The 72,089-nt window shown below is 40.1% G+C and overlaps 5 protein-coding genes and 1 long non-coding RNA gene across 7 annotated transcripts in view; 2 read left to right on the forward strand and 4 right to left on the reverse strand.

The window, feature by feature from the left end:
* Positions 1-12,431: 12,431 nt before the first annotated feature.
* Positions 12,432-14,628, forward strand: LOC112193672. Its single transcript, XR_002933957.2, has 2 exons — positions 12,432-12,687; positions 14,324-14,628. It is a non-coding gene; the product is annotated as an uncharacterized LOC112193672 (long non-coding RNA).
* A 10,029-nt stretch (positions 14,629-24,657) lies between these two features.
* On the forward strand, positions 24,658-29,172 carry LOC112193669 (beta-glucosidase BoGH3B). Of its 2 annotated transcripts, none has more exons than XM_024333892.2 (10): positions 24,658-25,122; positions 25,624-25,876; positions 26,004-26,208; positions 26,332-26,422; positions 26,528-26,676; positions 27,371-27,614; positions 27,716-27,820; positions 27,972-28,154; positions 28,254-28,458; positions 28,562-29,172. In XM_024333892.2, the coding sequence occupies exons 2-10, from the start codon at positions 25,636-25,638 to the stop codon at positions 29,047-29,049; spliced, it is 1,911 nt and encodes a 636-aa protein (XP_024189660.1). In that variant the 5' UTR covers positions 24,658-25,122; positions 25,624-25,635; the 3' UTR covers positions 29,050-29,172. The 2 variants fall into 2 exon arrangements, with proteins under 2 accessions (XP_024189660.1, XP_024189662.1); XM_024333894.2 differs by lacking the exon at positions 24,658-25,122 and adding an exon at positions 25,167-25,436.
* Positions 29,173-35,700: 6,528 nt separating this feature from the next.
* On the reverse strand, positions 35,701-36,627 carry LOC112194670. Its single transcript, XM_024334887.1, has one exon. It carries the CDS (start codon positions 36,625-36,627, stop codon positions 35,701-35,703), a length of 927 nt encoding a protein of 308 aa, XP_024190655.1.
* A 3,635-nt stretch (positions 36,628-40,262) lies between these two features.
* LOC112194671 lies at positions 40,263-41,967 on the reverse strand. The gene is made up of 4 exons (XM_024334888.1): positions 41,652-41,967; positions 41,365-41,561; positions 41,024-41,273; positions 40,263-40,822 (listed from the first exon to the last, which is right to left on the reverse strand). The coding sequence occupies exons 1-4, from the start codon at positions 41,965-41,967 to the stop codon at positions 40,263-40,265; spliced, it is 1,323 nt and encodes a 440-aa protein (XP_024190656.1).
* A 907-nt stretch (positions 41,968-42,874) lies between these two features.
* LOC112194672 lies at positions 42,875-43,825 on the reverse strand. The gene has a single exon (XM_024334890.1). It carries the CDS (start codon positions 43,823-43,825, stop codon positions 42,875-42,877), a length of 951 nt encoding a protein of 316 aa, XP_024190658.1.
* Positions 43,826-70,530: 26,705 nt separating this feature from the next.
* The window catches only part of LOC112195063 (syntaxin-132), a 5,394-nt gene continuing 3,835 nt past the window's right edge, over positions 70,531-72,089 (reverse strand). The window contains exons 10-13 of the mRNA XM_024335409.2: positions 72,036-72,089; positions 71,641-71,721; positions 71,073-71,138; positions 70,531-70,937 (exon numbers count right to left, since the gene is read on the reverse strand). The exon at positions 72,036-72,089 is cut by the window's right edge and continues 24 nt beyond it. Of these exons, the coding sequence (XP_024191177.1) occupies positions 70,764-70,937; positions 71,073-71,138; positions 71,641-71,721; positions 72,036-72,089 (375 nt within the window). The 3' untranslated portion in view covers positions 70,531-70,763. The remainder of the gene's footprint in view (positions 70,938-71,072; positions 71,139-71,640; positions 71,722-72,035) is intronic.

Below are 72,089 nucleotides of genomic sequence, written 5' to 3' on the forward strand. Positions count from 1 at the left end.
AAAATCACTGGAATATCTGTGCTGATGAGATTTTGGATTTTGTAAATCAAGCTTTTAACTCTGGGAAAATTCCTATAGGGCTTAACCATACTCTAATTGCTCTTGTGCCTAAGGTTCCTAGTCCACAGGATATGGCCTTGTTTCGCCCCATCAGTCTATGCAACACTCTTTATAAAGTGATATCCAAAGTTCTAGTGGCTAAGATTAGACCGTCGTTAAAACATCTTATAAGCCCTAACCAGGTTAGCTTTGTCCCTGGTAGGCATATTTCAGACAATATTATCATTGCTCAAGAGGTTTTACATAAATATCAGCATTCTTATGGTAAAAAAGGTTACTTGGCTTGGAAAATAGACCTTTCTAAGGCCTTTGATCGACTGAATTGGTGCTTCATAGCCTCTGTTCTTTTTGAAGCTCGATTTCCTAAGAAGGTGGTTAAGCTGGTGATGGATTGTGTCTCTTCCACTAGCTTCCAAGTTTGTGTTAATGGTGAATTGTCAAAAAACTTCACAGCTAGTAGGGGTATCTTGCAAGGTGACCCTTTGTCCCCCTATCTTTTTGTTCTATGCATGGAAAAATTATCTCACCTAATCACTTCTACTGTGGAAGTTGGACAATGGAAACTAGTTCGTGCATCTAGATCTGGTCCACTTATCTCCCATTTATTTTTTGCAGTTGATTTGATATTATTCTCTTAAGCTACTTGTGATCAAGCTAGAGTTTTAAAGAAGTGCCTTGATTTGTTCTGTGAGCTCTCTGGTCAAGAAGTGAGTTACAATAAATCTGTGCTTTTTTGTTCTCCTAATACTGATAAGATGCTTGCTAAAAATATAAGTGCCATTTGTGGTTCTGCTCTTACTACCAACCTCGGCAAATACTTGGGGATGCCTCTGCTACACTCTTGAGTCACCAAGCACACTTATGCCTCCATCATCGATAAAGTTCAGGGTCGATTAGCTGGTTGGAAAGGTAAATTATTAAATCTTGCGGGAAGAACAACTCTAATTAATTCTGTTATCTCTACCATGCCTATTTATGCTATGCAGACTATTAAGATTCCCGCTTCTGTTTGTGACACTATTGAGAAAATGAGCAGAGCTTTTCTTTGGGGAGATAATGATGGCCGTAGGAAGGTTCACCTTGCTAATTGGGATTTAGTTTGTAAACCAAGGAGGTTCGGTGGATTGGGGATTAAAAATATTAGACACATGAACCAAGCTAAGCTTGCCAAGGTGGGATGGAGGATGTTTCAAAACGATGAAGGATTGTGGAGCATGGTTTTACATCAGAAATATGTGAAAGATATTCCTCTGTTGCACTCTGAAAATGGTTGTTCTTCTAGAAGTTCTAGTACTTGGAGGAGTATAGTTCATGGAATCAGACTATTAAAGGAAGGTTTAGTCTGGAGAATTGGTGATGGGAGTTCAGCCAATTTATGGAATGACAAGTGGGTTACTGATGGACCACTACTACGACATACTCTGAGTCAGGCTACTGTCAATGATTGTCTCAGAGTCAAAGATTGTTGGAATGATGGTGAGTGGGATATAAATTTCCTTAAAATTCACTTCTGTGATGATATTGTCAATAGAATTGTTAGAATTCCTCCAGGTTTTCAAGGTTGTGGTCCAGACAAAATGATTTGGGGAGTAACAAGTAATGGCCATTTTACTGTTAAATCAGCTTACCTCTATTTGGTTAAGGAAGAAAATATCATGGATTTTCCCTGGTTTTTTCTCTGGAAGTTACCAATACCTCCTAAACTGAAATATTTCTTTTGGTTGGTCTACCATGGTAAACTCCTCACCAATGTTGAAAGAGTTAAACGAAGAATAGCTACTAATTGTTATTGTCCTATTTGCCATGACCAACCCGAGACAATTTTACATTTGCTTAGAGATTGCCCTGTTGCCCAGATGATTTGGAATAGTGTTATATGCTTGGATTCTATTTCCAGGACTATGCAGCTTGATTGGTATGGGTGGTTCTTTGCTAATTCTCAATGCAGGAAAGTCTGTTATGGTAATCTCCAATGGTGTTCAATATTTGTGTACACATGTTGGCACATATGGAAGTGGGGGAATAAAATGGTGTTTGATGAGGGATTTCACTATACTTTTAATCCTGGGAAAGTTGTTATTGATTCTGCCAGGGAATGAAAATCTGCTAATACTTTCAAGCCTCAACAGTCCAGTAAAACTTCTGTTAGTTTGTTGTGGAAGAAACCTCCTGAGCATTACTTTAAATTAAATGTTGATGGTGCTAGAAATCTTAATGGGAAAATTGGTGCTGGTGGTGTCTTGAGAGATTTCACTGGTGCTTGGATTTCTGGGTTTTATGCTAACCTTGGTTGCGGTTCTGTCCTTCAAGCGGAAGCTTGGGGATTACTTTTGGGACTACAAATGGCTCTCTCCCATCATTGCCGTCATCTTCTAGTGGAAAGTGATTCTCATGTGTTTGTTTCCCTAGTTCAGCAAGGTGTGGATGATTTGCACCCCTTAAAAACTATTATTGATTGTTGCCAAGCTCTCCAAAGACAATTGCACAGCTATGATCTTAAGCATGTCTATCGTGAAGTAAATCAGGTTGCCGACATTCTCTCCAAAGCTGGTTTGGATGCAGAGATTGGAGCTCAATTCATGGAGCAACCCCCTCCACAAGTTATTTCCAGCTTTCTTGATGACCTGTGTGAAAGTCCTAGAATTAGGATTATAAATTCCGAGATGTAATTTGTTCTTTATTTTTGTTGGGCCTTTTGGTCCCCATATATCCCAAAAAAAAAAAATAATAGAATTTTTGTTTCTATATTCTAAAATAAACAAAATCTATATTCGAATATATATATATATATATATATATATATTAGAAATAGCATATTATCTAGATAGAGCCCGCACCTAGACCTGTTTCCGGTGAGTCCGGCGATGGATCTCTGGAGGGTGTTACAGCCAATGACTAAAATATCGAGTTTCGAGGAAATATTGATGGTCCCGAAAAAGGAAATTTCGACGGAAATATCGTGGATATATCGATTTCGGTAAATAATCAAGAAAAATGATGGAAATTTAAAGAAAAATATGGAAATTTTAAGTGAAACTTTTGGATATGTTTGTTTTATCAATTATCTACTATATTTTTATATAAAAAAATCTTGAATAAACATTATTACACAGTGAGATGTAGTAATTTAAGATGAAATATTATATGCGGAATCAATAACAATTCTTATATGCTACATCATTTTTTTTTCCTTTTTTCTATGACTGAAAATCCAATCACGCCTTAAATACAATTTTTGTACATATCACAATGCACATTCAATTATAAAATAAAATTTTAAAAGGTAGTTGTACATTTTTCAAATAGTAGGTAAATCTAAACTTTTATTGTAAGTTGTTTATTAATAAAAAAGTTTTGACAGTCATAGAGAAAGTATTTTATTATATAAGTCACAAATTTAAACCATGCAGAGTACTAGCAGACTTGGTTAAGTCACTTTAGTGATTCTTAGCCAAACAGGGTTCGAAACTTACCCTTTTTATTTGAATTAAATAACTCAAACAAGTGGAAGAGAGTCCGAGAGATATGGAGCACGTGGCAATTAAGTATGAGAGTAATAAGGTCACGTGGCGAGTAAGTGGAGAGAGAGAAGGAATATTCCCGAAATATTTTTCAGAATCTCGAATATATCGTGAACTTTTGAAAAATATCAAGATATTTCGGGAAATATCGTAAATATCGCGCGAAATTTAACTGTACCCAACAGAAATATCGGGACCTTGAAAAAACGAAAATTTCGCAGAAATTTCGGCGATTTTTTCGATTTTTTAGACCTTACTTATAGCACTCATTCTTATCTCCCTCATGGTAGTCCTAGCTACCCACCACCTCCTTTGCAATATCCATCGCAACCTAGCTACCCACCACCTCCTTCTCAATTTCCATTGCCACCAAGCTACCCACCACCACGACCACCTTCCCAAACAATCATTAGTGGGTATGTTTTCCCTCATCAATTTCCATCAACCTATACTTACCATTCACCGGATTCTAACCTAAATCCCTGGATCTACCCATCGATTTCACAATGCCATTCCTATGAACCATCAGTTACCAGTGTTAATTCTCAGTTTGTCTCCACCAAAGCCACGCCTACACCACCTATTTACCATTCTGCTCCTTCACCTCCCGTTTGTGAGCAACCACATACAATTACATATCCAAAACCATTTTGTCCCATACCTGAATACGGCTTTTCATGAATTTCTCTTAAAACTGACCGGGTACATAATTGGGAGGTCCCAATTGTTGATTCTGGCGGTTACTCTTTCACACCACAGCCTATGGCCGAGCTTAAGCGGGCTGAGAAACCACAATCACCACCACGAGGTTCCGACGAATTGCAAGTTCACAAAGATTGATCACACAGATGCTAGGTTGTGTGAGATGCAAGAATCTTTGAAGAGGTCGATGGATACCTTCATTTCTGAATTCAAGGAGGAGCTACGGTTGTTATGGGGTTCGTCGCAATCTCCGACAAGCTGAGTTGATAACCCGCTGCCGTCGTCAACACCCAAATTGATTCTAGCTGCAACTGAGGCTTCATCATCACTTATTCCTGCTGTTAATGGTATTATTTGTAAAACCCCTATGGATAGTGGCTTGAATTTGTCTCACCACTGATGTCATATTGGGATTTAATGATAATACCAGTATGAATCATGTTGTGGGTTTTGTGTGTGGTGCTAAATTAAATGGTATTGATGGGAAGTTAGATACTGGGAAGGAAGAGAGTTCAGATAAGAGGGCCGAGGTGAATAGTGGAGATGATAGAGGGTTCAATGAGCTTGAGAGTGTTATTGTTAAGCAAGATGATTAGGGACCGAGTTTGTGTGGGAAAAGAAGAGAATACCGTGCTCTCTACCTATATGATAAAGTGTGACAATCAGATGGGTTGTGTAATGCAGGAAGGACCCTATGAGCATTCGAGACAAAGGTAGGGGACTTGCTACTTATGGTAAAATTGTTGATGCTTCTCTCATGTCAACTGAACTTTTGTCTTCTTTTATTCCTATTCTCATGGAAAGTGATGGAGGAGAGAGGAATTTAGTCATGACATGTAGATGAGAAGGAGTTTGAGATTCAAAGTACTGAAGGGCTGAGTAGTGTGGTGTGGAAGAATAAGGCTCAATCACATTATTTCTTTGACGCTAGCTTTGATAATGGATGATCTGTTGGGAACATACTTCTTGGTTCTGAGGCTCATACTTCCATGGATGTTAGCAATGTGAAAATACTTGATGGAATGAGTATTGATGAAAGTGTTTTATTTCAATGAATTTATCTAGGGAAAATATAATTCACAACACGGAAAGTTGCTGACGTAGTGTAAACCTCTCCACTGAGGAAACTTCACTGCGTGGCTTTTAACGTAGCCAACACGAAGGAACAATCCAATATGAAATACCAGAGTTTACATAATACAAGTAGTGTTGTTCATAACAAACACTTTCACCTAGCAACAAATGCTAACTTGTTTTACAACTGTTCTAATTCCTGAAACAACATTCTAAACAATCTATCTTCAACCTTCCTTGCTCTCAAGTGAATCATTGATCTTGAGAATGAATGTGAAAGATTATACAATGGAAAACATGAAACAAGTAGAAAGAGTTTTTCATGTAGGAACAATTTTCTGTATATCAAAAAACCCACACCTCACTTCAGTTTTTCGAAACCTTTTATAAGGGAGGAAAAACTTCCCCTTGATCAAATCTTTTCTTAATTAACAAATAAGATAAATATGGAAGGATGTAAAAACTGAAGTCAACACTTCCTATTTAACTACCATGCATGTCAAAAAATCTTTGATGCAAATGTATACCAAATCAATTTAATCGACATGCATATCAATTTGAATCATCTAGTATGATATGAAATGAATACCACTTGTACTCAAGATCAATGAGATTGATTCTTCCTTGATTTCCTCTTGAAGATCCGATCATGCAGATCCGGTCTTGCAGACTTCTTTAATTTCCTTTAAGCCACGAACAAGTAGGAGAGATACTCTCCTAGTGCTTTGTAATTTCTGATTTCCTTTTGGCTTTGGGAAAGTCATGTGTCGAATAGGGATAGTCCAATATACTTAAAATCTCCCCCTTTGGGCATTCCCATTCAACACATGACTTTTTCTTGTTTGAACCCCTGCATGTTAGTACTTACAGAAAACAAAGATTTGCTTCTTGGATCAGGAATCAATTTCCATCCTTTTCAGGATCCAAGTTGCCGAAAATAATCTTACATAATATAGTAAAAATAAGCATCCCAAGAAGTTTGTGCTTATGCACTTACAACCAAAAACAATATTGTTCAACAGAAATTAAAATGCAGAAAACAGAAATTTCAAAATAAAATAAAGAAAAATGTCACTTCTCCCCCTTTGAAGGGGAAGGCCTGTCGAACTCCTCTAAAAGTTTGGTGACATTGTCCTGAAACTCCTCACTGTCCATTGAAGCCGAGCTTTCCTTAGGTACGACAGGCTCCGGAACAGCAAAGGATGGACCGGGAGCGTCAAATCCGGGAGGGTGGCGCTGCATGTTCCAGATCTCCTTGGTGAGGTTGGTCACGGCATGATGAGTACGAACCAGAAGCGAGTGCATGTCGTCCATGTCGGTAGTGAGACATGCAATCCTCCAGTCAGCCACCAGGATGGTGTCACGGAGGCTATCCAGAGAGACAGGAGGAGTAGGAACAGCAGAAGGTGCACCAGAAGAAGGGGGGCGAAGAGGAGGGCTCTGGCTGCGTTCACAGTGCATGCCAGGATGAAGGATGCCGGCTCTGGCAGCGGCCTGACGGCCCTCCTCTGGAGGAGGATGACGCCGATATCCACCAAGTCGAGTAGTGATCTTTGTGCGAACCATGATGAGAGAACCTGCACACTGAGACAAACAAGAGTAAAATTCGAGAGACAGGAGAGACTAGATATATGGAACCGGTAGGGTTAGAGAAAGCCAAAGGACACACCGATTGGGAGAGCGTTTCAAAGAGGAGAGGAATTATGACAATTTAGTTCTCCGAGATACACGCATGCAGATTACTTCTCCCCCTTAACTTAGGCGTAATCAATAAGGAAATTAAGTGCAACCAGATGGCAATAAAGGGAGAACGCGAAGAGACAGTCAGAAGCACAGAATTAGCAATTTTATCACGCAATCTTTTTATGTGCTAAGTATCAAGGCAATGAATGCAGTTGTCATATTGAACAGAGAAAATATAGCATAGTTGAAACACAAAGAGCACTAATCAAGTAATGAACGGAACATATTTCCATGTATCAACCACGATGTATTCCATCAACAAATAGAGTGTGTACTCATTATTAGACAAGACCTAGTAAACCGGTGAAGAGTGTGAGCATGAGCAGTACATGGGGCTTAGAGACATGTTCAGTGAAAGAGAGAAGAAGTGAATTGGAAAACGGCACACATAGACTGGGCTCAGGATATCTCCTAGAAGGAGTAGGAAACATTGTTCCCAGAACTTATTTGAGTTGAGTCATAGACGTCTTTATTTTGTAAACACGAACTCATGTAACAAGACTCGTCTTAGTAACTCCCAAACCAGATGATCTTAGGGTACTAAACATAACAAGGATGCTCCAAGAAGAGAGTCTCGAGTTGTTGTTTGAAGTTTCACAAGTGTCGTACATATTTCACCCAGCAACTCGTTTCTTGCAAACCTTGGAAAGTTCACCACAACCAAGGCCTGATTACTTTGAGTGATAGGATGCATATATCCATTCTCGTTTATTACAAATCCTTGAAAGTTCACCACAACAAGGGCCTGATTACTTTGAGAAGAGGGAATTAGCCATCTGAGCATATTAAGCATTTTGCCGACTTCACCTATTCTCTCATGACAAGGAACACGAAACATGCCACCACATAAAGCTATAAGTGAAGTACATAGTAAAGTGATGTGATTCAATGACTAATCATGAGTACATAATCATTTGTCCAGAATAAGGCATGGCCATAATAGTCGAAAATATATGCATTACACTGTTGACAGTAGTCAGAGTATACTACGAGCACAATTTTCTCAATCAATAGTGGACAAATGTCTTTGTGCCTTACTGTTTAGAACATATCCCTAGAGCATTGCTCAACATCTCAAACCTAGCAGTGTCAGGTGGTTTAGTGAACAAGTCAGCAAGTTGACTATCTGTGGGCACAAAACTTAGTTCAAGTATATTCTGTTCGACTAGTTCTCGAATAAAGTGATATCTAAGATCAATATGCTTTGTTCTAGAGTGTTGTACAAGATTTTTTGTGATGTTGATAGTACTTCTGTTATCATAGAAGATGGACAACTTACCTTGAGAGATGGCATAGTCATGAAGCATTTGCTTCATCCAGAGCATTTGCGTGCAGCAACTCCCAGCTGCAACATACTCAGCTTCGGCAGTGGATAGAGAGATGCAGTTTTCTTTCTTGCTATGCCATGCAACCAGATTGTTGCCAATGAAAAAGCATCCCCCAGATGTGCTTTTTTTGTCCTTCAGATTTCCTCCCCAATCAGCATCAGAGTATCCTGCAATTTCTACATTAGTGTCGAAGGAGTAGAAAAGACCACAGTGAATTGTACCAACAACATATCGGATGATCCTTTTTACAGCTTCTAAATGAGACTCTTTAGGTTGAGCTTGAAATCGAGCACACACTCCCACACTGTAGGACATATCAGGACGACTTGCAGTGAGGTATAACAAGCTACCAATCATGCTTCTATAGATAGAGGAATCAACTTATTTGCCTTCTTTATCTTCACTCAACTTTGTGGTGGTGCTTATGGGATTGTGGACTATTTTCTTGGATTGAAGACCAAACTTCTTGACCAGGTTTTCCGCATATTTTGTTTGAGAATTAAACAAACCTGTGTTAAGCTGTTTGACTTGTAATCCAAGGAAAAAGGTTAGTTCACCACACATACTCATTTCAAATTCACTTTCCATGATTGATTGAAATTCTCTGACAAGATTTCTAGATGTGGAACCAAAAACAATGTCATCAACATATACTTGACCAATAATCACATCATTGTTATCATGTTTCACAAATAAAGTCTTATCAATGGAACCCCTGGAATACCCTTTTTTCACAAGATAATTTGAAAGCCTTTCATACCAAGCACGAGGAGCCTGTTTCAGTCCATACAAAGCGTTCTTCAGTCTGTACACATGGTCCAAGTGATGTGGATCTTGAAAACCTTGAGGTTGTTCCACATAAACTTCCTCGTGTAACACGCCATTGAGAAATGCAGTTTTGACATCCATTTGATATAGTTTGGATCTGAGATGACATGACACAGATAAAAGTAATCTCACAGACTCTAATCGTGCAACAGGAGCAAATGTTTCATCAAAATCAAGTCCCTCGACTTGTGAGTATCCTTGAGCCACTAACCTAGCTTTATTTCTAATCACATTTCCTTTCTCATCACTTTTGTTTCGGAAGATCCATTTTGTTCCTATAATGTTGCAGTTACTAGGTCGAGGTACCAAGTACCACACATCATTCCTAGTAAATTGATTCAGCTCGTCTTGCATGGCATTAATCTAGTGATCATCTAACAAGGCTTCCTTAACATTTTTTGGTTCAATTAAAGACATGAAGCCGAAATAGGATATCACATTCATACTTATCAGATTTTCAGTGATAAAGCATAATAGAGCATTTCCTTTACTTACCTCATCCTGACTTACCTGAGCTGCAGCTTGCCTTCTTGTTAACAGTCCATCTGATAGATTACCAATGATGTCCTGACTGGAGTGATCTTGTTGTACCTGCTTGTAGCCTCTTCTCAAGATGGGGGCAGGTTCAAAGATGGCATCAGTTGTATCCTCTTCCTCAGCTTGAATATCCTTGCTTGTTGTTGTTGTGATTGAAGAGGATGATGTATCTGCACATGCTTCTTCCTGTTTCATATATTCATCATTAATAGAGACATTAATAGACTCCATAATAACACGAGTTCGTTTGTTATAGACTCTGTAGGCCCTACTATTCAAGGAATACCCCAGAAATACACCATCATCACTTCTAGCATCAAACTTCCCGAGGTGCTCTCTGTCTCGTAGAATATAGCAGGGACTTCCGAAAACATGAAAATGTCCTACATTTGGCTTCTTTCCTTTCCATATTTCATACTCTGTCTGATCTGTACCTGCTCTCAAGAACACTCGATTAATTGTATTGCATGCAGTACTTATAGCTTCAGCCCAAAAATTTGTACTTAATCCTGCTGCATGTAGCATAACACGAGCCATGTCCAACAGAACCCTATTTTTCCTTTCCACAATGCCATTTTGCTGTGGAGTAATTAGAGCTGAGAACTCATGAGACACACCGAGCTCACAAAAATAGTTAGCAAAAGAAGTATTTTTAAATTCTGTGCCATTATCTGATCTTACCCTGACTATGCTAGTATCGAATGATTTCTTTTCAATTATCAATTTTTGACTCAAATTCTTAAATGACTCAAACGTTTCAGCCTTGTCTTTTAAGAAATTTACCCAAGTATATCGTGAGAAATTATCCACAACAACTAGTATATAGCTCTTACCTCCAATGCTCTCAGATTGAGCAGGTCCCATTAGATCCAAATGTAACAGTTCCAGTACTTTTGTTGTAGCGGAGTTTACCACCTTGTGAGGGGCCTTGGTTTGCTTTCCAATTTTACAATCACCACAAATCTTGTTTGTTTTACCATTTAGGTTAGGTAGACCCCTAACATATTTCTTGGAGGATAGCTTCAGCAAATCTTGATAGTTCACGTGTTCCATTCTTCTGTGCCAAAGCTCAAATGTATCCTCTATGGATCTTACAGATAAACAGGACTGCAGGTTGAAATTTTCATTAGCTTGAATATGGTAGCAGTTATCAAAAGATCTCTTACCTCCCATGATACTTTCTCCTTTCTGATTCATCACCAAACACCTGTGTTTGTTGAACCAAACATCTTCATAGTCATCAGCCAAATGGCTGACACTGATTAGATTAGCAGTTAAGCCTTCAACATACAGCACATTTTTAAGATTTGGTATACCTAGAGTATTTACTGTACCTCGAGCTAGGATACTAGCTTTTCGTCCATCTCCAAAGGTGACTGAACCGGTCGTGTTTTTATCCTCAAATGAGGTAAACCAGGCTCTATCTCCGGTCATGTGTCTAGAACAACCACTGTCTACATACCAGAAATCTCGTTGCTTGTCAGCCAAGGCGGTTAAAGCTACCAGGCAAGTGGCCTCTATATGAGTAGTTTGCTGATCTGAACTAGCACTTATCAAAGGAGATAGATCATTAGTTTCTTTAGTAAGGGCTAAAAGACACTTACTAGTAATTTTCTTAGTCCAGACAGGTTTTCCTCTTCTGGTTTGAGAATCTTTTTGAGCGAACAAATCAATTAGTTTATTAAGGAGTTCCTTCTGTTCTCTAAGTTCACATTGTAAAGATTCAACAGTACATTTTTCTTGAGAGACTTGAGAGATTAACAGTCTCTCATTACACCTAGGTCTGATATGGTCTATCTTACCACAGTGATGACAAGTTGGAATAAAAGTTCTAGAGTTTGGATACCTGTTTTGACCAGTGGAGGATTTTTGCTCAACTTTTACCTGAGAAGTGTGTGCTGGCCGACCTTCCTTCATGCTTATCTGTACTGAGACTTGATCATCATATGCGACTTCCTCCTTTTTGACAGGTGATTCGGATGCTCTTACAAACTTTGTATTTTTGGAATTTTCTCCCGTGTATCCTAGCCCAAATGTGTCATGAGGTGCTCTTCCTGCTCCAAGTAATTTGGTCATAGTGTTAGAGCTGACCTCAAATCTGGTGAATTTATCTTGCGTCGATTTTAGCTCATCTTGTAGGGACTCAATTTTAGTCAATAACTCCAGATTTAGAACTTGTTGTCCCCTCACGTCCAGTTCCAGCATTTTGATTTTGTTGAGATATTCAGCCTTTTCATCCTTCCAACTTGACGAGCCCTGATCACTTGACGAGATAGCCATCTCAGTAACAAGATTGCTTCTTTCCTGTTCCCATGTGGATTGTGAAGTCTCCAACATGTGCACCACTTTTTCTTTTTCTGTTCTTATGTGACAACCTAAAATTTTTAACACTTTCTAAAAAAAAAAATAATAATAATAATAAGTTTAATTTTAATTATTGTGCTAAACTATTTGTTTAAATATTGTTTATATATATATATATATATATATATATATATATAGAGTATAGAGCTGAATTTTACTTGTTTGGGTTTAAGTAAATAGAGTTTAGCCCAAAAGATTTGGCCCAAAACTCAAACCCAAGTAGCTTAACAGCTGATAGAATAAACTCCACGACAAAACCAAATCTAACAGCGCCTAAACTCAAAGCATTGTCCCGTCTCTTCATCGGCTTCCTCACCCCCATATTCTCCTCCATCTGATACACCAGCCACCGCCTTAGGAAAGTACAAAGGACATAGCCGCCGCCATGGGTAAGTAGGAGGTGTCAACAGCCTTGGAAATCAAGTTTCAAATTTGGTGATTCCCCCAAGCTATGAAGCTAGAGCTGGAACCCTAGAATCAGGAGCTGGAACTCTAGAAATCTGGAGGTGGCAAGTCTAGTACCTATATGGGTAAGATTTCAATTAGAATATCTATCTTGCTTTCTACGTTTTCACCTCCTTTCCAGAGAGAGAGAGAGTTTTGGTATCTTAGAAGTGGAGGAGAAAAAAGTCAGGTGTGATTCTTTTATTTTTGATTTGATGAGTTCTTTGTGGTTCTGATGGTTAATGCAATTTGGAAATTGGGTTATGTTCATAGGTTATTATAAGACCTGGGGATTCTTGATGATAGAAGAAGTTACAATAGAGATGAAGTTCAGTTAGGAATAAAGTTGTTGTTACTGGAACAACTAGAACTAATTATTTTCTCATCTTCTATTTGATTTCACTAGTTTTCTGGAAAATAGTTTATATCTTTTGTCTTTGAATTGATCCAAATTAGAATTTGAAATCACTTTGTTTCTGGTTTGTTGTTTCCTTTAGTCATTAGAATTTTTGGAAGACATAGATTAATAGAATCTGATTTGAGAAGAGTCAAGAACCAAGTAGGAAACATATGCAGTTTTAAAGTTGAATTTAGAAAGCCTTCACTCATCCTTTAAAACCTTGTTGTAAGTGTGGTTTCTTTTCTTTGACACTTTAGAATGTCTATTTTCAGTATTGAAAGTTTTACACAAATTGGTGTTGTAGAAAGTACATTAAAACTGAAGAGGTTAGCACACAGTAGCAGTTTCTGCAGAAAAACGTGGGACTGTAGCTGAACTTAAAAAATTCATAACTAATTCTAGGAAAATTGTTTTCAGATGATTCAAATTCCGAAAGTTTCTTTAGGATGTCAGCTACAAATCGTTAGAAGACCTTGAAAGCAGATTTTAAACAGATTTGTACAGTTTTAAACATTAAGGTGACTGGGTCAGAAAACTGCAGTATTTCAGTTTGTCAAGTAAAAACCTGTTTTGGTCAAAATAACTCACTGCTAAGATTTTCTTAGTATGTTAGCTGAGTTTTTCTTTAATTCTTTATGTGTGGAACTAATAAATTATATTCTTGCAATAGGAACTTGTTTTCATCCGGATACTTAACGTGAAAATCAATCGAGGTAGGGGAAAAACTTGGGGAGCCTCTATGTTTGCATTGGAGGGTTGCTTACATGATTGTATTGAATGGTTCTGTACATGATTATATGCATTTATGTCCTCTATTTCTGTTTGTTTGGTATGGCTGAATAATGAATACACTTACATATTCAAAGTATTTGTGCATCAATAAGACATGAAGTATAAGGGTGGTGATGGTAATGTGAATATGCTATTGGAATGAGTATTTGGTTTATCGTTTGCGTAGTTGAGTCTATAACCTCAGCAGGTACCAGATCCCAGGTATGCCCACTTGTTAATGTGCACTTAGTATAGGATATTGAAAGGGTAATTCGGGACTGGCGAAAGGGAAATAGACAAGATGACTAGCAAAAGAGGGTTAGGGGGATTGATTTTGGGTGGGGGTTAGTTCACATTGTTGAATACTCTGAGTCATCTTCGTGGTAAAATACATGGTATGGGACATGTAGGCTCGGTTTATTTTGCAATGTGGATTATCGGGAATAGATAATAGTTGCATCCATTCATTATTGCTATTCTAACTATGATTTTCAAAGAGGTTTATTTCTCCTACTGGGCAATGTTTGCTCACCCCTTTTTATCTTTTGCAGGTGACGAATAAATAAATTTGAAGTTATTTTAATGCAAGGGTGTTTTTTTTAATAGTGTAATATACATGTGTGTTATTGTAATCATGCTTGGGTTCCTAGACAAGAACTTGGAATATAGTTGACCTTTTGTTGTAAATGTTGGTGTAAACCCCTCTTGTAATAAATGTTGTGTTTCAATTTCGGTAACTTGTCTAGTATCGTTCTTTTCCAATTATTCATATTTCGATCTTGGAAATTTATTTCCATGATTGGAGTATGAGTTGCATCTCAAAAAACAAAACAAAAAAATTTGGGATTGTTGTAAATATTTGTGGATAATCATGTAAATAGATGATGAGTAATAGATGTCTATCCCTATAGATTGGTGATCGATAGGTTGTAACTGTAGGAGTGATTGGATTGTAATTAAGCATTACCCTTTTGTGCATACCATATAGTCCTATATAAGGCTCCTCATGGTGAGATGAATAAGACACACAATCTGATTCTCTGTGTCCAAACTCTCTCTCTCTCTCTCTCAGAAATTATTCTGTTTTACAACACGTTATCAGCACGAAGCTCTAACCAAAGCTCTAGCCAAGAAAAAAAACCCCCCCCTGCTGCAGCCTGTTTGCACGCCCCGAAATCTCTTGATCGGGACCTCAGATCAAAAACTTTCCTTCATCAAAGTTGTTCATCTCTGCCTCTTCTATTTGCCCTCCAAATTTCAGCCATATTGGAGTCGTTTTGAGACCTGTACACCATTTGAAGTGGCAGCTGTTCAGAAGAGAATCTGCTCCGTGTTCACAACTAGCTCTAAGATTTGGATCGACTAGCTTTGAGATTCGGGATTTCCTACCAGAAGAGGCGAATAGTTCTTGGATTGGCTGAGAAGACAACCTTCTCAGTTCTGCACACATAAGCTGAAGATTCATCCGTTCTTCATCAAGTAATGTTTTCCAAAATCTAATTTCATATTCATGTTTATTGAGCCTAATGATTGAATATGAACAATCACCATGATGCATGAACCCTAATATTTGGTATATACATATTTATATATATTCGTTTATGTGTCTTGGTTTATTTGTCTTTGGATTGTTTGGTTGGAAAAGAAAAAAAAGGTTAGGATTCTTGGATTTGAAGCATTTGGTCCAGTAGTACCATATAGTGCATACCAATTAAAAAACAAGCAAAAAGAAAAGGGATTCTGCTGCTCCTGGGATTAGAACCCAGCCACATCATGCATTAGCCTAGCACATTGTCCACTATGCCACTATGGCTAGCTGGAATTTATCAACACCATTTAATATTAATACTGCCATAAGCAGATTCAACTCCATATAATTGGTGATTGATCAATTGATTCAACTTGTGATTAAATTTTGATTGATTTTATCCAAAGCAATTACCATAGTAATTTATGCTCATTACCACAATCACTTCATTATCACATTGAGACAATTCTGAATTATTACGTGAATTATGATAGAAGAATTATGGGCTTAATTTTTGGTTACACTAAATTGAATTATGCCATTATAATTCCTTATGCTAGAAGCATTATTGGCTAAATTATTACGTGATTATTACATAAACATTATGCCAGAAGCATTTGCCAAATTTATTACCTGTACATAATGCCAGAAGCATTAATAGGATTTGAACCCATTTCCTTAGGTATATAACCGCTGCATTAATTTATTTATGTTACGATTTAATAACATATATTGAATTTGGTTTTGTTATAATTGTGAATATTAATAGAGGCTGAGTCAGAAGCTCAAATCAAGCCCAAAGTCATAACAACAAATTCGAGCCAGAAGCTCAGGCCCAAGTTGCAAGGCCAGAATAGCAGCTCACTACATGTTACCATGACAAAAGTTATGAATCTTCTCAAAGTAGGCTCATCCAGTTGGATGCGATGTCTAGGTAAGGTTCAAATGAGGCTGTGTACTTAAGTGAGCCTCGCTCCACCTAAACCTCATCCTTCCTTACCTGGTCGTATTCAATTGGAGTTACCGAAAGGGTTGAGTAATAATTTTTCATTCCTTGGCAGACCAGCCTGAGCCCAGCAGGCCCACTCTCCCTCCGTGGGACCAAGCAGCCCAGCATGCCTCACACAACATTTGACTTACTCATGAAAGCCCGGGTCACAAGCCTGCAGACTAAGCCCGATAGGCTTCACTATCAAGCCCACTCCTTCTTTGGTCCAGCAGAATCAAAATAAAAGGAAAAATGATTTCATATTGTAAATAGATTCACCATATTTAATATGTGTAATTAATTGCAAGAAGCATTTATTCACATAATTGTGTGATAATTAATATGTTAAATTAGTAGCATGCAATTAATATCTCAATTGATTTGTGATTTTTATTTATCCAAATTTGTGAGATTATTTCAATTTGCTCAATTCAATATTATTGTGTTACTTGTCTAAATTTTCGCACTAGAATATATGTGTAGAAAATGCATGTACCTAATGAACTAAAAGTTCTAAATGAACCCGTAGTTCATATATAAATCAAACTTGTAGTTTCGATAATGCCATTTAAGAAACTTGAAGTTTCCTTTCATAAATTCACCACACATGATAAAACCAGTAGATTTTACATGTCTAATCCGATTTTTCATACCATGTTATAGAACCTGAAGTTCTCATTACTTGCTTATGGACGATATTACCCAAAGCACTAATATTATTTGTTCCTTTCCTGTAAGAAATGTCAAATCTCAACATGTTTGAGTTTGTTGCTTTGGAGGTCTCCAGAAGAAACTATCTAAAGTGAACTCAAGATGTGAAAATTCATCTGACTGCAAAGAAGATGAGATCAACAATCGATACTCATGACAATGTCGTCACTGAGGCTTTTAAGGCGAGTGCCATAATGTTCATAAAGAAACATATGAAAAAAGCACTTCAAGTTGAGTATCCGATGAAGAGGATCCATAGACTCTTTGGGTCGCTCTGGAAGAGTACTTTAACCACCAAATGACCATTTTCTTGCCTGAAGCAAGACATGATTAGCAGGATATTGAACAAACCCATCTACCCAAAAGAATACAAGGAGAGTCACTTTATTAATTCTCAGAATTGATCACTATCTTGTTGCTCACTGAAATGAACAACAACCTCCTGTTGAGGAATGATCAAGCCAAGCCCATTGGTACCTGAGCAGCACTTTTGCTTGAAGGAATTGATGTTGCTCATCGCAAACCTAATCTCCAAAAGAGAGATTGTGACCGTGGAAGGGACAAAGAGCCTGATCTTTTTAGATAAGTAAAGAGAGGTGGGCCCATAAATGGCCCATATAACCGGCCCAAAACATGGCCCCATGTTATAGTGCCCCTGCCTAACAAGCCAAAGTGGAAAGGAACACTGGTTCGGCCCGCCGCCACCAAAATCAGCATGATCTTTGTTATCGATGTGGAGGAATTAACTGCTGATCCCACACCTGCTGTGCGATAGCCGAAGCAGTAAATGAGTATTACGCCAGTCGCGGAACTCGAAATACCAACCTTATTAAAGGGTCATTTTCTATTGATTCTACACTAGAGATCACGGATTTTCAGGCAGTTACTGAACATATCGAGGATTAGAACTCGAAGACATGGGTATAATTGGCCCCTTGTGCCATATCTCTTTCATCTTAATGAATGAAACATCTTCGGATTTTGGTGATTTATGTTTTCAATTATTTTGGATTATAGAAATGTGGTTATGTTCGAATATATTTAATTCAATAAACTTATTCATACATGTGATCCATTGAATTAAATAAATGAATAGGCATATTCTGTGGGGAAGTTTGTTGTCTGGTTAAAAGTGCTATTATGCACAACATACTCCTAGATCGGAGATATTTTTCAATTAAACTTATTTTCTATTCATACCTCTATGACAACCATATCAGGCCAATCCAACCTGATAGAGGGTTATGGCAAAACCCATAGTATGTTATCCAATGGTATTGAACCTACCATTAATGAGGCCTTATAATCTCCACGTTCCAGAAGAACGTTATTGAGTGTTAAGGATATTCGAACCAACAGTTACCACGTTGAAACCACTGAGAAAAATGAGTGGAATATCTTTGCATAACCTCCGAGTGTGCGGCCAGAAGCGTACATTGGAGAAATTGAAATCTGTTAGCTAGAAGCTAACTAATTCAAGCAACTACTTGTTATGGCATGACCTTTTGGGACACCCAGGTCAAAGTATGATGCACTGTATCCTCAACTCATCGCAGGTGCATCCCCTTCTGAATAAGGGTCATGTATATAATGACACACTATGCCATACTTGTTAAGAATATTTAATACTAGATCATCATATGCAAAGACTAGTACATACACCACCATTTTTCTGCACAGAATGCAAGGGAAATTTGTGGACATATCCAACCACCATGTGGACTAGTTAAATATTAATGGTTTTGGTTGATGTATCGACAAAGTGATCACATGTAACACTATTGTCCACAAGAAAACGCTGCTTTTGCTAAACTCTCGCCCAGATCATGAAATTGAGGGCTCACCACTCAGATTATCCCATAAAGTCCATAAGACTTGATAATACTGGAGAGTTTACATCGAAGTATTTCGATGATTATTGCATATCCCTTGGGATTGATGTTGAACATATAGTTCCCTATGTTCACACCCAAGATGGTCTCGCAAATAGAATCTTGGTAATGCGCACCAAGCTCCTAGTTTTTGTGTGGGGCTATGCAATCTTGCATGCAGCTATGTTGGTCCCGTTGAGGCCCACTGCTACCCAACCTTACTCCGCGTTACAGTTGGTGACTGGGTACGAACCTGATGTTTCGCACTTACGCGCATTTGGGTATGCAGTCCTCGTGCCAATTGTGCCGTCACAATGTACAAAATTGGGTCCTCAACAAAGGATGGGCATACATGTCGATTATGAATCTCATCCATTATGTGCTCTTTAGAGCCCTTGACAGGCGATCTCTTTACCGCTAGATTTGCGGATTGTCACTTTGATGAGACAGTCTTCCCGCCGTTAGGGGGAGATAAGAACGTTACCGTTGCTGATGAACGACGTGAATTGACGTGGAATGTCCCCACTATGTCTCATCTTGATCCCCGAACCGCACAATGTGATAATGAAGTGCGGAGAATTCTAGATCTACAGAGTGTAGTCCAAAATATGCCAGACGTTTTCTCTGATCTAGCTAAAGTGACGAGATCATATATACCTGCTGCAAATGTGCCTGTAAGGATAGACGTCCCTGTAGGATGTGTCATCCCAGATGGACGAGGTACGACCATGGCGGCTAACCAGTCATATGTCCCTGCCCAGAAGTGAGGCAGACCATTAGGTTCGAAGGATTCTTATCCCCAGAAGAGGGTAAACTTGGCACAAACGAATCCTCTTGACATCGCAATCTCAAACCGATTCATCTCATGAGATAAATCTGGATTATGGGTCTGTCCTAGAAGAGACGATGTTGGGGGACGCTCCAACATTTGAACCCACTCCCGAGAATAGAGAAATCTCGGTAAATTTAGTGAGATTTGGAATCGGATTGAGATTATCATCGATGATATATATTAGTATTTGCGGTGGCCACCGAAATTATAATAAGCGATGACCTCGAACCCTGCTTTGTTGATCAATATTAACGTAGAGACGACTGGCCAAAATGGAAAGAAGCAATCCAGGTCGAATTAGATTCCTCGATAAAGAGAAAGGTGTTTGGACCTGTTGTTCCTACACCTCCCCATGTTAAACCCGTAGAATTTAAATGGGTATTTGTAAGGAAGCGTAATGAGAAAAACGAGATTGTGATACACAAGGCTCGTCTAGTGGTGCAAGAATTTTCTCAATGCCCTGTGATTGATTACGAGGAGGCGTATTCTTCCGTAATGGACGTCATAACGTTCCACTACCTTTTCAGTTTGGTAGTTTCTGAAAAACTGAATATGCAGCTTATGAATGTGGTCACAGCTTATCTCTATGGGGATCACGACACAGAGATATACATAAAAGTTCCAGAAGGACTTAATATACCCGATGCAAATAGTTCTAGACCACGGAACACGCTCTTCATTAGTTTTGAGGCGTTCACTTTATGGATTGAAACAATCTAGACGGAGGTGGTATAACCGTCTAAGTGAATATTTGATCGGGATGGGATATGTGAATAATAAACTATGCCCATGCGTGTTTATTAAGGAAACAAGTTCCTAGTTTGGTATTGTGGTGGTCTATGTCAATGACATGAATTTGATCGATACTCCTGAAGAGATCAAGGAAACCGCAAAGCACCTGAAGTTGGAATTTGAGATGAAAGGCCTTGGGAGAACAAATTATTGTCTCGACCTGGAGCCCGAGCACAGTGTAGATGAAATTTTGGACCATCAACCAAATTACATCCAGAAGATGTTAAGATGCTTTAATGAGGATAAAAGCAAGCACACCCATGGTCGTCTAAAGTCTAGAGAGAACCATATCGTCCTGCAGATGATAACGAAGAGATATTGGTGCCAGAAGTCCCATATCTAAGTGCAATAGGCACATTATTGTACTTGGCTTAATGCCCTAGACAGGACATCTCATTTGATGTGAACTTGTTAGCTAGATATAGCTCTGCGCCAACACGCTGCCACTGGAATGGCATAAAAGACATTTTTCGCTACCTTAGAGGTACAGCGGATATGAGCTTATTCTATCCCTATGCATCAAGGAATGGATCAAACCCCCTTGATCCTCAGAATGATGCTCGCCTTGTTGGATATGCTGATATAGACTATCTATCAGACCCGCACAAGGCATGTTCCCAGATTGGTTATGTCTTTACCATTGGGAATACTGCAATTTCTTGGAGGTCTACGAAATAGACAGTTGTTGCTACCTTTTAGAATCATGCTGAGATACTAGCTCTTCACGAAGCAATATGTGAATGTACATGGCTAAAAGTCGTTACAAAGCATGTTCAAAGCACATGTGGACTGCATTCCACCACTGATGAACCAACCATTATCTACGAGGATAAGGCTGCTTACATAGAGCAGATAAAGATGACTTTCATCAAAGGAGACAACACCAAACATATTGTATCGAAATTCTCCTTCAATTAGCAACAACAGGAGCATCAGAAGATTGAAGTTAAGCATATTTGATTTGAAGACAATTGTGCAGACCTCTTTACCAAGTCACTACCAAAGTCTGCATTCCAGAAGCATGTTCAAGGTATTGGTCTACGTAAACTATCTGAATTACCTAACATGTAATTTTCAGGGGGAGTCGAAATCAGGGGGAGTATCTTGAAGCATACCCACTTGACCATCGTGTACTCTTTTTGTCCTTCGTCCAGGGTTATTTTGTCCCATTGGGTTTTGTTACCTGGCAAGGTTTTAACGAGGCACATCTTTAGCATGGTCACCCCACTTATACTACATCCTGAAGATGCTTTGATTCGACATATACATGCATTTGCTCATCTTTTCCCTTCGACCACGGGTTTCTCCCACTGGGTTTACCGGGCAAGGTTTTGGTGTAGCAACTCTAATGCATCCCTCTCGTAGACATACTACCAACTTATGGTGTTGATAAGAAGACTTCACCTATCTCTAAAGCTGTGATACTGCTACTCCACACTCAAGCGTGTTGTGCTCTTTTTCTCCTTCGACCAAGATTGTTTTTTTTCCCATAGGGTTTTTATTACTTGGCAAGGTTTTTGACGAGGCAACTTAGAAGCGCTCAGCCTATGCAACACTATTGACATGGAATATCCAAGGGGGAGTGTTGTAAATATTTGTGGATAATCATGTAAATAGATGATGAGTAATAGATGTCTATCCCTATAGATTGGTGATCGATAGGTTGTAACTGTAGGAGTGATTGGATTGTAATTAAGCATTACCCTTTTGTGCATACCATATAGTCCTATATAAGGCTCCTCATGGTGAGATGAATAAGACACACAATCTGATTCTCTGTGTCCAAACTCTCTCTCTCTCTCTCAGAAATTATTCTGTTTTACAACAGGGATGTGACATCTTAGAAATTCAACTTCCTTTTCCAAGCTTAAGTTTCTTAGTAATGTGGCCTTTGAAGCTTTGTAGAGTTGTTTACAGCGGATATTTGTTTCATTATCAGAAAATGCTTGGTCACTGTCAGAATCAGGTAGAAGTGATGATACAAGAGCCAAATTTTCCACTTCTTGAGACTCACCATCACTCCAAGTTGAAAGAAGAGACTTGTTGTTGTTGTTTCCATGCTTCCTATTTCCACAGTCAGTAGAGATATGGCCATAGCCACCACACTCATAGCATTTAGGTTTTCTAGAGAGAGTTCCCTTGAGGTTTCCTTTTCCATACTTGCCATTGTAGTCACTGCTGCTACTGATTCTGCCATAGGTGTTTTTCCTAGAAGCATTTGGATTTCTAGAGGAGTTCTTGCTTTTGAGAAATCTTTTGAATTCCTTTGTTAGTAGCGCAAGATCTAGTGTTTCTTCTTCCTCTTCGACTCCTTTTACTGCCTTGAATGCTACACCTTTATTCTTCTTCTCAGGTTTTAACCTCATCTCATAAGTTTTGAGATTGCCAATGAGCTCATCAAGTGGGTACTCATCAATATCAAATGAGTCTTCTATACTAGTGACTTTTGAATGAAATTTTTCTGTCAAGGCCCTGAGAATCTTTTTGACAATCTTATCTTCATCAAAAGGTGCTCCAAGACTACGACACTGACCGGAAATTTTAAGAATTCTACCATGGAAATCATCAATAGTCTCATCATCTCACATAGTCATAGTTTCAAACTCAAAGATCAGTGCTTGTAATTTCTGAGCACGTACCTTTTTACTTCCTTCATATGTAGTCTGTAGAAGATCCCATGCCTGCTTAGCAGTATCACAGTGACTGATCCTCAGTTTTTCTCGTTCAGATAGGGCCGTGAAAATGCTGTTCTTAGCCTTGAAATCTGCTTGCAGATCACGAACTTCTTCCTCAGTCCAGTCCTTCCTTGGTTTGGGAGTGGTAGTGGAAGAGCTTTCTCCTTTTGCTTTTACCATAGGTAAAGTCCAGCCATTTTCTACAATATTCCACACATGTTCATCTTGAGCATAGAGATATGATTTCATGTATATTTTCCACTGAGTATATTTTTCACATCCACCTTCGAACCATGGAGGACTATTTATAGATCCACCAGCAGCCCTATCACGTGAATGTTCCATCTTTCCAGGGATCACTAGAAAAGTCTAGAACCGCTCTGATGCCAAATGAAAATGCTTGATGGAACGAGTATTGATGAAAGTGTTTTATTTCAATGAATTTATCTAGGGAAAATGTAATTCACAACATGGAAAGTTGCTGACGCAGTGTAAACCTCTCCACTGAGGAAACTTCACTGCGTGGCTTTTAACGTAGCCAACACGAAGGAACAATCCAATATGAAATACCAGATTTTATAGAATACAAGTAGTGTTGTTCATAACAAACACTTTCATCTAGCAACAAATGCTAACTTGTTTTACAACTGTTCTAATTCCTTAAACAACATTCTAAACAATCTATCTTCAACCTTCCTTGCTCTCAAGTGAATCACTGATCTTGAGAATGAATGTGAAAGATTATACAATGGAAAACATGAAACAAGTAGAAAGAGTTTTTCACGTAGGAATTCTGTATATCAAAAAACCCACACCTCACTTCAGTTTTTCGAAACCTTTTATAAGGGAGGAAAAACTTCCCCTTGATCAAATCTTTTCTTAATTAACAAATAAGATAAATATGGAAGGATGTAAAAACTGAAGTCAACACTTCCTATTTAACCACCATGCATGTCAAAAAATCTTTGATGCAAATGTATACCAAATCAATTTAATCGACATGCATATCAATTTGAATCATCTAGTATGATATGAAATGAATACCACTTATACTCAAGATCAATGAGATTGATTCTTCCTTGATTTCCTCTTGAAGATCCGCTCATGCAGATCCGGTCTTGCAGACTTCTTTAATTTTCTTTAAGCCACGAACAAGTAGGAGAGATACTCTCCTAGTGCTTTGTAATTTCTGATTTCCTTTTGGCTTTGGGAAAGTCATGTGTCGAATAGGGATAGTCCAATATACTTGCACAATGAATTACTTAATGATAATTTTGGTGAAGAAAATGTTTATGCGGATGACAGCTATGAGAAAATGCAAGTGAATTCTGAAAGGGGGCTGGAGTTAATATTGGAGAACTGGAAATCAAGAGTTACTGCCAAAACACAATCTCAAGCAAAGTTAGTGCAATGGTTTATTCATTGCTTGCAACTTTGTCATTGTACGACGAAAGATATTATACTCTGTTGCAAGGAAGCATTCGACGGAATTGGTGAAATGACTCAAACCTTGATAATACGGATCTGGCCAATGGTTTTCCAGATACCCATAAGTATAGCCTTGATTCCCCCTAATCCAGGCTCCTCATCCGCAATAAGTAAAACCAAGAGGTCAATGCCAGATTCCAGATCAAGGAAGTCTGCACTCTGTTCAAAGTTAAGAGACATCGCTTCCATAATACCTTCATCTTCAAAAGGAATGTCATCCTGGTCAAGCGGAGAGATGCCATGGAAACAGACAGTATGGAGACACCCAAGTCTAACACAGACCCCACACGGGGTTGAGAGAAGTCTAAGTAGCAGACCACACAAGAGGAAGAGAGAGACAAAGCTCTAACACAGACCACACAGAGGGGCGGAGAGACGAAGCTTTTAATACAGACCACACAGAGGGGTAGGGGCCCGGCTGCAGAAAATGGAAGAAGTAAAAGATCAGCTGGAGAACTAGAACAGGTAAATACGTACGGTAGGTGTGTAATAATGGAGATATAAGTCAGGGTCAAGAATCTGACTCTTTTGTAGGATCTCCAGCTCCATAGGAGGGGACCCAAAGCACAGAGCAGATTGCTCCCATCAGTCCAGTTCATGAATCAAGTCTGCGCCATATTTCTTCAAAGCCCATAAAATTCTATAAATTCCACCCCCTGTCTTTCGAAATCTCAACTTCACAACTCTCTCTCTCTCTCTCTGAGTCTTTCTGCCTCTGACGACTCTGCTTTGAACAGAGCAGAGATTGATTGTTAATTGCCTACTAGTATTAGAGCTCTGTAAGTCGCGTTCAGAGCAACCATCATTCTGTTAATTGCCTACCGGTCTAGTTTTAGACTTTAGTTCAAGTGGTCAACTGCTTCTCCATATATTCATTATTGGTTTTTGAATTCAATGATGGTTGCTTCTTCATATATTTACCTCAAAAGTGGCTTTGTAACTATTGATATATGTAATTTGTGACAGGAAATAGCTAGGATGTCTGCCTCCTTGACGAGGGTACTTCTTCTGTTATGCTTGTGTATAGCAGCGGCGACGATGAGAACAGAAGAAGCAGCAGGTGGAGGAGGATACATGAAATATAAGGACCCCAAACAGCCCTTGAATACTAGAATCAATGACCTACTGAGCCGGATGACTTTGGAGGAAAAGATTGGCCAGATGACGCAGATAGAGCGCATTGTTGCTTCAGCTGAGGTCATGAACAAGTACTACATTGGTAATTAACTAGGCAAATATCATTCTGTTGTTTTACCTTTCAAACTCACTGCGTCCAATAATATGTCTATTATTTTGTGTTGTGTACAACTTATTTATTCAATTGGGGTGCATGGCTTGGCCTGCAGGGAGTGTGTTTAGCGGCGCTGTGAGTGTGCCATCAGAAAAAGATTCTGCAGAAACTTGGGTTACAATGGTGAATGATTTTCAAAAGGGTTCTCTATCAACTCGCCTTGGTATTCCAATGATTTATGGTATTGATGCTGTTCATGGCCACAATAATGTCTACAAGGCAACAATCTTTCCTCACAATGTTGGCCTTGGAGCTACCAGGCAAGTACTGCTATTCCAATCCATAATCTATATATTACTTACTAAATAACTAATATCAGCTAGCGAGTTCTCATTGATTCCTCATGAATATGGATATTGAATCAATCAGTGTATCAACTGCAGGGACCCTGAACTTGTTAAAAGGATTGGAGCTGCAACTGCACTTGAAGTTAGAGCCACAGGCATTCCATACGTCTTTGCACCTTGCATAGCGGTAATAATTGTTGCTCAGCATTCATAATGCAGTATGAAATTAGTTAAATTCCATGCTCATTGTATATATAATTCACTAACTAATTCAATCTGCGAGTGCGTGCAGGTTTGTAGAGATCCAAGATGGGGTCGTTGTTACGAAAGCTACAGTGAAGATCATAAGGTTGTTCAAGCAATGACTCAGATCATACCTGGATTACAAGGAGACATACCACCTAACTCTAGAAAGGGTGTTCCCTTTCTAGCAGCTGGAAAGTAAGAAACAAATTATTGTATTTGTTTGCTTGTACGTGTTACCTAACATTCTTTAGCATTTCACAAGCTCATTTCACAGTAAAAAGTAGCATTACAGGGCTGCTGCTACATTTAGCTTTCAACTTTAATCCAATGACGTAATTCCTCATAATTATGATTAGAGAGTTTTAGCTGTATAGTATTTGTGACCCTCGATCGGCCTTATCCATTTCTGATTTTCTTCATCTGATGTGAGAGATTGAGGTTTGCGTACATATTCTTCTGTTTAATTGATCAATGTTTGAAACCAACCTCAACTCATTCATTCCAATTGTGGTCGGTCAGCCAACTTGAGCTTTTGAAATTTGAAAATAAGAAAGGTCGTATATTGCTTGCTAGATCTATGATCATAGTTTGACATGGACTTATTCTGTTTTACATTCACCTTTTGACTGTATAAAGAAGCGATCTTGGCTATATCTAGATAATTGATACGTTTGCCACAGTGTGGAAGTTACAGTTTGGATTTATGTATCTGGTTGAGGCCTTGTGCAATATTCCACGAGCTTCTTTGCAGAAACTTTAGCACTCTGATTGTGACTAAAAAAGTGGATATTTATATGTTTCACAGTCTAGTAATTACAATTAAACATGACTGACAAAGAAAAATATTTACAGTTTGAAATATTGACCTTAATTATGGTTGTGTTTGTAGTAAAAAGGTTGCAGCCTGTGCAAAGCATTATGTGGGCGATGGTGGAACAACCAAAGGCATCGATGAGGATAACACTGTAATAAACAGGCATGGGTTACTCAGCATTCACATGCCACCCTACTATAACTCAATTATCGAAGGTGTTGCAACCATTATGGTATCTTACTCCAGCTGGAATGGAGTCAAGATGCATGCTAACCGTGATCTTGTCACTGGCTTTCTTAAGAATACTCTCCGTTTCAGGGTAATTCTAATCGATTTATAATTCCAGCGTTGTCCCCTTTCATCCATTAATTTTACATTGTATAGCATACGATACCGTTGTCACATTGCATTGTTTTCCAGGGTTTTGTCATCTCAGATTTCATGGGTATTGACAGAATTACCTCACCAGCTTATGCCAACTACTCATACTCGATTACAGCAGGGATCAATGCTGGCATTGACATGGTAATAATTATTGTCCATCTCCATCTGCAAATTAACTGGTTAAATTTGCTTCTATCTTTACTTGGTATAAGTAAATTAGCTAGCTGAATTATCGATGTTATCTGGTTGTCTTCTAACACGTCCTTCTGTTTTAACTGCTTGTCACCAACAGATCATGGTTCCATACAACTATACAGAATTCATTGATGGTCTAACTTTCCAGGCAAAAAATAAAATCATTCCCATGAGCAGAATTGATGATGCAGTGAGGAGAATTTTGCGGGTTAAGTTTATAATGGGGCTATTTGAGAATCCGTTGGCTGATCTCAGCCTCGTCAACCAGCTTGGCAGTCAGGTGAAGTACTTGACAGTTGACGTTGACACTACCACTCTACAAGGAATGGGGAGCATTCTTAAACTAATTGAATAACATTTCGGATAGTAAATTTAACAGGAACACAGAGACTTGGCTCGGGAAGCTGTGAGGCGATCGTTAGTTCTTCTAAAGAATGGTGAATCTGCAGACAAGCCATTGCTACCCCTTCCAAAGAAGACATCAAAAATACTTGTAGCTGGAAGTCATGCAGACAATCTTGGTTATCAGTGTGGTGGTTGGACCATTGAGTGGCAGGGATCGAGTGGCAACGATCTCACACATGGTAATTAATTAAGTTAATCACAGCCCCTTCTCTTCCCCGTAAAATACGGCGAAATATGTCCATATTATTTATAACCTATATATTTTGTTCAACATGCCCGCAGGTACCACAATCCTAACCAGTATAAAGAACACAGTTGATCCAGAAACTGAAGTGGTGTACAAGGAGAATCCTGATGCTGAGTATGTTAAGTCAAATGATTTCTCCTATGCCATCGTTGTCGTAGGAGAACCACCATATGCGGAGACATTTGGTGACAGTTTAACTTTGACTCTGCCTGATGCGGGCCTTAAAACCATTACAAATGTTTGTGGTGCTGTGAAGTGTGTTGTCATCATCATCTCCGGTCGTCCTGTTGTGATCCAACCATACGTTCCCCTGCTAGATGCTCTGGTTGCGGCGTGGCTTCCAGGAAGTGAGGGCCAAGGAGTTGCTGATGTTTTGTTTGGTGACTATGGTTTCACCGGCAAGCTTTCTCGCACTTGGTTTAAAACCGTTGATCAGCTACCTATGAATGTTGGAGATCCACATTATGACCCTCTCTTCCCCTTTGGATTTGGCCTGACAACAACACCCACCAAAGCCAACTAGGAAATCGTTTGCCTACACTCCAATGATTTTATGGATATATGTGAGCTAATGTAATTGATTTAGAATCCCTTTTTTTATCAGAATAAATTAAGCAAATAACCTTTAAATTTTCATAAACTCAAATATTGCCTTTTGCTTATTAGTACTCAATAAGTAAAAATCCAAGATATAAAGGATAGAATAGTAACTGACAAGTATTAAAATAAAAAATTCAAAATTTTGAAACGTGGGAACTGTTTTCTTGGGTCAACAACAAAACTGCAAGTCATTGCATTTATAACAAAAATTAACTGCCTAAAAGTGTGTAAAGTGGAAGACGGGAGGCATCTTTTCAAGGATTGTAAAATTGTCCACATTATTTGGTTACATTGTCCACTCAAAATGAACCCTACTACACATCCAGCTTCTTCCTTGAGCGAGTGGGTAAGATTGTTGGTGTGTGAGTCGCCTGTCCATGACGTTGATATGATCTTAACAGCACTCTGGGCAATTTGGACGGTGACCAATGACATAGTTTGGAATAATGGTTGCTTTAATCCTTTATATATGTCTCAGTGGGCTTCTAGATGGCTTAAGAGTATAGGAGTGCCAATGTGTCACAATGGGCTGTGACGGATTCCACAAGTAGATGCATCCAAACTCATGCTACGTGTTAGGGGCTGCACTTGTAAAATCGCAAGTAACCTTGTCCAGGATATTGGTTAGTTTGCTTGTGTGTAGGGATGTTTTGGTAATTTACAAATTATGTAATTTATTTTATTTAGTATTTAGTCTCCTCAGCCTTTTTCATGTTTCCTCCTGCCATGTTCAGGTAAGTCCGATATGTTCTTTGGGGAGGCGTTCCTGGTCAGCATAGTTTGGACTACGGAACTAGTATAGGTAAGTACATGTACTTTTGCCTCCCTTACCGTCTTACCATCAATAAAAGAGAAATTATTAAATCATCTGTGTCCCGTGAGATTGCTCTTTGATCTTTCCTTTCGATTATTCATTGTTCTTCGTGGTTGCCCAACGTTTATATAATTGTGTTCTTGCTTGTCGCTAGCACTATTTTAATATCGTGTGGCTTTCATTGTTCCTTGCAAGGTACTCACTTGGCTGACTTGCTTGCTAACAAGTGCCTTACGGTCCGCTTTGCGCTTTGCAAAGTTTGGCCAATGATAGTTGGTATCAGAGCCAACTCGGCTCAAGAAGCTCACTACGATGACAGGCAAAATGATAAACCAACAAAGATTCGATTGGTATGACCAACAACTCGGAGAACTTGTGGGGGTGCCCGACAGGTCGATTGATATCACTAATGTGTTGGACCGCGTCAACCTAGATGGGTTGGCAGCGCGGAGGACAGAGGTGGAGAGCCTAAAGGACCGAGTTGTGGCCCTTGAAAATTGTAAAGCTCGAGGAAGCGGAAGGGAGAGAAATGAGGAAGAAACTCCTATTCCGAACGAGCAAATGGGGGCAATGAGTGATGCCCTTGATACACTCTAGGTGACAGTGGACAATATGGCAGAAGATGTCTGAGCCACCATTGATGCTTTCAAGAATGAGCTAGTAGAGATGAATACTAAGCTCAACCTGACCATCCGTGCCATGGGAAACCAACCTGTGACAGACTACAAGAAGGTAAAGATACCAGAACCTCAAGCTTTTGGAGGGGCGCGAGATGCTAAGGAGCTTGAGAATTACTTATTTGATATGGAGCAATACTTCTGAGAAGTGAAGCCAGACTCGAAAGAGCTGAAGGTGAGCATGGCGACAATGTATTTGTCGGGAGATGCTAGACTATGGTGGAGAACCAAATATAATGACATCCAAAGAGGAATATGCACCATTGACACTTGGGACGATCTTAAGAAGGAGCTCAAAGCTCAATTCTTCCCCAAGAATGTAGAATACATTGCCAGACGACAACTAAGGGAGCTCAAGCACGCCAGCAACATCCGAAACTTTGTGAACAAGTTCTCTGTGCTCATGCTTGACATCCTGGATATGTCAAAGAAGGATCGGTTGTTCTATTTCCTTGAAAGCTTAAAGCCATAGGTGAGGACAGAACTTCTGCGGCAGAGGGTCCAAGATTTGGCCTCCGCACAGGCTGCTGCTAAAAGGTTGACAGACTACACATTTGAAGAGAACTCTACTAAGAAGACTTAGCCGTTTTCAAACGCGAATGTCAATGGAAATAAAAGGCCGGGACAGAGTAGAAGTGGGGGAGCGGAGTCCAAATTTTCCAACTCAAGAGGAGGGGACAGGAGAACAGTGAATGCGAGGGACACGACAACGTCCAAGCCTGCTGCCTCGATAGGGGTCTTCAGCCCTCGACCTTTTAATCCCTCTGACTATGCTTCAAAGCCACTATCGTGCTTCTTATGCAGAGGACCTCATAGGGTGAATGAATGCCCTCTCTGCTCTACAGGCCCATATTCAATCAAAAGAAATGGAGGATTAGCAAGAGCCAGAGGAGGAACCTGGACACATGGGAGCTTTAAGATTCTTGGGTGCAGTGGAGAAGCAACCCCGTTCATCTAAGAAGTCCCAGGCTAAAGGCTTGATGTTCGTAGATGGTAGTATTAATGGGAAAATAGCCAAGAGAGTAATGGTTGACACAGGGGGCACTCACAACTTTATGTTGGAAACTGAAGCACGGAGGTTGGGGCTGAAGTTGGAGAAGGATGTTGGCCACATGAAAGCTGTGAACTCTAAGGCCTCACCCACAACTGGACTATCTTGAGGGGTATCACTCAAGTTGGGTCACTGGCAAGGGAAGACCGACCTCGTAGTTGTTCAGATGGACAACTTTAATGTCATATTGGGGATGGAGTTCTTGTTGGCGAACAAAGCTATTCCTATTCCTAGTGCCCAACACTTGCTCGTTATGGAAGAAAGGTCGTGTGTGGTTCCAGCAAGAATCGAACAACCAAGTGAACCCCGTCTCTTATCTGCCCTCCAGTTCAAGAAAGGCGTGAAGCATCATGAGCCTACTTATGTAGCAGTTCCCCTGACAAGGGATGAGATTAAAGGAGAAGTGATTGCGAAGGAGATCGAGGGGGTATTAGAGAGCTATGTAGACGTGATGCCACCCGAACTTCCCAAGGAATTACCTCTAAGAAGGAGTGTGGACCATGAGATTGAACTGCTTCCAGGGGCCAAACCACCCGCAAAGGCACCTTACAGAATGCCTCCCCCAGAACTGGCGGAACTTCAAAATCAGCTCGAAGACCTGCTCAAGGCAGGATTCATTAGGCCATTTAAAGCCCCCTTTGGTGTGCCTGTGTTGTTCCAAAAGAAGCACGATGAGAGCTGGAGGTTGTGTGTGGACTATCGAGCTCTCAACAAAGTCACACACTACTACAAAAAATGAAACGCACGACACCTCTCATACGACGCCATACTGTTTTCTGTGATGTGAATGATTTTTCATTTTTGGGACGTCGGTTTTAAAATGTCTGTCTTCTAATATGAATTCAACCAACGGGTGTTTTTCATGCTGGAATTATAAATTATTTCAGAAGACATTTATAAATAGAAGCGTGGTGTGAGGTTAAAATGGTTATACAGCGGCAAGTTTCCCACCATTTGGTAGCACTTAAATTTTCCCAGCATGTAGTGATGATACGACGGTTTATTTAAAACTGTGGTATGAATCTATAGGTTTCAAGAGAGAAACATGTCCACCAACATTCCTCCCAACTAATTCCCCCCCCCCCCCCCCTCGCTCCTCCAAACCCATTTTCCTCCACCTAGGCAACAACACGAGACAAACTGAAAATTTGAAATTGGAGATTCAGACAACTATTTATAAAACCATTGTCTGAGCTCTTAGGGGACTTGTCCATAAATCAAATGAGGGCTCCTACAAATAGCTGAGCAGTCCAAACAAACCCAATATAATTAAAGCAATGGAAAAAAAAAACACTTGGACAAAAAAATAACCCTAGAAGAGAGGCAGCCAACGCATATACTCCATTTGCAAAACTTAAACCTAAATGAGAGCCCGCTGACCGCTGTTCTCGACACAGCGCCTCTCTCTGCAACAAATCCTTTCTCAACAAAACCCAACCGGACCATTACTCTTTGACCCAACCTAAAGATCGCTTCCCATCACTTTAGGGTTCTTCCATTCCTATCTTTTCCCACCACCCTTCAATCCCAAAACCAACTCGGGCCTCACGTTACGAGGGCAGCGAAGAAGAGTAGGCTAGCGGTGGGAGGCGCTGGTGGCTGTATCGGGAGGCTAATTTGAAGACTGGAAGCGAAACAGGCCGAAATGTGACTAGGGTTACGGAGAAGAGGGTGGTGAGAGAGCGACGGTGGGAGAGGGGAATGAGATTGGGGTTGGGTGGTGGCGGAGATGCATAGGCGTCGGTGGAGATAGAGACGGAGCTTGGAGATGGGATGGGGAGTGGGATTGAGCTTGAGGGATGGACATGGAGCGAAGAAGGATTTGAATTTGGGGGTGGGGGGTCTCAATTATCTCCTTCATCTCTCTCTCAATCTTTGATTTCCCCTAATCTTTTCAATTTCAAAATCCGATGTGTGCAGGTATCGTTATGCAGAATGTTCCACTCGCCAGTGACACAGGCACTGTGGGAAGTCACGTCTCTGAAGTTCGAGAGGCTCTTGGACCCACTAGTAGACGCTCCTCCGCAGAGCCAATTGATAAAGAAGAGTCCATCACAGAGCAGGACTGCAATTCCCTACAATTTCTCTACTGATTTTATACTGAGGGAGCAGTATGGGGATCCTTGGAATGAGGTCAGAATTGGGAAACTGCTTGAAGACCTTGATGCTTTAGCTAAAACCATTTCTGTTAAGGTAACACTTTTTAGTCTTCCTGTATTTGTTTGAGGTCTTAATTGGTCTGTTTGGATTTGTGGGTTTTGCTTCATATTTGGTAACTTGAATTGGGTCGTGATTGGTTATGGAGTTATACATATGTGTATCGTATCAAAGAGATTGTATGGGGAATGAATAGATGAGAAAGAAAAAGAGAAGTGGTAAGTCAAATGTGTTTATATCTCATGCCATTAGACCAGTGCATTTATCGAAAATTTGCGATCCTTAGGCTGAATTGCATTTTTAAACAATACGCCTGAGCTTTTGAACTTTCAACAATTGTGGCCTTGGAGATGGAAAATGAGGAGTATGTCTTATTTGCTGGTATTTGCGGCTGTTTGCAATTTTTTTCCTCCATGAAAAGAATTGTTCTTTCGTTCTTTCAAGTTTAAATTATTGGCTTTCTAGGCATAATTTGTATCAAATTGAAATGGGTGAATCTACAAGTTACTATAGGTTGGGAAAATGGTGCAAGTGGAGTGGCGTTCAAGGTGCTTAATATTATCAAGCTTTATGGAAACTCAATCCGTGTAAACAAGGTATGTAATTGATTTGTTGAAGTTTTATGTTTTTGACTGTAAGTTTCTTTATCTGATAGTTTGTTGGTAGTTAGATTGTTGCAAACTTCTTCTTCTCAAAGAAAGATGCAGCAAGATGGATTTCTCTATGTATTTGACTGTTTGTCAATTGGTAGTTTGTTGCTTATACTTTTGTTTTCACATTTAAGCAAGATTCTAAAAAATGCTAGGCACTAGTCGGGCGGAAGGCTGGGGACTAGACGGTTTTTTTATTTTATTTTATTTTTATTTTTATAACATATAATTATATAAATAAAAATATAAAAGGTATTATAATGTTTGAAAATAGTAAAAATACTCAAAATATAGATAAAATGTTCAACAACAATGAGATAATGAGTTCTTAGAAATAAACAAAAAAATTGCAAATTTGATTCTTCCAAGCCTAATCCTCAAATTCTTCTTCACCATATCCCTCTAATACTCCCTCCTCATCAGACTCAAACTCAAAATCCATCTCATCTTCTTCCTCTTCATCTGATACAAAATCCTCCTCATGAAGTTCTCTAATTTCTTGAATTCTACAACTTCTCATAGGCTCTAAGAGACTATCCACTCTCAATCCCAATCCCTCTCCAACTACTTCACTAGTAAGATTAGAATCTACATCTTCATCACCACCATCCACAATCCATCCTAGGGCCATAGTAGCTTCACTTGCATGCTAGTAATACATCCACATTCTTCTCTTTCATTCTTCTCTTCTTGTTGATGATCTTGACATTGAATTGGACATAGACTAAATTTTTTAACCTCGTTGTATCTAGTCTATTCCTTTTCTTTGTATGGATCTACATAAAGAAAAAAAAAATTAGTATATTATGAATTTTTATTTAGTTAGTAAACTACATTTTTTTTTTGATACGAAGTTAGTAAACTACATTACTACTTGCTTATAAACTTACAAAAATGCATAACTAAATAAGTACTTACCCTCTCAAAAGTGCTCCAATTTCTCTTACATCCTGATGAGCTTGTGGTCGATGAAAGTATCCTTTTAGCCATACTTTGCAATTTTGGTACAAGGTTTCCATAAATATTCCACCACAAAACTAAAAAAACACATAAACAAAACAACAATTATGAATTAGCCAAACTCCAAAAACAAAACAAACAAAACAATAACAATTGGCTATATAAAAAAATAAGCTTATAAACAAAACAAATTATAATTGTCATAATTTTGTGCACATCCCGCCTTAGCCAAAGCTCTTCCAAATCCACCCTCTTTCTTCAAATACTAGTGCAATTCTACATTTGTCACCAAACTTTGAGTTTGAATGTCATCGGGAAAGAATACCTCAACACAAGTGAAGAACCCATCCATGACCACATTATCATTCTCAATGCTTGGATTGGCATATGTATAGTAAGGGTTCAAGAGGTAACCTGCTAAATGCAATGGACTATCAAGTTGACCACGGGCTTTTCCATCAACAATGTCAAGGATTGGACTATAGTGAGCTTCTTGATCTTTGAATGCTATTTTAATCTCCTCTTTGGCTCTAAGTAGTTCTCCATACACAAAGCCCATTGATGGCTTTCTATCCCCATCAACAAGGCGAAGCACCTTGACTAAAGGGGCAAACACCTTCAAGCAAAGACTTACCCCATTCCAAAAAGAAGCACTCAAAACAATATTCACCGCCGCCTTCCCCTTTACGCTCTTTGCATGCTTACTTGCATTCCATTCATCACTAGTAATCATAGCTCTCAACTCATTCTTCTTCTCCATCAAGCTTTGCAAAATGAGGAAAGCGGTTGCAAATCTAGTGACTCCCGGCCTCACTATATCTCTTTTCTTTGTAAACTTCCTCATCAATGCCAAAGTCTTGTGATGTACATAAATATAGATGGTGAAGCTCTTTGCCTTCTCAATCACCCCTTTGAATCTAGGTTGGTTGACAATTCGTTGAAGCATAAGATTCAAGGTGTGAGTTGTACATGAAGTCCAAAATATGTTTGGCCTCTTCAACTTCATCAAATCTCCCGCCGCCATGTTATTTGAAGCATTGTCCGTCACCACTTGAACCACATTTTGTGGCCCAATTTCTTCAATACGCTTGTCCACATATTCAAAAATATACGTCCCGGTGTGTGTCTCATCCGATGCTTCCTTAGAAGAAAGAAAAGTTGTGCCTTCCGCATAATTGACACACAAATTCATGATACTTCTTCTTTTCTGATTGCTCTAAGCATCGGTCATAATAGAGCAACCATTCAAAGCCCGCTCTTCTTCTTGCTTCTTCAATGAACTTTTAGTTCTCTCTACCTCTTTCTTCAATAGTGGCTTCCTTAATTGATATTGGCTTGGAGGTCGGTAACCCGGGCCAAATTGACCAACCGCTTCAACAAATCTCTTGAAGCTATCATTATCAATGGCATGAAAAGGAATCCTGGCTTCATACACCCATCTAGCCAAGTATTGATGCACACTATGTGTTCTTTGCTTGAAAAGTGCATCATTGATATTTTGTTGCCTCATCTTCCTACTTCCATCCATTGAAGAATCCGGATCGATGGGGGATGCAAAACGGTCCATAGGCCCAAGAGTATGCAGCTTTCTTGTTGTCCCTTGACTCGCTTCATTGTCTTCATCTCCTTCAAGAATGACTTCTTGCCTCACTCCTGCTTCATGTATACTATTTTGTTTCTTCTTAGACTTTGCCTCTTCAATAGCATTCTTGCATTTGGCTATATCCTCATCCGAAGACTATTTACAAGAAGCCACGTTTCCTTGATGTGGGCAATATGTTGCTTCATTCCATATATTCCACCACTCACCAATTTCCCACACAACTTACACCTCAACCTATCCAAATTTGAAGCATCCGCCAACTCCGCATACTCCCATCCAACATCACCTGAACCACATTTTAATGATCTACCCATTGAAGACATTGCATTAGATGCCGAGGAAGATGTAGTGCCCGCCATTATCCTAAACAAGTAAAAACAAATATTCAACAACCATTTCAAATATTCAATTACCAAAATAGATGCAAACAAATATTCAATTACCAAATGATCAGAACTGCATGCTGAAATTAAGTTAAAAAAGGAAAAGTATTTAATAATTTTGAAAGTTCAAAACAGATACAGAGCAAGGGCTACTGCCTAGTAAGCAAAGTAACAAACACCACCATAGCATTCATGAAACAACAACTTCTGTTAATCACTTAGTCAAACACAACCTCTGTTTTTTTTTTTTTTTTAAATAAATAGAGGATTAGGCGATATTAGCTCCTCTGTGAAAGCCGATTTGGGGCGTCAAACGCCCACCCACAATCCCGAAGTAACGGGGGCTATCACAACCGGGAACCCACCGCCCGTCCCTCCATTTAGATTTATTAAAAAGAAGAAAAAACAATACAAATAGGGGAAGGAGGACCAAACCAAAACCTTCCCAAGAGCAAATAAAAAAAAAGAAACCCATAGTCAAAGGGTGCAAAACAAAAAGGAAATAGTAAAACTAGCCAAAACTAGTGCACGGAGAACATATAAATTAGAGAGAACATGATCATGGAAACCACCTGCATGGCCAGCCTTTGTGCACCAGCATTTGCTGCATCCTCATCAACATGACAAAGGTGCAGTTTGATCAAAACCAAGAGCTGCAGGTTGGAGCATCTCGTCTGTAGCAAATAGCAGCTAAGCATGACGAAAGTAAGGAAAACCCAGAGAGTCCATACGTAGGAATGGAATAATTTCAACAGGAGGGGAAGTGTGCCAAACCAAAGATGGCGAAGACAAACCCAGATTAGCCAACCTATTGGCGACAGTGTTCCCTTCTCGAAGAACATGAGAAGAAAAGAAAGACATTACACAAGTTCTAGCCACACAATTAAGCCACAGGATGCGCAACTGCCACAGGGGGACAAAAGATGGTGTAGAGAAATAGTCAACCACACTAGTAGAGTCACATTCGAGCCACACACAATGCCAACCTAGCTGAAAAGCCAATTCAACCCCAATAATTACCGCCATAAGCTCTGAAAAGAAAGCATTATGATGTCCAAGGCTCGTGCTAAAACCTCCAATGAAACAACCTTGACAATCCCGAAAAACACCCCCACAAGCTGCAGGACCTAGATTTCCTTTAGCAAGACCATTAGTATTGAGCTTAATCCAAGGAGAAATAGGAGGGTGCCACAGAACAAGCCGATTTTCTTTTCGGGTTTTAGCGGTTGGTGTCACACCCAATGCAAGAAGCAATTGGGCATCTAAGACTCCATTGGTGTCACCAGGTGTATGAGGAGCAACAAATTGAAGCCAAGCTTTAATAGATCGGAAGACACGCATAAGAGACGGTTTTTTGTTCTCAAACCGTAACTTATTACGAGACTTCCAAATAGCCATAATTACATACAAGCCTCCTGCAAGCCAAAGATTTTTCAATTGAGTAGAGAAGGGCTTGTGAGTGAAAGCATTCCAAAGATCTAGCAAAGAGCCACTGGATGGCAAGGAACAACCAAAGCAGCAAGCCAACCATTGCCAAACATGTTGAGCAAAAGAGCAATTGAAAAAGAGATGAGTCTGATCCTCTGTAAAACCAAAATTACAAAGCTGACAAACAGACACCATAGGAATACCTCTCTTTTGAAGCTGATCATCTGTAGGCAATTTATGATGAAATAAGCGCCAAGCTAGCAAAGAATAGCGTGGAGGAATATAGTTACGCCACACTGAAGAAACCCATGTTGGCGATAAAAATTTTGGACGTAACTGTTCATAGGCAAAGGAAAAAGAAAGAGTCCCATTACCAGAATGCTCCCAAACAAGAGAATCACTAATAGGTTCCAAAGGGAGGGGGACTAGCATGATCTCTTTAGCCAAATCTGGGAAGGCTTGACAAAATTGAGCCGGCAAAGTCCAACTTTGATCTGAGATAAAGGAAGCAATAGTAGATGTCAAATGAGCAGAATAAGTCGTAGCATGAAGCTTATCAACAATGGGTATATCAAGCCATTTTTCAGTCCAAAATCGAACTAATTGTCCATCCCCAATGAGCCATTTGGAATTTTGAAACAATAGGGAAAGATAAACTTTTAACCCATGCCAAATTGAAGAACCAAAATATCTAATCTTCATATGATGGAAGATCGAGAATCGGCGACGGGCAAAAATACTCCATGCTGAATTAACTGTTAGAACACGCCACCCCATAAGAAGAAGCGCTGTAGAGTTAAGAGTTTTCAGATGTCGAAGACCAAGCCCAGCTTCTTTCTTTGGTGCACAAATTTGATTCCAGGAAACAGTGGCAAGCGTTTTAATAGCTATGTTCCCAGACCATATGAAATTGCGAGCACAAGCTGATAAGCATTTAATGAGTGATGACGGCCAGAGATAAGTAGAGAAACTATGAAGAAGCATACTTTGAAAAACATCATGAACTAATTGAACACGCCTAGCCATAGATAGAAGTTTCCCAATCCAACCCACAAGGCGAGCTTTTGCTTTATCTGTCAGAGCTTGAAGATGTAACCGACAAGGCTTACCTTTGAAAATTGGGACACCCAAATAAGTGAATGGGGCACTTCCACATTTAAAGCCCAATATACGGTGTATTGGCCTACGGCAATGAGCATAGGAATCTCCTAAATGAAAAGTACTCTTTTCTTTATTTACTAGCTGCCCAGAAGCCTGACCATAACTCTCTAAAAAAGATTGCAGACAAGTGAGAGAAGAGATATCCCCGCGTCAAAATATAAATAGATCATCTGCAGATAAGACATGAGTGAGGGAGCAACCTCAAGGAAGGGATATACGTTTCACACGCTGAGAAGCAAACAGAGAGGAAAGTCATCTGCTCAGCGCCTCCTCAGCGATACAAAATAAAAGTGGGGATAAAGGGTCCCCTTGCCTTGCTCCTCTAGCACAAGGGAAATAACCTTTTGGAGAACCATTAATCATAACTGACAATCTTGCTGAATTAAGGATGGTATTGACATAATTCATGAAGTCTGGCGAAAAACCAAATTGATGGAGAACCTGAAATAAGAACTGCCAATTTAGGGTATCAAAAGCTTTAGCAATATCAACCTTGATACCCACATTACCACCTCTAGTTTTCCTGTCCAATAAATTGAAACCCTCAGAGACCAGACCAATACAATCAGAAATACGACGTCCCGGCAGAAATGCAGATTGATTAGGTGAGATAATACGTGAGGCAATAGGGCCCAAACGATCAGCCAAAATTTTTGGTATAATCTTGAAAAGAAAATACACCAAGGCAATTGGCCGAAATTGGGAAATTAAGTTTGCACCTTCAACTTTTGGAAGAAGCACAATAAAATTAGAATTGGCATTAGGGTACAACCAGTTATGCTGAAAGAAATATTGCACAAAAGCTACAACATCTGTGCCAACAATATCCCAACAATTATGATAGAAAGCACCTGGAAACCCATCAGGACCTGGGGAACTGGAGGGATTCATGGAGAAAACAGTACGTTTAATCTCTTATGGAGACGGCATAGCTGTAAGCATAGCATTTTCTTCACCTGTAATTAAGGTAGGAATAATATCACATATCTCATCAATTCCCCTAGGAGGCGTACCTGGGCCATATAATGATTGGTAAAAGGTTACAACATGATTGGATATGTCTTCCAAGTCAGTTAGAAGAGAATGACCATCATGAAGACAATTTATGCTAGCTCTGGCGGTCTTGTTTCTAGCATAGGCATGAAAGAAAGAGGTGCATTTGTCCCCATCTGTAAGCCACTTAACCTTGGCCCTATCCCTCCAAAATGCTTCTTGACGCCGAGTTGCATCAAGCATCGCTGTTTTGGCCGGCCTCGACTTCAGCTGCAAAAAGATGTTCAGAAAACCCATTTGAAGAAATAGTTTGTTGAATATCAGCTAGCTTGGCTCGAGCTTCTTCCAAAAATCTATGAACATTCCCAAAGACACTGTAATTCCAATGCTTGAGGCATAGCTTCAAAGCTGTAAGCTTTTGCAGAGTGACATACATTGGGCAACCAGCAGGAGTAGTAGTTCTCCAATAATTCGCTACAAGGTCCTGAAAAGAAGGATGAAGAAGCCACATTGATTGAAATTTGAAGGGCTTTGGTCCCCCAATAAAATTCCTATTAGCTGAGAACAAAAGAGCATTATGATCTGAAACCACTCGTGGAAGTGCAATGCAACTTGTTAACTGCCAGGACTCATTCTAGCAAGTATCACATAAAGCACGATCAAGGCGGCGTTCAATATGACTTCGCCCATGACCCCTAGCCCACGTAAAGAAAGCCCCTGAAGTATCCATATGAGAAAAATCACAAAGCTCAGTGACACTTCTGAAATCCTCACAAGATGAACGAATAGGAGGTTGCCCACCCAAGCATTCATGGGCACCTAAAACGGCGTTAAAGTCCCCAATCACCATCCAAGGAACAGATGTATTCTGCCGAAGATGCAATAAATCTGACCAAAGGCTTTTACGCTTCAGAGCCGTAGTAGCAGCATAAATAAAAGAAAACTGAGATAGTACCCCCTCCATGTTGACTTGAATAGTAATCTATTGCTCAGAAGAGAGGATTATTGAAGAAGTAGAAATATGTGATGTTCCCAGGAGCCAGATATGAGGAAAAAGATTGCCCCGTACATTCATAGAAATAAGCCGTAAATTTAAAGAATCCCAATAAGAAGTGGGAATCATGTCAAAAGAAATCATTGGTTTTGAAATACATACCAAATCGGGATGATACTGACCACAGATATTTGAAAGTTCATTACGGGAATCAGAATTACCAATTCCCCTTATATTCCAATAAAGAAGCTTCATCAGAGCTTTTGAGGCTTATGACAAACCCGGGAAGGGTAAGGAGTAGTTCTAGTACTAGAAGCCAAAGTCATTTTCTTCAACTGCTTTGCCTGAGCTTTTTGCTGTGACTTTGTCAAAACAGGAATAAAACCGTCAACATCTTCTCCATTAACAAACCGAGCCACTTCATCCACTTCTAATGCTGCTCTAGAATCCTGTGGACCAAAGCTCGGGGGCTGGCTTATAGGAGCAACAGTATTAGCCTCACATTCTTCATCCAAAATCTCATTCCAAGACCGGTTAGGAGTATTTCTACCATTAAAATCATCACCACAATCATCTGACTGAACATCCTCCACCACTCCGTCAATAGGGTTGTCATTCTCCATCATCACCTGATCAACAATATGGTCAATATATTCAGAAGCTACACCTTCCACAATATTATTCACACAGTCTATAATAGCTAAATCGTCCTCAGCTTTGGAAGACTGCTCAATATGAACCTCATGAATACTAGTGTTACTCTTCTCAACATTAGGTTCATTAGGATGAACAACCGGAGCCATTGGAGCAAGGTTCCGCTGTCCACTTTGTTCAGTCTCGTGGGCCACCAATTGTTGAGTGGGATGGCCAGGCACATTCAAATCCTTGTGTTCTCCAGAGCTTCATTAACTTGCTGCACAACTGGCACAGGCACAGTCTCTTTGCTCTTAACTCTATATTCGTGACGAACTTCTTTACGTTGATGCACCGTCTTTTTAATCGGATTCCCAGTTGGCCTAAAATGCTGGCAAACTCGTCGCTCATGACCGATGAGGCCACAATGATTGCATTGTGGAGGAAGGTTTTCATACTCAATACCAACAGGGAAGCAATGGTTATCTCTTTCCACCGTAATGGAATTTGGGAGGGTACCCAAAAGATCGACATCCACCAAAACCCTTGCATAGTACCCAAAACGCTGCTCCTTCGTCGCTGCATCTAATTGTAGTGGAGTACCAACCCTATGAGCAATTTCAAGAATATGATGGTGATGCCAGTACTCTTGACTTAGACCCGAGATACGAATCCAGATTTGGGCATGAGTTTGAGGGAGAACCTCCCCTGGCTTGAAATCTGGTTTCCACTGTGACAAACGAAATATCCCCGACTCAAGCGTACATGTCCCACCACCCCATGCCTTGTGCATATCAACCTCAGAGTTGAAATGAATGTCGAAGTACCCTTTGCCGATGGGGACCAAATGCCAGGGTCCTACTGGCTGCCAAAGCGATTGTAAAGAAAGCTTTAAAGTTTCAGTCTTCATCGGTGGTGATCCCTTACGCAAAAGAAGACGACCAATGAGATTAGTACGGCAAGCCCTCAACTGCTCTTGATAAATCTGCTCATTAATCTTGACGTACACTGTTTCTCCACGGATGGTCGGTGCAGCAAGCGTATTTATTGGAATATGAGTTTCATCACACCCTGCAACAATTGACGCAAAGGTTTTTGGCTTTTGAGGTTTTGGTGCAGGAGCAATGCATTCGGACTCCTTGTCAGACAAAGGGCCTAAGAAAGCCCAAGGGCAGACCACCTGAGATTCACCCATGGTGGTCAGAACGGCGGAGGCGCCGCTGCAGCCAACCCTAAACCTCTTGTCTTTACCTAAACCCTAAACATTATTAGTGTACTTTCATCTTCCTTCTCCTTCTACTTCTGTTTTTTTTTTTTTTTTAACAGCAACTTTTATTAGAAACAGTAACTTCTGTTAATCAAACACAACTTCAGAATATCACTATATGTCTATCTCTATCTCAGATAAACACAAATTCTATTAATCAAACAGCAGCACAGCATCATGGATTCATGGATGACACAACATACATAGCATTCATGAATGACAAACCAGTCACCGGGTTAGACATTATCAAAGTCTAAATATATCTAATTCAAGTCGAAAACAGAACCATCAAACATATTCAATATTCATTCAATCCAACCAAAAACAATATTCAATAATCATTATTCGAACCAAAAGCAACTAAGCATGGCAGCAACTTACCCAGAAATTGAAGATTTCTAAATCGATTAAATCGAACCAAGAACTCAAGAAAGCGACTAGTTGAAGGTGAGGCTGCTGAGTTCGATACTTGAAATGAAAACCCAGAAATTCATGAAAGAGTGAGAAACAGATCTATCTAAAACCCACAACAGATTGATTCAAAACCCAGAAATTCAACTAACCAATTCTGCACAGACAGAGAGATGAGTCGTGCGGCCTTGCTGGAGAGAGGGAGAAAGGTCGTGCCGGAGAGAGAGAGAGAGAGAGAGAGAGAGAGAGAGAGAGAGAGAGAGCAAAGATGGCGATAGTGAGTGTTCGATAGAGCCACAAAGGTACTTAGGTTTCGACTTTGACTCTGAGAGAGTTTTGGGTTCGAGACTTCAGTTCGACTTTGAGTTTATTAAAAAAAAAAAAAAAAGGAACCAGTGCTCAGGACGACCCTCTTAGCCCGACTAGGCGGCCGTCTTTCAGCCCGATGCCTAGCTCGACCAATTAGCCTAAATTCCTCAGGGGATGCTACAAGGTGGACACTCCCACCTACTAGAAGAATGAAAGTAAATGTAGATAGAGCACATAGGGCAAATCAAGGCAGTGGTGGAGTGGGGTTGGTTATTAGAGATGAAGATGGCCTTTGTGTCGCAGCTATGACTTGGTTCTTTTTCACATGTACAATCAGCTTTACATATGGAGGCTGAGGCTCTCCGAGTAGGTTTATTACTTTCTATTCATCAAGGCTATATGGAAATTGAAGTTGAAAGTGATTCTGTTGTGCTCGTTGGAATGATGCATAAGGCTGAAGATGATTTCTCTGTTATTGGTTGAGTGACTGAGGATTGTAAATGGTATGGCTCTTAGCTTTACTTATTGTCACTTCGCCCATGTATACCGAGAAGCAAAATGGTGCGGCAAATAGATTTTCATACCTTGCTAATGTCGATAGTATAGATGACTTATGGAGAGATGAGCCTCCTGCTATTATCTGGGATGTGCTCTACGAGTATCATTGTACCTTTCCATGGGACTTTGGTTTCATGTCCACCACAATGTACCATATTTCTTCTGTTAATAATATGTACAGTCGTGGGGCTGATTCTCCAAGTTAGATTGGGTTCCAAATCACATTTCAAAAAACAAATAATAATAAAAAATAACTGCTTTTTTTTTAAGCTTTTTTTTTAATAAGCTTTTAAATATGCAATAGTAGTTGCACGAGAAGAAATTTTTTCTAAAAGATTCATTAGTAACTAGACAACAAACACACCCTATGGATGTGGATAACTACATGAGCAGTTATTTTACCATATGTAGAGAAAACTGCTCAACTGTTGAAGGATATCGACATAATGTGTGCCTCTTCAAACTAGGGTTTAGAGTTGTAATAGGAAAGTACCCTAGGTATACTAATTGTATTCCGATTCTGTTACCTTTTGTGTACTCTGTAAACTCCCTATATAAAGGGCTCCTATTATCAATAATAAACACAATTCTATTCTCCTACAACACGTTATCAGCACGAGTTCTAACCCTAGCTTCAGAAAAAAAAAAAAAAAAAAAAAAAAAAAAAAAAAAAAAAAAAAAAAAAAACCTTTTCCTCTCTGCCGCCAACCCAAAACAAAACAAAAAAAAAAGGGGGGAGAGGCCGAACCTCACCAGCAGCAACTGCAAACCCAACACCGCACCTGCTCCTGCCAGCCTCCCACAGCAGCCTTACGCTCTACCCCATCCTTCTGCCGCAAACCGCAAGCCCCTGCATCTCCCTGCTGCACACCAGCCTGCAGCAGCCCACACACCAGCCCACAGCCCAGCACGGCCCTGCTGCTCACCCTGCTCCTCCACTCACAGGCCTCCTACTGCACCCAGCAATATCGCACCACCGCCGCCGCAGCATCCCTGCCCCGCCACCTGCAGATTAGGAGAGGAAGAGCAGAAGAAAGAAAAGAGAGGAAGACCAGAAAAAAAAAAAAAAAAAAAAAAAAAAAAAAAAAAAAAGGGAAGAAGACCCGAAAGAAAAAAGGAGGGACCCGGAAAGAAAAGAAAAAAAAAGGGGAGAAGGGCTGGGCCCGAAGAAAAAAAAAAAAAAAAAGGAGGAAGAAAAAGAAAAAAAGGAGGAAGGGAGAAGGGCAGCCCACCAACTGCCAATTTCCAACCAAATTACAGCAATTCTAATTTAGCTACACGCCTGTATCAACACGCGCGTGTATAAAGAATTGTGAAGCAAAACTTCAAATTATCAAGTAAGTTTTTACGATTAAAGTTCCTGCTTTCTTATATTTAAATTCATTTTATTTTCTGCATAATATTGGAATATATGTTGCCAAATGATTTTGAGTATTTAACAAAGCGGAATTGTGGGGATTCACGCTTAACGAACTAAGAGTGTTCGTATGAACTAAGGGTGTTCATAATTAAACGAACTAGGAGTGTTCGTGTGAACTAAGAGCGTTCACAATGCTTGGACTAAGAGCGTCCGTAAGCATCAAATTGTGACCATATTAAAACATCATTGTTTGGTCTAATCCAAAAGAGATTCTTGGAAATTGATTTCTTGGTAGCATAGCTCGGAAATCTCATTATTTTAGTTTTCGTGGAAGTTTAACTCTGAAACTAATATATCTTCTCTTCTTATTTTCAGGATGTCGAATGAACCTAGACTCGACTTTCCCATGCTTGACTCAACAGGCTCGGATTACCACAGTTGAGTAACCGATGTTGAGAATCATCTCACTTCCAAGGGAATATTACCCATAATCCAGGCACCTAACCCGGATATTGAGTTCAACAGAACATCTACAAAGCATGCTCAAACAGTTATCTTGATGCGACGCCATATGGATAAGGCACTCAGATTGGAGTATATGTCGATCAAGAATGCAAGAGAGCTATGGGTAGCGCTAGAAGAGCGCTTTGGCAATGTCCAAGATTCCCTCCTCCCTGACTTGAAGGTTCAATGGAACAATCTGCGCTTTGCTGACTTCAAGTTTGTTGCTGAATATAATTCAGAAGCTCTTCGCATACAGTCCATGTTGAGGTTTTGTGGACAACCTATCACAAAGCAAGAGCTAATTGAGAAAACTCTCTCCACCTTCCCCGTTTCAGCCATTGTGGTATCAAAGCAATACCGTACTGAAGTCAATGCTGGACGGATCACGAGGTTTCATCAGCTTATCAATATTATATCTGTAGCCTAGAAACATGATAACATACTCGTGAGGAATTATAATTCAAGGCCCATTGGAACTAAGAGCGTTCATGAGGCGAATTATAATGCGCCCAAAGGAGGGCGCAAGGAGCGGTACCCTAAGAATGGGGGACATGAGGGACGTATGAGCCCATATAACCGCCCTAACCAGGAAGGAAACCGCAAGTTTGGTGTGGATACACGTGGTGGTAATGAAACACGTGGGAGAGGGGGTCGTGGTATCCCTAGCCGTAATGGTGGCTCAATGGGTCGTGGTGGTGGCACCAACCCTCCTAGGGAACGCCCGCAACGTGCACAACATGCACCTCAATTAAAGGGAGGCAACCGCAATGATTAGTGTCATCGATGTGGATCAATTGAGCATTGGTTCAAGCAATGCAAGGCAAGTGAGGAACTAGCTGAAAGATACAGGGCATATAGGGACCTGAGAGAGCAAGAAGTGTACCTTGCAAAAGAAGAAGAAGATGGTGGAGATGTCAATCTCACCATAGAGGACTTCAAAGATGAAGACGAAGTGCACATGGATGCAACAGACTTTGATTAGATTAGTCCTTTTTCTTTTTCCAAGAACTTTTGTAATGGCAATTTGCCTTAGTCAATAAATGACAATTGTCTTAACTCTTTCTTATGTGGCAGACCCAATAAAATATGATGTCTAGGAAAGTCATTGAGATTATTGGTACTTAAGAGAGCCTCGCTCCACCAACATCTCTCTCTACTTTTCTGGTCATATTTGATTGGAGTTACCAAACGGATAGAGTGACTACAATGTGTCTTACTTTGATTTTATTTTGGATTAGACTTTGGAAACTTTGATGTAATCATTGGCTATTAATAAAGTGTCAATTCTTTTACTTAATGTCTTCGACATACCTTAATTCGAACTTTATTATAAGAGCCAATGGTTTTCATGTGGAAACACATTATGAGAATGGACAGAGTTCATTTGCATCACCTCTAATGACTACGAACATAAACGAGTATTAGAGAAACTTATGTGTCGCTCTAGTGGGTTGTATGCAACCACTATTTGAGTTATTGAATCCAACTATGTCATGAGAGATGACTTATGGGATCTTGACACATATAGGCTTTGACATGATGATCTGTGTATTAAAGACTTTACACGGACATCCATTTTCAGAACGAAGAAAAGTAAGAACCAAGAATTGGTTCGAGGAGCTGCACATGGGCCTCATGGCGCCATGATTGTGCAAAGACCGGCCATACATGGCCAGTGCCGCCTACCCCCTGCGGCAGATACATGGCATTGACGCCATAAACTCCTCTATCTACTTCTCAAGTCTATTGTGACACTATGGCTTCACCAAAGCCCATGTTTCGTTCTGTAAAGCCTGTTATTTAGGATTGAGACCATCCTATGCAAAGGAGATTGAGGAAATAATTCCATTCTCACAAAGAATCTAAGGGAATTCTATGGATTTGATCAACCAACTTGCGGACCATATAGATGTTTTATGGTGTTGGTTGATACGCAAACACGCTGGTCACGTGTTGTGCCATTATCCACTCGTAATGCTGCTTATACTACACTCCTAGCACATAACATATGGCTACGGGCTCACTACCCAGATCATCCCATTCAGTCAATTTGACTTGATAATGCTAGAGAGTTTACATCGACAGTTTTCGATGACTATTGCATATCATTGGGTATTGATATCAAGCATCATATTCCCAGGTACACACCCAATTGGTCTCGCGGAAAAGCCACCATTAAATGACTACAATGGTAGCCCGGACATTGGTAATGCGCACCAATATTTCCGCTTGGGTAATGCAATAACGCATGCAGCTATGCTAATTCGTCTACGACTCATAGCAGCCACTCAACTTTTATTTGCGTTACAGCTAGTGACTGGGTTCGAGTTTAATATCTCGTATTTATGCATATTTGAGTGTGCGGTTCATGTGCCAATTGCGTCGCCACAGCGCATCAACATGAGTCATTGCAATGAATGCATATATATATATATATATATATATATATTTGTTGGACATGAGTCTCCAACTATAAGTCCGCTATGTAGAACCCTTGACAGGCGATCTCTATTTCGCTGGATTTGCGAATTGTCACTTTGATGAGACAGTCTTCCCGTCGTTAGGGGAGATTAGAACGTCAATGTTCAACAGGAACGACAGGAATTGTCGTGGTCTGTCCCTACTATGTCTCATCTTGATCCCCTAAAAGTGACGAGATCACATATACCTGCTGCAGACATGCCTACAAGGATTGATGTCCCCACAAGAGGACATGGTGCCACCCAGAGAAGATGGGTACTGCACCACTACCATGGATGGTAGTATGGTGACGCCACAAAGGTGGCATAATGGCGTCATAGGCCATGGGTTCCGCTAGAGAGAGTAGGAGACCCATAGGTTCGATGGATTCTCGCCCTAAGAAGAGAGCGAGTTTGGCACAACTTGATCCATTGATCATTGATACTCATAATCCATCTCATGAGAATATTTTGGATTGTGGTTATGTCCAAGAGACATCGTTGGGGGACGCCTCAATGATAGAACCAATTCCTGAAAATATAGAGATCTCTACGAACTACACTAGTGTACATGTGGACGTGGAATTATTGAGACCAATGACATTGAACCTTACTCCGTTGAAGAATGACAACGTAGAGAAAATTGGCCTAAATGGAAAGATACGATCCAGGTTGAATTGGATTCACTAACGAAGAGGAAGGATTTCGTGCCTGAGATGCCAACACCTCCTAGCATAAAACCTATTGACATTAATATGTCTTCGTTAGATAGCGTGATGAGAAAAAGAGATGGCAATCTCACCTTATGGCGCAAAGTTTCTCACAACGCCCTGGAATCGACTACGAGAAGACATATTCTCTAGTAATGGATGCCATTGCACTCCACTACCTTGTCAGTTTGGTAGCTTCCAAATAACTGAACATGCAGCTTACGAATGTGGTCACTACGTATCTTTATGGGGATCTAGATACGGAATATAATGAAGGTTCTTGTGGACTTCATTTACCCAAGTCAAGAGGCTCTATACCACGGAGCGCATTTGCAACGAGGTTGAAATGCTTACTAAAATGACTACTTGATTGGGAAGAGATATGATGAACTATGCCCACGCGTTTCCATGACAAGTTCCAGATTTGCAATGGTCGCGGTTTATGTTGATAAACATAATTGGAACCCTTGAGAGTTAAGGGAAACCGCTGAACACCTGAAATCCGAGTTTGAGAGGAATGACCTTGGGAGACCACGGTTTTGTCTAGATTCAGAACTTGTATACCGTGTCAATAGACATTTTTGATAAAGTCAAAGATGCACCATGGTCGTTCGTAGTCTTAGCCCTAAAAGGGATCCATTTCGTCCCAGGGATGATGACGAAGACGTGTTAATAGCGAAAGTGCTTACTTATGTACAATAGGCGCATTATTGTACTTAGCACAATACAAGACCGGACACCTCAATTATTATGAACTTGTTGGCTAGATATAGCCCCGCGCCAACGCAACACCATTAGATTGGTATAAAGACAATCTTTCGATATTTGAGAGGTATGATTGATATGGGCTTGTTCTATCTCTACAGAGAAAAGAGATGACGAAAGTGTGGGATCGGACCCCACAAGGCAAAATGCCACCTTCCATGCTCCTCCTCCCCTCCATCGAAATGACAACAAGCATTTCTAAATACTGAAGTGAACCAAATCCGATAAGAGGATAATGTAGCAGACTTATTTACTAAGTCGTTACCAAAATCCACTTTCGAGAAACATGTGAAGAGCATCGGATTGAAAAAGTTATCCGAACTCCCATGATTGTAGCAATCAGGGGGAGATATTGACATCAGGGGGAGGCATGATGTCTACATGTTCGATCTCGAAGAGTGAAGGACGTGTTGTTCTCTTTTTGTCCTTGGACCAGGGTTATTTTTGTCCCACAGGGTTTTTGTTACCTGGCAAGGTTTTTAACGAGGCAACAATTAAAGCGTCATCACCAAGTTTGAGCGGCACAAGGGGGAGTGTTGAAGGATATCGACATAATGTGTGCCTCTTCAAACTAAGGTTTAGAGTTGTAATAGGAAAGTACCCTAGGTATACTAATTGTATTCCGATTCTGTTATCTTTTGTGTACTCTGTAAACTCCCTATATAAAGGGCTCCTATTATCAATAATAAACACAATTCTATTCTCCTACAACATCGACTTTTTTTATTTTTTTTATTTTCATTATTTTGTTAAATTTCTTTTCCTTTTATTTTATTTTGTGAATTGGCCTTTTTGTGGAATGCTCAAATCAGAGTTCGTATGTGAAAGTTATGGTCTAAAAAGCAAATGTTACTGTTTAGGGAAAATTTCTATAAAAAGAATTCACTTTGGTAAGCTTCTCTATCCCAGACCCAACCTCCAACCCGAACCCAAATTCACAACCCGGTAAGTTCCACCGTCATCAAGCCACTCCAAACATGCGAACAGATCCCATCTGGAATGATGCCTCACGCTGGCCCTATTTCCAGCCTCACCCTCCACGTACGATCACCCACAACGGCGAATAGAAGCAAAAAATGAGTGACGACACTGTTTTGGGTACCTTGTCGAAACTCACGTTTCTGGCCACCTCTGGCGACGATTCTTGTTGGGTTTTGAAGCCCTTGCGACTGACATAATCCCTCGAAGTAGCTTAAATTGATTCAAAGTGAGGAGGATGAATCGAGCAATTGAAATTCTAGGGTTTTTTTCCCAAATTTTCAAGGTGATTTCCGGTCAATTCATACATTTCAGACTTTGATGTAGTTGTGAAATTTGTTGGGTTGGATGAGAGGAAGATTTTGGCATAGGTGGTGTGACACAATTTTTGGGGCTTGAAGACGATGCCATAAGCAGATAATCAGTCATGCATGTTAGTCGTTCATATTTGTATATTTGATTTGATTTGTTTAAGGGAAAGAAAAAAAAGCAGTATAATTTGGATATTGTCTGTCCAATTCATCACCTGAAAAAGAAGCTTACAAATAAAATTACTTTGTTTGGTTGCTAGAAAAAGAGTTAAAGGAAAAGCATAACCAATACCAATGTTGAAAAGTCTAAAATGCATAATGCCCCATAGTTGACATGCTAACTGCTTCCCTAATATTTCTGATGCACTGATCTTTTAAATGGATGAGAAATGGAGTATAGATTTGTTTTTGCAAATACAACACGCTGTGGACTAAAAGTTACCCTTTAGCATTTTCTCGATTTTTATGGCCACCTTTTTTATAAGTACTAAAACTAAACTATAAGACTTGTGAGCCAAATAGGCAGGAAGTGTTCATTTGCAGAAGAAGAAGCTTTTGCTGTAGAAGAAATTATTGTAGTGGAAGAACCTTTTGCAGCCTCAAGGGCATTGGTTATTCAAATGCACCATGAAAAGTAAAGGTAAACAACTAACGCATACAACAATAAAGCTAACATAAATATCAGGTCACTCTTATGTTTTACGTTAGAGCATAGAATTCTAGGCTTCTGACCCATTGCCAATTGACTTGGTTTGTGGTTATATAATGCAACTTCAACAGAAGGAAAAAAGCAATGACAAGGTTAAAGGTATTAAAACAGTCTTTACCATGCCTACAAGTACCATTATTTTAATCCTCTTAAGTTAGAAATAGGTAACTGAAACATAGCCTACCCACCCCAGCAAATCATCGACTAACAAAACCAGCACAAAAGTAGCAACTTCATGCATAATTAGTGAATAACTTACAATCATGAGACGACCCAGGAAAGGCTTAGTAGACATGTTACAGGAACAAGACCCCTAAAGTTGTATAATGTTTGTTCACCATTTTTGTATGAGCAAGACCAAAATGAAGTAACAACAAAATAATGGATCAGTTAAGAAAAGAATTACAATGGAGCAGAATAATTGAAACAACCCAAAATTCATAATTCCAACTTACAGCATCCATCATACATAATGAAAATCAAGCACAAACAAAACAAGCCCAGAATCAAATAGAGAAAAGAATCTATTCTATTCTATTTCCATCAATTGGGTATTCCAGAAAACCAACCCTCTAACTTAGGTTCACTTTACCTTCTCCATTACTTAACAAACCCCACCACAAAACACAAACAACAGAATCACAAATACCCTTTTCTAATCCTCATCAACCAAACAATTCTCAGTTCATACACAAATAGAAACACACCAAAGGAAACTAAGAGAACCCAATAGTATTATGAACAAGATTCGAGAATTAGGGCCTGACCTTTATTACTTGGGAGAGAGAAAGCTGATTATGGAAGAAGAGTGAGCCGAATGAAAGTTGAAGAACACGAAGAAACAAATCATATACCTAATCACAAAAAAAAAAAGGTAATGGATTTATATATCATATATACCTAAATGAAAGTTGTTGTGCGAGACTAATCAGAACAGATGACTTCTTTGTGAGTGAAGATAATTTAGTTCATCTCCTCTGATAAAGAACTTTTGGAATGCATGAGTGTGTAAGTGATGAAAGAGGCGCAAAATAGAGGGTGCGAAATTGAGGCGCGAACGCATGAGCGTGAAAGAGGCTAAGAATTAGAAGATATTCTAATGGGTAAATTTGGCAATAGCGTATTTGGGCAGGGGTATTGTTGTCCAAAATGTTTGCAGTTAATGCTAGGAAATGGGATGGGAAAATCAATCCCATGGGATTTGAGTGGAATGAGTTTACTGCCAACTTTCCCCAATGTCAGGAAAGCATTTCAGGACTTTGTGGTTACCAAACAAACCTGAGTCTTCAATTCTGCGAACCAAACGAGGCATAAGTGTCCACTTACAGGTCAGCTCTGTCCTCATGGATTCATATGCATCGTCAGAGTTAGGGTTACCTATAAGCCTTCACATTCACCACATAATTCTATTCTAAATCAAGCATAGCTTTAATACACTCAAAGAAAGAAATATTTGGGCCAATTTTACCTCTGGGGATTGTGTAATCACTTTCATCTAGAGTGAATTCTTCCATCATCGCGTTGGATAAACAAGCTCCAGTGGCGGTAGAACTAAGCTAGCATCGCTCGTATGTGTCTTGAGTTGAATTGACTTTGGTGAAGTCACTACAATAGATAGAACTATATAATCAATTTGAGCTTTCTGAGTTTCGACACATAGTGTGAATCATCATATCTGTGTGCTTGTATTGAATTAGAGTAGTAAAAGCTCCCCTGCCACTCCAGCGGGAGCATGGAGAACCGAAATACTAGTGTCGTCGTTGCCAAATAGTTGGTGTTGTAACGATACTAGAAATTTATTCTGGGCAGGTGGTTAGGTAACAAGAAAATTAGATACGTGTGTGTGGGGTGCATTCAATCTTTTTATGGTCTTGACCACACTCAAAGTTATAACCAGATTAATGCAACCTAACAATTTGTATGCAATAGCAAATAACCCTAAAAACAATATTATTAGACGGACAACATGTTATTCTACAGTTCGATATGTTTTTATATCATTATTTGATTATTTTGGGCCTCTTTTGTTAATTTTGGCTTTTCATCATTCATATATCTCACAAATGTTTAACTTGACTCGAGCACTTGTTGTTGAATACTCTACCGCAAAATTGACTCTTTAATTACTCACCTTATCCCTCAGAACAAGTCTACAGAACCTAACAACCTAATGCTCTGATACCAACTGACAGGGTCCGCCCCGGATTCCACCCTGGAATCCGAAGTGGCCCCGCGGGACCCACCTTTAAAGAAGGTTTACCAAAAATTTCGGCATAACCCCCCTTAAAAATGGGTAACCCAAAACCTGTAGGATTTCAATTTCACTTCTAAACAACCCTCCCAAAACTCCTGGAGCCACCCTGCTCCCAAAACTGCACAACTTCACAATTTAGAGTACCAAATTATCCAATTAACTCAAAATACAACCAAGTCAAAGGTTACAATAATAATACAAAAATCTCAAGGTTATCATAGCAGTCTAGAACCAAAAGAACAACGATACACATAGTAGGTTAGCAAGTAACCTACGAGGGATAGATGACAGCGGTGGTGCTAAGCCTCAACTCCTAAAGCCAAACAGCTACACTGCGAACTGGGCATTTGAAACCGAAGGGCCCAGGGGAAAGTACAAGAAAAACGTTAGCGTGAGTGGACAAAAAAAAATAAACAATTTCAAATAAAAGGGATTTTATACTTTCCCACATTTATTTCTCTAAGAACTTCCGATGCATGCAATGATTAACAAAAATAAAATAAGAGGAGTTTCGCTCTTGAAGGCCGACTAGCCCCGCTAGTCACATAAGAATAAAAGAAAAGGTGGAAACTCCGATACTCAAAGAAATAGAACCAGCCCCGCTGGCTAAAACAAATCGGACTAGCCCCGCTAGTCAAAAATAGTATAAAGAGTAGGGGAAGATGATAGCCATACGAGTGAGCCACCCAGGCTCGGGTGATAGCCTCCCAGGCTAAAGTACTCCCATTACTCCCGTAATATACCCTTACGCCACTATGTGTAGCGATAGGATACTGGGCTTTAGAATTACTGTCACAAAGACAGTAACCAGCGCCACAAAGGCGGAGGGCTTCGGTGATCCCATCACCTCGCCACAAAGGCGGAAGATCAATGCTAGCAATGATAATAGTCACCCTAAGTATGGCATAAGAAACCCGAAAACCAATTTAAAACCACAAACACATAAGGCTTCCCCATATTTCGTAAAAGAATTTCCCATGACGTGTCCCACACGCCCAGATAATCTCATCATCAAAAATAATTAGGATATAAATAAGTATAAAGATTAATTTCAACGCATTTCATAGAAATCTCAAATTGCCGAATATAAGTATAATATAAATAGTATAAATCCGGAAATCACATCGGAGATAAATAAATAAAAGAAGATAAGCGTAATCCAATGACGTGACCCCGCACGCCATAAAATCTCCAAGTAAATCAATTAACCAAAACCGTTTCCGAAAATAACCGTATGCTCAAGAAGGTAAATGGATAAATAAAATAATCAACTCGGAAGCAAATAAATATATATGCATGCATCAATCTTTAAAATTAAAAGTCCACTCACGGTATACGGCTAACGTGGTATCCAAGCGTAAGGATCCTCGTCGAGCGATAGGTCGGTATCACGTCCTGTACACAATTATAATCCGTAAACAACAATTTGATAACTATTTACGATAATCAATAATTAATCTCAAAACCCAATCTCAACTTCTCCAATCCTCTTCCACACCCAATCAAACTTCCCCAATCCTTACCAAACTTCACCATTAATATCCATCCGTCGATTAATGTATTCCATATCGGAACAAGGGAAATCCGAAGGTTGGATTCCCACAATTCAACAACCGAAACTCCCAAACTTCAGAAATTCATAATCCATGTCAAACTTCTCCCAAACTTAACCAAAATCACATATTTAACCTCTACAACAATTATACAATTTAAAGGGCTAAAACTGAAATTAAACACTGCCCACACACGCCTCCACGCGCCGCCAACAGTGGCAGCGCGTGGGCCCCACGCGCCGGTGGCCACTACCTCCGATGGCCACCATATTTTGACAGTAGCACCTACTCAACACACTGATCGATTTTCTCAACTACAACACAACCCAATTTTACCTTTAAACAGTCGAAATGGCCGGTGAAATTTTTCCAGAAAACTCCAAGAACCCTAGAAATTTTAAATCGTTAATTCGACCTCTACACTGCAAATTGAAATGAAAGACCTTAGGGGAAATGATCTATATCAAAAACCGAACCTTCGATGCTAACCTGGTGGCCGGAGGTGGCCGGAATGGCCGGAAATCGTCAAAACCCGCAGTTGCTACAGTAACCTTCCCAGCAAGAAATCGAGCTCCTCCGGCCAAATCTCCCCAAAATACCACCACAGATGCGTCAAGGGGGAGGAGACGAGCTTGGGGATGGCCGAATTTCACCGTGGGTCGGCCGGAGGAGGAAGAATCGGGCCGAAGAGGAAGGAAATGTCGGGGGAGGAGAGAGAAAGAGCCGGGTAGGTTTCCAAAAATGGAAACTTACCACAGTAACTCGGCTATTTATAGAAACTTACTATGAACAGTAACCGTAAACAGTAACTTTAATCTTTCGCTTATAACTTTCACATACGAACTCCAATTTTTACGCACCACATATGCACGCGCTCGGTTTAACGTCCTCTACAACTTTCATGAAGGAAGTTTCCTTAAATTTTTACCCGAACGAAAAGTCAACTTTTAGGGCCACTAAACGTACTGAAACGATAGTAAAAGTGAAAATAAAGGTCGTTTACCGTCCAAATGACTAGTAAACGGGTAATTGAGATACGGGACGTTACAGACAGAGCAATTCTGACCATACCTTGTTCATCAAGCGCAAGAATGGTAAGATTACAGCTCTTATTGTGTATGTTGATGACATGATTGTTACAGGAGATGATCCGAATGAGATAAATGAATTGCAAAAGTATTTGTCAAAGGAGTTTGAAATGAAGGATCTGGGACAACTAAAGTATATTTTGGGTGTTGAAGTTGCAAGGTCTAAGAAGGGGATTTCACTTTCACAGAGGAAATATGTTCTTGATTTACTTGCTGAAACGGGGATGCTGGACTGCCGACCCATCGAGACACCCATTGAGATGAATCACGGACTTGCTATCTATCCTGATCAAGTGCCAACTGATAAAGGGAGGTATCAACGTCTTGTAGGAAGGTTGATTTATCTTTCACATACCAGACCTGATATCGCTTATGCTGTGAGTGTTGTTAGTCAATTTATGCATTGTCCTAGTGAAGAGCATATGGATGCAGTCTTTCGTATTTTGAGGTACTTGAAGTGGGCGCCAGGTAAAGGGTTACTGTTTCAGAAAAAAGATGAATTGGAAGTTGTTGGGTACACAGATGCAGATTGGGCTGGTGATAAAACGGACAGACGTTCTACATCTGGGTACTTCACTTTTGATGGAGGGAACCTTGTCACTTGGCATAGCAAAAAGCAAAAGTCGTTGCCAGATCAAGTGCAGAAGCTGAGTTCCAAGGTATGGCACATGGAGTATGTGAAATATTGTGGATTCGTAATGTCTTGAAGGACCTGGGTTACAAGCTTAAAAAGCCTATGGATTTGCATTATGATAATACAGCTGCCATTGAGATTGCACATAATCCAGTTCAGCATGATAGAACAAAGCATGTGGAGGTTGACCGTCATTTTATTAAAGAAAATCTTGACAGAAAGGTTATTCGCTTTCCATTTGTAAACTCAGAGGAGCAATTAGCTGATGTTCTTACTAAAGGAGTGTCCAGGAAGGTATTTGACAGCTCGGTTGACAAGTTGGGCATAATAGACATCTATGCACCAACTTGAGGGGGAGTGTAGAATCGCTGTAAATCTGTATGTAATTAGGATTTTATTTAATTAGAATATCCTGTAATTATGGAAAGATTGTTTCCTATTGGAGTTAGACTACTCCTTTGTATTTGTATATATATCCCCATTGTGGGATGAATAGATTTATCGAATTAACCCTGAATTGAAGTATTCTTTTCTACTAAATTCAGCTGCAACAAACAACTATATTTACTTAAAATCTACAAGGATTAATAATTGTATGCCTAAACAGTGAAGAGAAGGACCAAAAACGAAAAAAGAAGAAAAAATCTGTCTTACAGGAAGGAGAATCAAGAAAATCGAATTTGAGGATGTCAATATCAGGGAGGTCCAAAGATTTCAAATAAAGAACACTTCCAGCAAGTGAAGAAAGTTGAATTTCAGGAACTGTTGCATCCAGGAGCTCCTCATGGTAAGCGATGTATGGATATAACCGATAGCATTTCCCAGGACATGTCCTTCCAGCTCGTCCTAATCGTTGATTAGCTTGTACCCTACAATCATAGGAATTCAAGGACTAATTAGAATGACAAGCAAGATATAACTGCAGAAAAGAAACAAAAGAAAACCTATGAAGAAAATATGGATCTACTAACTCCTTGCTAATTTGAACAACATTGAGGGAGTACATGCCAGCTGAGGGGTTGTACTGCCGTTGCTTCACATAACCAGAATCAGTAACATACCTATTATTCACACATAATTAGTAAGTATGAACTGCCACTAACGAACTGTCTGAAATCAACTTTTCTGGCAGGAGAGCACTTTGGAATGGAGAGATGAGATTATCAAGATGATTCTTCAACCTACTTTTGCCCAAATATTATAGAGCAAATTACATAAGCTAATAGGGGTCCAGTCAGAATAGTTTGAGGATCATCAGCTTTAGGGATAAATGTGATAAATGATGCAGAACGGATGGCAGCCCAATTCGAAGAACAGTTGGATCGTGCTAAAGGAGGAAAATGAAAAGTGACTAGTAGACACGAAAAAGCTCGGTGTCCGATTGGGACGTGCCTTATGAATTGCGCCAGAAACAAGACTCATGGCTTTGCCATGAGCTGTGGCCTTTTTCGAGCTTTCAGGGTCGTTTAGGGCCTCAAAACTGCATTTTTCTGCTTTTCCCGTTTTGGTTTTCTTAGTTATTTTTGGGTTGTTTTCATTTTTACCCATTGGCTTTAGGGTTTCATTGTTAGTCGCCCTAGGGTTACTTTTCTCTTATTTATCCTATCTTTCAACTTTTATTAATCAAATAGAGAATTTTCTCTTTTATCTCTGGTGGACTCCAGAACCCTTTTGTTAGGTTTATTGCTGGTAAACCTAGTTATCAATCCGACTGCGTCAGGTGGTATCAGAGCAGGTCTTCCCTGTCTCTTTTATTTGCCTTAGTAGCAATGGGTGAAGTTACAAAATCAGATATTGAAGCTCTTACGACAATGTTTACCACTGCCATCAATTCCATGAATAATCAGATTGGACAACAACAATAATCGGAATAGAGGTAGGGAAGGAGGCCAGCGAGTTAGGGCTCCACGTGGTGAAGTTGTTGTTAATCCTTCAGAGTCTGAGTCTGAAGAAGAAATTGTGCAACATGAACACCAAGGACAAGCTGACCAGGATTACAAAGTCAAGGCTGAGATTCCTTTCTTTTCAGGCAACTTGGGTGTAGAAGATTATCTGGATTGGCAGCTTCAGGTGGACAGATTCTTTGAGATTATGGAAGTGCCTGAACATAAACAGGTTAAGCATGTTGCTTGGAGATTGAAGAGTACTGCTGCAGTTTGGTGGGATAAATTGCAGAACACTCAAAAGAAGCAGAGGAAACAGGATGTTAGAACATGGCGAAGAATGAAGCAGTTGACGATGGAGAGATTCTTGCTAGATGATTATGAGCAGATTTTGTACAGGTTGTATATTGAATGTGTCCAGGGAACTAGGACAGTGGCTGAGTACATCGCTGAGTTCCTACGCTACTCAAAGCGTAATGAATTAGGAGCTACTGAAGGCCAGAAGGTGGCTCGCTATATCAATGGGCTGAAACCTTTCATTCAGGAGAAAATTGGGTTAGTCACTGTGTGGACTGTGGCAGAAGCTTCGAACCTAGCATTGAAGGCAGAGTTGTTAGAGAAGCCTTCACGAGCTTCTTCTTTTCAGAGATATAACTACCAAAGGATCACAGATTTGGTTAACTCCTCAACTGACAAGGGTAAAACCACACTGCAGAAAACAAAAACGCTTTTAGGCTTCCAATCCTCCTTTCAAAGGGGCTGGCAGTTCTAGTGGTGCTCAAAACAGGGCCCCGAACCAGAGGCTTAATAATCCTTATGCTAGACCTACAATAGACGTCTGTTATCGATGCAACAAACCTGGGCATAGATCTAATGTGTGTCCTGAGAGGAGACAAACTGCTCTTATAGGTGAATATGATGAAGATGAAGAAGAAGGAGGAAGAGGTGACGATTATGATGGGGCTGAGTTTGCGGAGGAGGAGCTCCTGAAAAGGTTAATATTGTGTTGCAGCGGGTCTTATTATGTCCTAAAGAAGATGGGCAGCGACGCAATATTTTCAGGTCATTTTGTTCCATCAATAACAAAGTGTGCAATTTGATTGTGGATAATCGGAGCTGTGAAAACTTTGTAGCCAAGAAGCTGGTGGAATACTTGCAGTTACCTACGCAGCCTCATGAAGCACCTTATTCCCTTGGTTGGGTCAAGAAAGGTCCACAAGTTCGAGTTACTGATTCCTGCAAAGTACCGGCATCCATTGGTAAGCATTATAAAGATGAAGTTCTGTGTGATATTATTGATATGGATGCTTGTCATACTTTATTTGGACGACCATGGCAATATGATGTGGATGTGATTTATAAAGGCAGAGATAATGCGATGATGTTTATGTGGAATAGTCATAAAATTGCTATGGCTCTTGTGTGTCAATTTGAGAAATCTGGTGGAAAGAAAGGGGAGAGTTTTCTGACCTTATCTAGTAGTGAATTTGAGATGGAGGAGGCCTTTAAAGAATCTGAAGTTTTCTGCCCAGTGGTGATAAAGGGGTTGTTGGCTGCAGAAAAGGAAGATGTGGTGATCCCTAAGGAAGTGCAGAATATGTTGGGAGAGTTTGAAGAGTTGATTTCAGATGAGTTGCCCAACGAACTACCACCTATGAGGGACATTCAACATCAGATTGATTTGGTTTGTGGAGCTAGTTTGCCAAATCTGCCACATTACCGAATGAGTCCCAAGGAGAATGAGATTTTGAGGGAGCAGATTGAAGACTTGTTAAAAAAAAGGGTTCATTCGTGAAAGTATGAGTCCTTGTGCAGTTCCAGTCCTCCTTATGCCTAAGAATGGCAATCAATGGCGGATGTGTGTTGATAGCAGGGCCATAAATAAGATAACTGTGAAGTACAGGTTTCCCATTCCTCGTTTGGAGGACATGCTTGATGAACTGGAGGGTTCCAAAGTGTTTACCAAGATAGACCTTTGAAGTGGTTACCACTAGATTCGAATCAAGCCAGGAGATGAGTGGAAGACAGCTTTTAAGAGCAAGGATGGCTTGTTTGAGTGGATGGTTATGCCATTCGGGTTGTCTAATGCACCCAGCACTTTTATGAGGCTTATGAACCAAGTTCTTCGTCCTTTTATTGATTCCTTTATCATGGCGTATTTTGATGATATATTGATCTATAGTAGGACCAAAGAAGAACATCTGGTACATTTGAGACAGGTTTTGGGAGCTTTACAGGAAAATAAACTGTACATTAACCTGAAGAAGTGTACTTTCTGTACCAACAAACTGTTATTTTTGGGATTTGTGGTTGGAGAAGAAGGCATTCAGGTTGATGAAGAGAAGGTGAGAGCAATAAGAGAATGGCCAGCTCCAAAAACAGTTTCTGAGGTGCGGAGCTTTCATGGTTTAGTTACTTTCTACAGGAGGTTTGTGAAGAATTTCAGTACCATTACTGCCCCTATATTACTGAATGTTTGAAGAAAGGCAAATTCCAATGGGGAGAGGAACAAGAGAAGAGTTTTGCCTTAATCAAGGAGAAACTTTGTATTGCACTAGTTCTTGCTCTTCATAATTTTGACAAGGTATTTGAGGTTGAATGTGATGCTAGTGGCGTGGGGGTAGGTGATGTGTTGTCACAAGAAAAGAAACCAGTAGCATTCTTTAGTGAAAAGCTGAGTGAAGCTTGTCAGAAGTGGAGTACTTATGACCAAGAATTTTATGCAGTGTTTCGGGCATTGAGGCAATGGGAGCACTACCTGATTCAGAGGGAGTTTGTACTGTTCACTGATCATCAGGCCTTGAAGTACTTTAATAGCCAGAAAACTGTGAATAAGATGCATGCAAGGTGGGTGAGTTTTCTGCAGAAATTCCCTTTTGTGATTCAGCATAAATCTGGTACTCTTAACCGGGTTGCAGATGCTTTGAGTAGGAGGGCTTCCTTACTGGTCACTTTAGCTCAGGAGATTGTGGGGTTTGATCTCTTGAAGAAGTTGTATGAGGAAGATGTTGATTTCAAGGAGATTTGAGCCAAGTGCAACAACAATAATGCAGTTGCAGATTTTTATGAGAATGAAGGATATTTATTCAAGGGCAACCGGCTATGTATCCCTAGTTCTTCATTGAGGGAGAAACTGATTAGAGATATGCATGGAGGGGGATTGAGTGGGCACTTGGGCCAAGACAAAACTATTGCTAGCCTTGAGGAGAGGTATTCCTGGCCACAGTTGAAGAAGGCTGCAGGAACTATCATGAGAAAGTGCTACACCTGCCAGGTTTCTAAGGGTCAGTCCCAAAACACAGGTCTTTATCTACCTTTACCTGTTCCTGAAGATATTTGGCAGGATCTTGCTATGGATTTTGTGTTGGGATTACCCCGTACCCAACGGGGTGTGGATTCAGTGTTTGTGGTAGTTGACAGGTTCTCCAAGATGGCGCATTTCATTGCATGTAAGAAGACTGTTAATGCTTCTAATATAGCCAAACTGTTCTTCAGGGAGGTGGTTCATTTGCATGGAGTACCCAAGTCCATTACTTCTGACAGAGACACAAAGTTCCTTAGCCATTTCTGGATTACCTTGTGGAGGATGTTTGGAACAGCTTTGAACCGTAGCAGCACAGCTCATCCTCAAACTGATGGGCAGACAGAGGTTACTAACAGAACTTTGGGTAACATGGTCCGAAGTATTTGTGGAGATCGACCCAAACAGTGGGATTATGCTTTGCCACAGGTAGAGTTTGCTTATAACAGTGTTGTGCATAGTGCAACAGGGAAGTCACCATTCTCCTTAGTTTATACTACTGTTCCTCGACATGTGGTTGATCTGGTAAAGCTTCCTAAGGTTCCTGGTGTTAGTGTTGCTGCTGAGGGCATGGCTAAAGATGTGCAGGCTGTTCGAGACAAAGTTAAGGCCAAGCTGGAAGCAATTAATGCTAAGTATAAAGCTGCAGCTGATAAACATCACAGAGTAAAAGTGTTCCAAGAGGGTGATGACGTGATGGTGTTTCTGAGGAAGGAGAGATTTCATGTTGGTACCTATAACAAGCTGAAGCCCAGAAAATATGGTCCTTTTAAGGTGCTACAGAAGATCAACGACAATGCTTATGTTGTTGCCCTTCCTGATTCCATGGGTATCTCTAACACCTTTAATGTGGCTGACCTGCATTAGTTTCGTGAAGATGAGATTCTTTATCCAGATGAGAACTCGGGGTCGAGTTCTTCGGAGGTGGAGGAGACTAATGCAGAACGGATGGCAGCCCAATTCGAAGAACAGTTGGATCATGCTAAAGGAGGAAAACGAAAAGTGACTAGTAGACACGAAACAGCTCAGTGTCCGATTGGGATGTGCCTTACCATTCCGGAAAGGGAATTGCGCCAGAAACAAGACTCATGGCTTAGCCATAAGCTGTGGCCTTTTTCGAGCTTTCAGGGTCGTTTAGGGCCTCAAAACTGCATTTTGCTATTTTTCCCGTTTTGGTTTTCCTAGTTATTTTTGGGTTGTTTTCATTTGTACCCATGGGCTTTAGGGTTTTATTGTTAGTCGCCCTAGGGTTACTTTTCTCTTATTTATGCGGCTGCATAACCTATCTTTCAACTTTTATTAATCAAATAGATAATTTTCTCTTTTATCTCTTTTATTAATCAACTTTTATTGCTGGTAAACCTAGTTACCAATTCGACTGCGTCAATAAAAGTACCATTCACCTATCTCATAACCAAGTCATCTTCCAGGCAAGCTCTAACCATGTTACAAACATTCTTTCCCACCATAGAAGCAAGGTGAAAATCCATCCAGAATAGGAGATTTGGATGGATGCATTTGTTTAGAGCTTGAAACAATTCTTCATTGGAGAAGTCTAGTAGAACATTAATCTCATCAGGAATTAGAGAGGGTATAAGATGTTAGTGTGAGTCATAGTTCCCTATTAGGAATAGACTAACAAGGGAATATATTGTTGTAACTACTTACCTTGTATATGTTGTGTAGTACAGTAGTACACAATAGTAGTAGTACATTGTAGTACGATTGTAATCCGTTTATATACACCAAAGAATGGGTGTAATCATATATCAGAAAATTCATTCTCAATCTTGTTGTATTTGACTTGGTATCAGAGCAAAGATCCAAGAGGACTTTGTCTCTTATTTTCTAATTCTTTAATTTGAGGAATTAATTCGGGTTATTGAATCTCTTAACAGCGTTATTGGGATTCTGTCGTCGTTATCTTCCAAGCATTACCGTCCGTCCAAGAACAATCAGTGCATCTTCTTCTTGGATGTCGTTCAAACCGGCCTCGTCTCCCCAGACTGCCTTCATCTTCCTCCGGCGACGAAGATCAGCCTGTCCAGCCAGCCGAGCCCCGAGACCCATTCATATCACACCAGATCGTGTATCGATCGATTCTCGGTGTTGCCTCCATCTACGTCACTGTGCTGCCTTGCCTAGACCGACATCACTCCTCGTAGTCGATCAGGTTCTTCAGTTCGCAGCCCGTCGCAGCTCTGCCCAGACTGCCGTCTCAGATTACGCCAAGTTCAGACCTGTTCATCACATCCCAGGTCGTCACCGTCGACCAGAGTCTACCCAGCACTCCGGCGCAGTTGCCCAGCACTCCGGCTCTGTCGCCCAGCCCCGCTCTGCTCCATCTCTGATATGGTTGTCCCTTCTCCGGTCGGGTCTCATTCGATCAGCTTCGTCTTCAACCTGAGTGGGTCGCCTCTTCTCTGATCGAATCGCCTCTTCTCTAGTTAGTTCGATTGGCTTCGTCTTTGTGGGCGCCCTCCGTTTAGACAGGTGTCCTCTCTTCTCCAGTCACCTACTTCAGTCGGCATCCTTCCTAACCCGGCTCACTGTTCCAACCCTCTCACTCGGTCAACTCACCTCACCCAACTCAGCCACACACGTAGGACAACAGTCAGCCCATACCTCAGGTTAAAAAAAAAAAAATTAAAATCAACTGTTATTATTTGTTTATTTCTGCTGCGTACTTTGGGATTTATATATATTTTCTATTGTATTATTGCAATGGGTGGTGATGACAGTAAAAGTCAGAGTTCTAAGACCAATGAGGCCCAGAGGGTTGAAGTGTCTGTGCGAAGTTCAGATGGAGGTTCTTTTAGGGATTGTGGTAAGATTGGTATGACTTTAAAAGTTTCTAACTTTGTTGGTTCTGATACATGGATTATTGATTCTGGTGCCTCCGATCATATGACTTATGATAAATCATATTTTACTAACTTGTCTTCCCTACCAGTGTCCTATGTCACCAATGCCAATGGTGAGGCTTTTCCTGTGTTAGGGTCCGGGTCAGTGCGTATTACTCCCACTTTAGAGCTTCATAATGTGTTATATGTACCTGACTTGTCTCATCACTTGATATCTGTTCCACAGTTGAATACTGAGTCTAAATGCTCCGTAACCTTTTATCCTATGTATGTGAATCAAACATACGCGGGAGAGAAACCAGGAGCACAGTCCCGAGTCGCATTGACTTCAATTTCTGATAAGATAAGTGAAATTTGGTTGTGGCGTCGCCGTTTAGGGCATCCTTCTTTTAGTCTTATAAAAACAACCATGCCTACTCTGTTTCTTGGTGTGAATGAGTCTGCTTTACGTTGTGAAACATGTGTTTTGGCCAAGAGTCATCGTGCTACTTATTCTCCTAGAGTGTCTAAGAAAAGTGTTATTCCTTTTAAGTTGATTCATTCTGATGTTTGGGGACTTTCTAGAGAGCCCACTGTATCGGGTATGAGATATTTTGTGTTGTTTATTGATGATTGTACGAGATTGTCATGGGTTGCCCTTCTTAAAACCAAAGATGAAGTCTTTCCAGCTTTCCAAACTTTCCGTACTCTTGTTCAAACATAGTACCATAGCACCATTAAAGTCCTTCGTTCTGACAATGGGGGGGAATATGTTAATCATGTTTTCCAAGAGTTTTTTAACACCCATGGGATTGTTCACCAAACCACTTGTCCACAAACACCTGAACAAAATGGAGTGTCTGAAAGGAAAAACCGTCATTTACTTGATATGGCTCGTGCTCTTCTCTTTAGTGCCCATATGCTTAAGTATCTTTGAGGCGATGCTGTATATGCTTCCTCCCATCTTATCAATCGTCTTCCCTCTAGTGTCCTTCAGGGAAAAATTCCATTTGAGGTTCTTGCATCTCATGTCTCCTTACCTTCATTTCATAATCTTCCGGCTCGTGTCTTTGGTTGTGTTGCTTTTGTCCATGTTCCTAAGAACCAGAGGTCTAAATTGGATGCCCGGGCACTTAAGTGTGTGTTTGTTGGCTACAGAGGGTATCAGAAAAGGTACAAGTGCTTTCATCCACCTACCAGGAAGTACTATGTCACTATGGATGTCACTTTCTTTGAGGACATGAGTTATTTTACCTCTTCCGATACAGCTCTTCAGGGGGAGCATTCATTTTTTGAAGAGCTGTATCATGGAGAGGGGGAGGAGAAGAAGCAAGTGGTATTTTGACTGATCCAGTTGAGACCATTAGCTCACCACCAGAAGGAGAATCTCCAAACATCCAAGCACCAGTTTCTATGGCGGAAAATGATGTTGCAGATACAACTCCAAACATCCAAGCACCAGTCTCTATGGCCGAAAAAGATGTTGAAGACACAACTGTCCCTCCTACCATTGCTTCTACCCCTGACCCACAGCTTCCTGGTACTGAAGATCACTCATTTAAGGTATGTCCACTCACTATTACTAGTAGTAATGAGTCTAATGTTGGGCAATATGTGTTACCAAATAGGACCACTCGGGGTCAATCAGCCAAAAGATATGAACCTACCCTTACTGCTAAATCAAAATACCCAGTAGCCAATTATATGTCCACTAGGAGGTTGTCTAAGTCATATGAATCTTTTGTGAATCAAATATCTGCTGTATCAGTACCTAACAAAGTGCAGGATTCATTGGGGGATCCAAAGTGGAGGAAGGCAATGGAGGAAGAGATGGAGGCGTTGCAGAAGAGCAATACTTGGCAACTTGTGCCTCCACCACAAGGCAAGAAGGCTGTATGTTGTCGTTAGGTGTTTACCGTGAAGCATAATGAAGATGGATCAGTGAATCGGTACAAAGCACGCCTTGTAGCAAAGGGGTTTACTCAGAAGTATGGTATTGACTACGATGAAATGTTTGCTCCTGTTGCCAAGATGAACACTATTCGGGTTCTGCTCTCAGTCGCTGCTAGTTTAAACTGGCCACTCCAACAGTTTGATGTCAAGAATGCATTTCTTCATGGAGAGTTAGCCGAGGAAGTGTACATGAGCCTTCCACCTGGGTATGTAGTTGCTTCTCCTGGTGATTTTGTATGCAGATTGAGAAAATCTCTGTATGGTCTTAAACAGTCACCTCGTGCTTGGTTTGGAAGATTTCACAGTTCATGCAGAAGGTTGGTTACAGACAGACTAACTCATACCATACCTTGTTCCTTAAGCATCAACAAGGGAAGGTAACAGCTCTAATTATTTATGTGGATGATATGGTAGTCACTGGCAATGATACTGTTGAATAGATAGACTGCAGAGACAGTTAGCCTCTGAGTTTGAGATGAAGGACTTGGGTGAACTTAAGTACTTTTTAGGAATTGAGGTAGCCAGGGGGAGAGAAGGAATCTATCTGTGCCAGAGGAAGTACGTTCTTGACTTGCTGACAGAGATAGGTTTGTTGGATTGCAGACCTGTTGATACTCCTATTGAACAGAACCATTGTTTAGCTGAGTATCCAGATCAGGTACCTGCTGATCGAGCTCGCTATCAGAGGTTGGTTGGGCGCCTGATTTATCTGGCTCATACTAGACCAGATGTTGCATATGCAGTGAGTGTGGTGAGTCAGTTCATGCATAACCCGAGTGAGAGTCATATGGATGCTGTTATGCGAATTTTGAAGTACTTAAAGTCAGCTCCAGGAAAGGGAGTACTGTTTTCTAAACACAGCAACATTCTTGAGGTTTGTGGCTTCACAGATGCAGATTGGGCTGGAAACATCACAGACAGGAGGTCAACATCGGGTTACTTTACCTTTGTGGGAGGTAATTTGGTTACATGGAAGAGTAAGAAACAGAAAGTTGTGGCACGATCTAGTGCTGAGGCTGAGTATAGGGGTATGGCTCACGGAGTGTGTGAATTGTTGTGGCTGAGAAATTTGTTACGTGATTTGGGTTTCAAACTCAAGAGTACCATGCAGTTGTATTGTGACAACAAGGCAGCCATTGACATATCACAAAATCCGGTACAGCATTATCGTACTAAGCATGTGGAGGTTGATCGTCACTTTATAAAGGAGAAGCTAGATGCCAAAATTATTAGTTTTCCTTTTGTTCCAACTGAAGAGCAACTTGCAGATATACTTACCAAAGGAGTTTCCAGGAAGGCGTTTTATGACTCACTTAGCAAGTTGGGCATGGTTGATGTATATGCGCCAACTTGAGGGGGAGTGTTAGTGTGAGTCATAGTTCCCTATTAGGAATAGACTAACAAGGGAATTATTGTTGTAACTACTTACCTTGTATATGTTGTGTAGTACAGTAGTACACAACAGTAGTAGTACATTGTAGTACGATTGTAATCCGTTTATATACACCACAGAATAGGTGTAATCATATATCAGAAAATTCATTCTCAATCTTGTTCTATTTGACTTAAGACTTGCAACTGCAAGCACATGTGATGGGTTGGTTGAAAGTCAAAATAAGTCCGCCAGAGTAATTGAGCACAATAGCTTCCAAGTTAGCTTCAGAGGTACACCAAGTTCCGCTCCGATCAACAAGTCCCTTCAAAATATTTTTGTTTTCTCCAATCATGCACATACTATTAGTTCAGTTTACTAAACACTCAACAGCTTTGCTTTTAAACCACTTCTTCTCAGAAATAAGCAAAAGCTAGCTTTTCTTAAAAGCACAACTTTTCTAATAAGTTGAAAAGTGCCCTAAGTGTTGCGTTGGTCACCCTGGTTGAAATCATCCCCATAAATGATCGAACTCAGCCTGGTAAGAGTAGAAGGTGAAAGATAAAGCTTATTGCTTATTCGAGAAAAAAGCTCAGTAATTAGTGGCTAGTGCAGCCGAGTATATTCCATTCAGAAAGTGAATGCTACAGAATTTTTAATTTTGGCACCTCAATTCTGTGAATTACCAAGTAAATTTAAACGAGTTTATTGCCAGTTGGGAGTTCATACTGACTGTAAATTATAGTTGGTACTTTCTTCCAATTAATAGTGTTATGACGAGTGCATCATCACAGGACAACCAAAAATACTAGAATGATTCACACGATTTGAGGAGTTCGCCGCCTGAGTCTCAGTGTTGTCTGCTGTAAAGTCGCTATAATCATTCTATCAATTACAAACTGGTAGAGGAGTTAAGCACCGTTGTTGCTACTCCATGGCTTCAACACGGCAACCACAATGATTACAACAATGATAAGAAGAATGAGGATCGCAATGCACATCCATTTCCTGGAACTCTTCTGTAGCTTCTTGGCCTTGTGCAGAGCAGTATTCCCCTGCTGTACATGATCAACTGCACTTGATACCTAGGGAACGAACAACCAAATTACATTATATCTCTCCATGTGTCACGGGTATTGACTGTACATGCCATCTTCAAAGTCATGTTTTTCTTTTATCTATTTCGGATTTCAAGAAAATCATGAGATTGTGGTACTTACTTGGGTTTCAATGTTGTCAAGCAATTCCCCTTGTGCATCCACCAACACCGCCATATCAAGAAATATCTGCATAAGAGTTGGTCTTTAACATTAAAAGTATATCATATACCCTAAAATTACACACTAGGGCAAAACAGCAAAAACACGAAAAGGAATGCTTTTTCATTTTAATTTTTACACCTTTCAAGTATCTGTAGACATGCTTCTGGTACATCATACTGAAACTACAGCTCCCCATTTATGGCAGTAAAAGCAAACACAGCTCTCAGTTCTAAGAGCTATGTGGCTATTTTCCACCTAGGATATGCTGGAATTGAGTGGTGGCATTACAAAATTACAAAAACTTGGATTAATGAGCCACGTGATTATGCAGGTGATCAACACCTGATGATCAAACGCAGCCTTCCCATTTATGCAGGATCACATATGGCAAGATTCAGAAGTTTTGTTAATTTCAAAACTGCAAGCAAAATTTAAATTATATGGCTTAGGCTGGAATTGGACTATGTAGAACTAAACATCTTATTGACTGACATAGTACCCATCATTCCACAAATTAGAAAGATACCTGCTGTAAATCAAGAAGCTTCTTCTCAAGGTCTCTAACAGCATCATGGCGCTCTTGAATTTCTGCCAGAGTGTCCATGACCTACAGGTACATTAGAAAATTTGTGACATCGGAAGCAATCATCTGAATCACCATTGGCTAGTGGAGGCAGGACATCTCCAGAAACCAATAAATTTTCTTTAAAAAGAAACTTTCCAGTTTAGTAAATCTAACAGCTCAAAGCCTCAAACTAAAACAATTGTAGGGTGTGATAGCAAGTTGGAACAAATTGTTCAAAATGTCAAAAATTCATTCGAAGTTTTTAGGATGTCCCAGTGCTGACAGTAAAAAGTGGTTTCAAGTGGACAGGAAGCGTAAAAAAAATTTAAAAAAATAAAAATAAAAAATTGACAAACCTGGCCTCGACCTTGTTCGTGGATTGCCTTTTGGAAAATTTGTTCACTGTCTCC

The sequence above is a fragment of the Rosa chinensis genome, chromosome 3, assembly GCF_002994745.2.
Source record: "Rosa chinensis cultivar Old Blush chromosome 3, RchiOBHm-V2, whole genome shotgun sequence".
Lineage (NCBI taxonomy): Eukaryota > Viridiplantae > Streptophyta > Magnoliopsida > Rosales > Rosaceae > Rosa > Rosa chinensis.

What these genes read in the sequence shown, in the direction of transcription:
- LOC112194670 (XM_024334887.1), bottom strand. Translation starts at nt 36,627, where the DNA reads ATGAATTTGTGTGTCAATTATGCGGAAGGCACAACTTTTCTTTCTTCT.
- LOC112193669 (XM_024333892.2), top strand. Translation starts at nt 25,636, where the DNA reads ATGTCTGCCTCCTTGACGAGGGTACTTCTTCTGTTATGCTTGTGTATA. An exon ending in GTTGGCCTTGGAGCTACCAG is followed by an intron (nt 26,209 to 26,331) that starts GCAAGTACTGCT and finishes TATCAACTGCAG; the next exon opens with GGACCCTGAACTTGTTAAAA. An exon ending in TCTTTGCACCTTGCATAGCG is followed by an intron (nt 26,423 to 26,527) that starts GTAATAATTGTT and finishes GAGTGCGTGCAG; the next exon opens with GTTTGTAGAGATCCAAGATG.
- LOC112194672 (XM_024334890.1), bottom strand. Translation starts at nt 43,825, where the DNA reads ATGGGTGAATCTCAGGTGGTCTGCCCTTGGGCTTTCTTAGGCCCTTTG.
- LOC112194671 (XM_024334888.1), bottom strand. Translation starts at nt 41,967, where the DNA reads ATGGAGGGGGTACTATCTCAGTTTTCTTTTATTTATGCTGCTACTACG. An exon ending in ATTACAGTGTCTTTGGGAAT is followed by an intron (nt 41,274 to 41,364) that starts GTTCATAGATTT and finishes ATCTTTTTGCAG; the next exon opens with CTGAAGTCGAGGCCGGCCAA. An exon ending in CCAATCATTATATGGCCCAG is followed by an intron (nt 40,823 to 41,023) that starts GTACGCCTCCTA and finishes TTGTTGGCACAG; the next exon opens with ATGTTGTAGCTTTTGTGCAA.